General features: G+C 39.3%; 1 protein-coding gene across 3 annotated transcripts; it reads left to right on the top strand.

Annotated features, from left to right (window-relative positions):
- The first annotated feature begins 31,428 nt into the window (after positions 1-31,428).
- On the top strand, positions 31,429-68,770 carry LOC147000510 (vomeronasal type-2 receptor 116-like). Of its 3 annotated transcripts, none has more exons than XM_085832901.1 (6): positions 31,429-32,255; positions 41,137-41,236; positions 41,584-42,387; positions 55,808-56,035; positions 57,064-57,187; positions 67,738-68,770. In XM_085832901.1, exons 1-6 carry the CDS (start codon positions 32,047-32,049, stop codon positions 68,667-68,669), a joined length of 2,397 nt encoding a protein of 798 aa, XP_085689027.1. In that variant the 5' UTR covers positions 31,429-32,046; the 3' UTR covers positions 68,670-68,770. The 3 variants fall into 3 exon arrangements, with proteins under 3 accessions (XP_085689027.1, XP_085689026.1, XP_085689028.1); XM_085832900.1 differs by having other exon boundaries at positions 40,945-41,236; XM_085832902.1 differs by having other exon boundaries at positions 32,111-32,255; positions 41,175-41,236.
- The last annotated feature ends 3,319 nt before the right edge of the window (positions 68,771-72,089 follow it).

The following is a 72,089-nucleotide window of genomic DNA, read 5'->3' as shown; positions in this document are numbered from 1 at the left end:
AAAGAGTCATAGTACCAAGGAAGTCTCAAGAATTGGGGAAAGGGGAGCATGCATCTTCCTGTAAGGGGAAATAGATGGATTTTTGCAGACATACAATTATTAGGTATCGCTTCAAAACACACACACACACACACACACACACACACACACACACACACACACACACACAGCAACCAAATCAACCAAATATAAAAACCTCAAGAAACTCCCTAATTATATGCTGTTTATTCAAAATTTAGCGTCTATTCCAATTATAATTAGACAGTCAGCATCCAGCAGGTGATAAGAGTAGTTGAAGAGATCCACACTTAAACATTAGGCAGAGAGGACCCAGGTTTGCAGTCTCCATTACTTTCTTAACCTAGGAGCTTAGGAACCCAAAGAAAAGATTGGCGGCAAAATCATGGAAGACAGACCTGTTGAAGACACAGGAAGAGAACATCCAAGAGAAATAACTGAGTTGGACTCATGGGGTTTATCACATAATGAAGCACAATCTTGTGGCCTGCATGGATCTATACTAGGCACTCTGCATATATGTTATGGTAGTTTGCTGATATTTTGGGGTGTGTGTGAGGGCTTCTGACTGAGGGAGTCAGTGTGTCTTGGACTTTTGTTTGCCCATAGGACTCTTTTCCTTCTACTGGTTGACCTCTCTACACCTTGATGTGAGTGCTTGTAATGCAAATGTTCAAAGTTTCAGTATTGATCTGGCCGGATCAGCGCCGGGGTAGCGGGAGCGCAGGGTTGCCTGACACCCGCCAGCTACCCACGACCCCCGCTGCAGGATTTTGGGACTGTTGGTGAGTGGAACACAGCTTCTGCTCCAGTCCAATCACGCGGGACCTGAGACTGCTCTGGTTGGGGAGAGAGAAATCCGGCCTACATAGGGCCACAACCCTCTTCCGGTCAGAAAAGCACCAGGGCAGCTGGGGCGCAGGGTCTGCTGACACTCGCCAGCTACCCACAACACCCGCCACAGGATCTTAAGACTTCTGGTGAGTGGAGCACAGCTTCTGCTCCAATCCAATTGCGCGGGACCTGAGACTGCATTAGTTAGGGAAGCAGAAACCGGCCTGAGTAGGACCACAGGCCTCATCCGGCTGGATCAGCGCCGGGGTAGCGGGAGCGCAGGGTTGCCTGACACCCGCCAGCTAACCACGACCCCCGCCGCAGGATTGGGGACTGCTGGTGAGTGGAACACAGCTTCTGCTCCAATCCAATTGCGCGGGACCTGAGACTGCATTAGTTAGGGAAGCAGAAACCGGCCTGAGTAGGGCCACAGGCCTTATCCGGCCGGATCAGCGCCGGGGTAGCGGGAGCGCAGGGTTGCCTGACACCCGCCAGCTACCCACGACCCCCGCCGCAGGATTTTGGGACTGTTGGTGAGTGGAACACAGCTTCTGCTCCAGTCCAATCACGCGGGACCTGAGACTGCTCTGGTTGGGGAGAGAGAAATCCGGCCTACATAGGGCCACAACCCTCTTCCGGTCAGAAAAGCACAGGGGCAGCTGGGGCGCAGGGACGGCTGACACTCACCAGCTACCCACAACACCCACCACAGGATCTTAAGACTTCTGGAGAGTGGAACACAGCTTCTGCTCCAATCCAATTGCGCGCAGGACCAGAGACTGCAGTAGTTAGGGAAGCAGAAAAACGGCCTGAGTAGGACCACAGGCCTCTTCCGGCTGGATCAGCACCGGGGTACCGTCAGCTACCCACGACCCCCGCCGCAGGATTTAGAGACTGCTGGTGAGTGGAACACAGCTTCTGCTCCAATCTTTAAACAGTGACAACGATAACAAGTAACCCCAGAGATTACCAGATGGCGAAAGGTAAACGTAATAATCTTACTAACAGAAACCAAGACCACTCACCATCATCAGAACCCAGCACCCCCACTTCGCCCAGTCCAGGGCACCCCAACACACCGGAAAAGCTAGAAACGGATTTAAAAGCATATCTCCTGATGATGATAGAGAACTTCAAGAAGGACTTTAATAACACACTTAAAGAAATGCAGGAGAACACTGCTAAACAGGCAGAAGACAATAAAGAGGAAGCACAAAAATCCCTTAAAGAATTGCAGGAGAACACTGCTAAAGAGTTACAAATCCTTAAAGAAAAACACGGTAACATAATCAAACAGGTAGAAGTCCTTACAGAAAAACAGGAAAACACATCCAAACAGATGATGGAAATGAACAAAACCATAACAGACCTAAAAAGGGAAGTAGACACAATAAAGAAAACCCAAAATGAGGCAACACTGGAGATAGAAACCCTAGGAAAGAAATCTGGAACCATAGATACGAGCATCAGCAACAGAATACAAGAGATGGAAGAGAGAATCTCAGGTGCAGAAGATTCCATAGAGAACATCGGCACAACAATCAAGGAAAATGTAAAATGCAAAAAGATCCTAACTCAAAACATCCAAGAAATACAGGACACAATGAGAAGACCAAACCTACGGATAATAGGAGTGGATGAGAATGAAGATTTTCAACTCAAAGGACCAGCAAACATCTTCAACAAAATTATAGAAGAAAACTTCCCAAATCTAAAGAAAGAGATGCCCATGAACATACAAGAAGCCTACAGAACTCCAAATAGACTGGACCAGAAAAGAAATACCTCCCGACACATAATAATCAGAGCAACAAATGCTCTAAATAAAGATAGAATACTAAAAGCAGTAAGAGAAAAAGGCCAAGTAACATATAAAGGCAAGCCTATCAGAATTACACCAGATTTTTCACCAGAGACTATGAAAGCCAGAAGATCCTGGACGGATATTATACAGACACTAAAAGAACACAAATTCCAGCCCAGGCTACTATACCCAGCCAAACTCTCAATTAACATAGATGGAGAAACCAAAGTATTCCACGACAAAACCAAATTCACACATTATCTCTCCACGAATCCAGCCCTTCAAAGGATAATAACAGAAAAAAACCAATACAAGGACAGGAACCACGCCCTAGAAACAACAAGAAGGTAATCCCTCAACAAACCTAAAAGAAGACAGCCACAAGAACAAAATGCCAACTTTAACAACAAAAATACCAGGAAACAACAATTACTTTTCCTTAATATCTCTTAATATCAATGGACTCAACTCCCCGATAAAAAGACATAGACTAACAAACTGGCTACACAAACAAGACCCAACATTTTGCTGCTTACAGGAAACTCATCTCAGAGAAAAGGATAGACACTACCTCAGAATGAAAGGCTGGAAAACAATTTTCCAAGCAAATGGCATGAAGAAACAAGCTGGAGTAGCCATTCTAATATCTGATAAGATTGACTTCCAACCCAAAGTCATTAAAAAAGACAGGGAGGGACACTTCATACTCATCAAAGGTAAAATCCTCCAAGAGGAACTATCAATCCTGAATATCTATGCTCCAAATACAAAGGCAGCCACATTCATTAAAGAAACTTTAGTAAAGCTCAAAGCACACATTGCACCTCATACAATAATAGTGGGAGACTTCAACACACCACTTTCACCAATGGACAGATCATGGAAACAGAAACTAAACAGGGACACAGTGAAACTAAGAGAAATTATGAATCAAATGGATCTGGCAGATATCTACAGAACATTCTATCCTAAAACAAAAGGATATACCTTCTTCTCAGCACCTCATGGTACCTTCTCCAAAATTGACCACATAATTGGTCACAAAGCAGGCCTCAACAGATATAAAAATATTGAAATTGTCCCATGCATTCTATCAGATCACCATGGACTAAGGCTGATCTTCAATAACAAAATAAATAATAGAAAGCCAACCTTCACGTGGAAACTGAACAACACTCTTCTCAATGATACCTTGGTCAAGGAAGGAATAAAGAAAGAAATTAAGGACTTTTTAGAGTTCAATGAAAATGAAGCCACAACATACCCAAACTTATGGGACGCAATGAAAGCATTTCTAAGAGGAAAACTCATAGCTCTGAGTGCCTCCAAAAGGAAACTAGAGAGAGCACACATTAGCAGCTTGACAACACACCTAAAAGCACTAGAACAAAAGGAAGCAAATTCACCCAAGAGGAGTAGACGGCAGGAAATAATCAAACTCAGGGGTGAAATCATCCAAGTGGAAACAAGAAAAACTATTCAAAGAATCAACCAATCAAGGAGCTGGTTCTTTGAGAAAATCAACAAGATAGATAAACCCTTAGCCAGACTCACTAGAGGGCACAGGGAAAGCATCCTAATTAACAAAATCAGAAATGAAAAAGGAGACATAACAACAGATCCTGAAGACATCCAAAACACCATCAGATCCTTCTACCAAAGGCTATACTCAACAAAACTGGAGAACCTGGATGAAATGGACAAGTTCCTAGACAGATACCAGGTACCAAAGTTGAATCAAGATCAGGTTAATGATCTAAACAGCCCTATATCCCCCAAAGAAATAGAAGCAGTCATTAATAGTCTCCCAACTAAAAAAAGCCCAGGACCAGATGGGTTTAGTGCAGAGTTCTATCAGACCTTCAAAGAAGATCTAATCCCAGTTTTTCACAAACTATTCCACAAAATAGAAACAGAAGGTACTCTACCCAACTCATTCTATGAAGCCACAATTACTCTGATACCTAAACCACAAAAAGACCCAACAAAGATAGAAAACTTCAGACCAATATCCCTTATGAATATTGATGCAAAAATCCTCAATAAAGTTCTTGCTAACCGAATCCAAGAACACATCAAAACAAACATCCATCCTGACCAAGTAGGTTTCATCCCAGGGATGCAGGGATGGTTCAATATACGGAAATCCATCAACGTAATCCACTATATAAACAAACTCAAAGACAAAAACCACATGGTCATCTCGTTAGATGCGGAAAAAGCATTTGACAAAATCCAACACCCATTCATGATAAAAGTCTTGGAAAGATCAGGAATTCAAGGCCCATACCTAAACATGATAAAAGCAATCTACAGCAAACCAGTAGCCAACATCAAAGTAAATGGTGAGAAGCTTGAAGCAATCCCTCTAAAATCAGGGACTAGACAAGGCTGTCCACTTTCTCCATACCTATTCAACATTGTACTTGAAGTACTAGCCAGAGCAATTCGACAACAAAAGGAGATCAAAGGGATACAAATTGGAAAAGATGAAGTCAAAATATCACTTTTTGCAGATGATATGATAGTATATATAAGTGACCCTAAAAATTCCACCAGAGAACTCCTAAACCTGATAAACAGCTTCGGTGAAGTAGCTGGATATAAAATTAACTCAAACAAATCAATGGCCTTTCTCTACACAAAGAATAAACAGGCTGAGAAAGAAATTAGGGAAACAACACCCTTCTCAATAGTCACAAATAATATAAAATATCTTGGCGTGACTCTAACTAAGGAAGTGAAAGATCTGTATAATAAAAACTTCAAGTCTCTGAAGAAAGAAATTATAGAAGATCTCAGAAGATGGAAAGATCTCCCATGCTCATGGATTGGCAGGATCAACATTGTAAAAATGGCTATCTTGCCAAAAGCAATCTACAGATTCAATGCAATCCCCATCAAAATTCCAAATCAATTCTTCAACGAATTAGAAAGTGCAATCTGCAAATTCATCTGGAATAACAAAAAACCTAGGATAGCAAAAACTCTTCTCAAGGATAAAAGAACCTCTGGTGGAATCACCATGCCGGACCTAAAGCTCTACTACAGAGCAATTGTGATAAAAACTGCATGGTACTGGTATAGTGACAGACAAATAGACCAATGGAATAGAATTGAAGACCCAGAAATGAACCCACACACCTATGGTCACTTGATCTTCGACAAGGGAGCTAAAAACATCCAGTGGAAGAAAGACAGCATTTTCAACAAATGGTGCTGGCACAACTGGTTGTTAATATGTAGAAGAATGCGAATCGATCCATTCCTATCTCCTTGTACTAAGGTTAAGTCTAAGTGGATCAAGGAACTTCACATAAAACCAGAGACACTGAAACTTATAGAGGAGAAAGTGGGGAAAAGCCTTGAAGACATGGGCACAGGGGAAAAATTCCTGAATAGAACAGTAATGGCTTGTGCTGTAAGATCGAGAATTGACAAGTGGGACCTCATGAAACTACAAAGCTTCTGCAAGGCTAAAGACACCATCAATAAGACAAAAAAACCACCAACAGATTGGGAAAGGATCTTCACCTATCCTAAATCAGATAAGGGACTAATATCCAATATATATAAAGAACTCAAGAAGGTGGACTCCAGAAAGTCAAATAACCCCATTAAAAAATGGGGCTCAGAACTGAACAAAGAATTCTCACCTGAGGAATACCGAATGGCAGAGAAGCACCTGAAAAAATGTTCAACATCCTTAATCATCAGGGAAATGCAAATCAAAACAACACTGAGATTCCACCTCACACCAGTCAGAATGGCTAAGATCAAAAATTCAGGTGACAGCAGATGCTGGCGAGGATGTGGAGAAAGAGGAACACTCCTCCATTGTTGGTGGGATTGCAAGCTTGTACAACCACTCTGGAAATCAGTCTGGCGGTTCCTCAGAAAATTGGACATAGTACTACCGGAGGATCCAGCAATACCTCTCCTGGGCATATATCCAGAAGATGTCCCAACCGGTAAAAAGGACACATGCTCCACTATGTTCATAGCAGCCCTATTTATAATAGCCAGAAGCTGGAAAGAACCCAGATGTCCCTCAACAGAGGAATGGATACAGAAATTATGGTACATTTACACAATGGAGTACTACTCAGCTATTAAAAAGAATGAATTTATGAAATTCCTAGCCAAATGGATGGACCTGGAGGGCATCATCTTGAGTGAAGTAACACAATCACAAAAGAACTCACACAATATGTATTCATTGATAAGTGGATATTAGCCCAAAACTTAGGATACCCAAGATATAAGATACAATTTGATAAACGCATGAAACTCAAGAAGAATGAAGACCAAAATGTGGACACTGTGCACCTTCTTAGAATTGGGAACAAAACACCCAGGGAAGGAGTTACAGAGACAAAGTTCGTAGCTGTGATGAAAGGATGGACCATTTAGAGACTGCTGTATCCAGGGATCCGTCCCATAATCAGCTTTTAAACGCTGACACCATTGCATACACTAGCAAGATTTTGCTGAAAGGACCCAAATATAGCTGTCTCTTGTGAGACGATGCCGGGGCCTAGCAAACACAGGAGTGGATGTTCACAGTCAGCTATTGGATGTATCACAGGGCTCCCAATGGAGAAGCTAGAGAAAGTACCCAAGGAGCTAAAGGGATCTGCAACCCTATTGTTGGAACAACATGATGTACTAACCAGAACCCCGGAGCTCTTGTCTCTAGCTGCATATGTATCGAAAGATGGCCTAGTCGGCCATCAATGGAAAGAGAGGCCCATTGGACTTGCAAACTTTATATGCCCCAATATAGGGGAATGCCAGGGCCAAAAGAATGGGAATGGGTGGGTAGGGAAGTGGGGGGCGCTATGGGGGACTTTTGGGATAGTATTGGAAATGTAATTGAGGAAAATATGTAATAAAAATATTAAAAAAAAAAAGAAACCAAAAAAAAAAAAAGTTTCAGTATTAACAGATAATATGAAAGTACACAAAAACAGCCCAAAAAATACTGCCAAAGAATTTCTACAGCTAATATACAACTTCACCAAAGTGGCTTGATACAACCTTAATTTAAAATAATATCAGCAGCCTTCATTTATCCAAACAATAAATGAGTTGAGAAAGAAATTACAGAAAGAGCACCCTTTACAATAGCCACAAATACAATAAAATATCTCAGTGTATTTTAAAGGAAGCAAGTGGTAACCATGAATGAAAAGGACTTCAAGTCTCTGAAGATAGAAATGGAAGTAGATATCAGAAGATGGAAGAATCTCCCATGGTCAAGGATTGGTAAGATTAACAAGGTGAACATGTCTGTCTTAATAAACGAAATCTAAGCTGGGTGTGGTGGTGCACGCCTTTAATCCCAGGACACCGGAGGTAGAGGCAGGTGAATTTCTGAGCTCGAGGTCAGCCTAGACTACAAAGTGAGTTCCAGGAAACCAAGGGCTATACAGAGAAACACTGTCTCAAAAAAAAAAAAAAAAAAAAGAAAGAAAAAGAAAAAGAAAAGAAAAGAAAACCAAAAATAAATGACAAAAAACAAACACCAAAACAAAACAACAACAACAAAACTAAACAAAAAAAAAAAAACAAAATACAAAAAACAAAAAATAAATAAAACGAAATATATAGACTCAATGCATTTCCCATCAAAATCCAAACACAACTATTTACAGAGCTTGAAAGAGCAATTCTCAACTTCCCAAGGAAGAACAATAAGCCCAAGTTAGTTATAACAGTTTTGAACAATAAAATAACTTATTGGGGTTTCAGCATCCCTGATACCAAACTGTGTTACAGAGCAATGTTTATATAAAAAAATACTACATGGTATTGTTACAGAAACATACAGGTTGATCAATGGAATTAAATTGAAGATCCTGAAATAAACTCACACACCTATGAACAGTAGTTTTTTGACAAAGAATGCAAAATCATACAATGAAAAATTGCAAGCATCTTCAACAAATGGTGTTCTTCTAACTGGATGTCTATACGTAAAAGAAAGCAAATAGAGTTCTATCACCCTGAAGAAAACTCAATTTGAAATGAATCAAAGAAGTCAACATAAAACTGATACACTAAATGCAATAGAAGAGAAAGTGGTAAATACCTTTAATGCATTGGTACAGGAACCAACTTTCTGAAGAGATAGCCAATGATTCAGGAACTAAGATTAACAATTGATACACGAGACTGCAACACTTCTGTAAGGTCAATAGGACAAAATGGCAGGCTATAGATTAGAAAAAGATCTTCACTATTCTGATCTCCAACAGAGTTCTAATATCCAAAATAAAGAAATAACTTAAAATGTTAGACACAAACAATCCAAATAACCCAATTTAAAAAATGGAGTACAGACCCAAAGAAAGAATTCTCAACAGAGGAATCTGAGGGGTCTTAGAAGCACTGTTTTCCTGGAATATATAAACTTCATAATGCCATCCTCATATAAAACAGTTTCACCACAAGAAGGCAGAACGAAATGAACAAAGTCACTGAAATAAATGTATTTTGGATTGACACAAAAGCAATAATGAAATTGAAGTTGAAAACAATTTTTATTATTCACTATTACAGTGTCTAAAATACTGTCAATACAATAATGGTTACACAATTTATGTTCATATTAAACAGAAGAATATCTTGTTCCACAAAAATATCATAGATGTTTTGACTTTGGCTGGTGAGGAAGAATCATTTTTGGCATAAATATTTGTCTGTCAAATTTAAATTGCTACAGAAACTTATACCTTCAAATCTGTTCCCTTTTATTTAGGAGACATTTTCATAGTTCTGCCTAACATATTGCTACATTCATAGCTTATTTTCCAACAAAGTCTTTAGTGAATTTTTTGCAGGAAAGTATTTAATAATTCATATCATATATACCATTTCCTGGTGCTTCATTTCTGATATTCTATAAGGAAAGTATATTGGATAAGGTTTTGGACACTCTCTATACTTTGATAGATATTTTATTTTCTTAAATCCAAGAAGAGTAAATAACTTGAATATTTATAAAGGATATTTTTAAGTTGTTCAGTTGCCTGAATTTTCTTTTGTTTTTGAATAAAGGAGATTGTAGAGAAGGCTGTCCCTCACATTCTTAACATGCTTAAGGTTTATCGCCACTATGGATTTTGAGGTGATTTTATTATTTGAGGTGTTGATAAAAAGTTTCTACATTCCTTATATTTGTAATGTTTTTCTCTTATATGGATTCTGGTATATACTGAGGATAAGTTGAGATTTTCAGCCACAAGGACTAAACCAATACTGGATTTTTCAACTTCCCATTGATGTACACCTACTGTTTGACTAGTACTTCCTTTCCCTTCCCTTCCCTTCCCTTCCCTTCCCTTCCCTTCCCTTCCCTTCCCTTCCCTTCCCTTCCCTTCCCTTCCCTTCCCTTCCCTTCCCTTCCCTTCCCTTCCCTTCCCTTCCCTTCCCTTCCCTTCCCTTCCCTTCCCTTCCCTTCCCTTCCCTTCCCTTCCCTTCCCTTCCCTTCCCTTCCCTTCCCTTCCCTTCCCTTCCCTTCCCTTCCCTTCCCTTCCCTTCCCTTCCCTTCCCTTCCCTTCCCTTCCCTTCCCTTTCTCTTCTCTTCTCTTCTCTTCTCTTCTCTTCTCTTCTCTTCTCTTCTCTTCTCTTCTCTTCTCTTCTCTTCTCTTCTCTTCTCTTCTCTTCTCTTCTCCCCTCCCCTCCCCTCCCCTCCCCTCCCCTCCCCTCCCCTCCCCTCCCCTCCCCTCCCCTCTCCTCCCCTCCCCTCCCCTCCCCTCTCCTCTCCTCTCCTCTCCTCTCCTCTCCTCTCCTCTCCTCTCCTCTCCTCTCCTCTCCTCTTCTCTTCTCTTTTCTTTTCCTCTTCCTACTGAGGAAGATGTACTAGCTAACAACAGACTTCCACAGTGTTTGTCATCACCTTCTTCCCTTTCTTCAATGTTGTCACATACCTGCTATGTGAAAAGTACCTCCAATTTTATCTGTACCAAACATGAAGCCATGAAAGAAAAAGAAATCTTTTTCCCTAAATTCTCTTTAATTGGCAATATTCTGGGCACCCTTCCTCATGTGGGAAAGATTATTCACTCCATTTCAGGTTCAGTAATATGGTGAGAAAGTTGTCCACTTTCATATAAATAGGAATAAGGAGTAGTGTCTACTGAGTGCTTTCATAGGAGAACAAATAAGAAGGGAACACCTGATATGGTAAGGCCCACAAAGGGGAGGAGAAGGCTCCTAATCAGTTAATACTTATAGTGGCAGGTCCTCCAGGTTGTTGGATGGGAAAACAGATGTGTGGGCTATAGGAAGACATGTACAATGATATGAAAACACATAACTCTGCAGATCTGGAAAAGGTATGCCTCTGCACTGGCAGCCTGTACCAGGAACCACTGTGCTGAGATACTTCAGCACACTCGAAATCTGTTGGAGATGTTTAAGTTACTCGAGATTCACTGGCCAATCAGGACCTCAAGGGGGCTCTACTAGTCAGAAGAAGAGGAAGGCTATTCTGGGAGTCTTGCTGTAGAATCCCTGAAATTGAACAGGGTTAGGTGATTTGGTGTGTGGTACTCTGACTGTTGCAGGTGGCTACTGTGAGGGGAATTAAGGGAAGCTCTGAGTTTTGGCATAGTGGGGATATGGACTGCCCACAATGTTGAGAAGCCAGAGTTGTGGTGGGTCCTACCAAACAATGAGTGGGAACCAGCAGCTAGATGCAGCCATACATAAGTTTTATGCTATTTGCCAATCCTGGGTCGAGTTGTTGCTTCTGAATAACTTCATTATCAGGGCTGAATCTGGGGAATGCATTTGGTGCCAGGCCTTGTGCATAGAAACATTCTTTGCACAGTGGCAGTGGCAGTGAGTCTTAATTTCACTAGTAGATTGTTTAAGTTCCTTTAGCAATTGACATTTTTTCTTTTGATTTATTTGTAAAAGGCATCTCATGTGTTGGGGAGCTCTCCAATGTTAAACACTGATGTAAGAGTAAAACTGGTGATATAGAGGGTTTAGCAATGCTTAGGAGACTAAGTCACACCAAGTAGAATTTATGTGACGGAGAACAGTCTCTAAAAGAGTAGATGTAGTATGCCAAGTAGGCCTCTTAGAAATATTTGTAATATGGCTCCAAAGCATGACAAAGGACAAACCCTGACTTAAAACCAGCCAGTGAGCTAAACTTAGTATCAAAGAAAATGCCTCTGAAATGCTGCTGAATGGTGCATTATAAGCCCACAATCAACATTAAGGACTGTTTTTTGATAAAGGTTCAGTTTTTCACTTGAACAAAACAGAGCTTTTATAGATGGGTATCAATTTGAAAAAAAACAAAAACACAAACAAAACAAAACAAAAAACAAACATAGTGTTTTATTAAGGGCTCTCCTGAAGAAACAAGTCTTTACCTGTGGTACTCATGTATGAAGAATGATATAGTTCCTTCTCAACCCAAGGAACATGCTTAAGAGGACCAATATTTGTTTGGAGCCTAAGTGTTGGGATGTTTTCCAAGTCCACTGTCCAAACCTACAGTAATATTCTTTATATACGGTGTTCTCCCCTGGTCCATCATTGATGGATTAGAAAGCTTTTGATTTTGTTCCATTGTATGATATTTTCTGCTTAATTCCTAGATGTTTCTAAGTTCCCCCTGGAAGTACTTTATGAAATGCTCTTCTTCTTCATAGTAGTTCTTATCATAAGAGATAGCTTTTATACTTTGTATTTCTCTTATCTTTTTAATCCTCTGTGACCTTCCATTTAGGGCTCTTACACTGCAGAATGAACTTCTGTTTCAGGGCACTGATATACTTATGAAATACTTCTGGAAATATCTTTACAGTGTAACTCCCATCTGCCTAAATATCTAGACTAGATATCTCCTGTCCTTAATTAAATTCATCAAATTGTAAACTGCTGTTGAAATGTAAAAAAAAAAAAAAATTAAGGAAAACTTAATATATTGAATGTGAAACCTGTACTAGGCTGGCTCTTTTAGCCTTAACAAGTGTAGCTGCTGTCTGCTGTCTACTATTGTGTGTGTGTGTGTGTGTGTTTCTATTTCCCACCTTTTATCCCCATCTCTCACCCCTCAATCCATTGCTTAAATCTAGGCAAATCATGGTCAGACACTGAGAATATTCCAAAAGCAGCTCTGCTTCCTTACATCTGGTATAAAATAAAAACATATTCTTGTAATATTTCGGTTCGTTAAAAAGCCAAAATACCCTTCCGGACCGACCAGCACCAGGGTAGCAAGGGCGCAGAGTCAGCTGACACCCGCCAGCTACCCAGAACACCTGCCACGGGATCTTAAGACTTCTAGAGAGTGGAACACAGCATCTGCTCCAATCTCTAAATAGAGACAACTATAACAACTAACTCCAGAGATTACCAGATGGCGAAAGGTAAACGTAATAACTTTACTAACAGAAACCAAGACCACTTACCATCATCAGAACCCAGCACTCCCACTTCGCCCAGTCCAGGGCACCCCAACACACCAGAAAAGCTAGACCTGGATCTAAATGCGTATCTCATGATGATGGTAGAGGACATCAAAAAGGACTTTAATAACATACTTAAAGAAATACAGGAGAACACTGCTAAACAGGTAGAAGACATTAAAGAGGAAGCATAAAAATCCCTTAAAGAATTGCAGGAAAACCAGACCAAACAGGTGATGGAATTGAATAAAACCATCCAAGACCTAAAAAGGGAAGTAGACACAATAAAGAAAACCCAAATTGAGGCAACACTGGAGATAGAAACCCTAGGAAAGAAATCTGGAACCATAGATGCGAGCATCAGCAACAGAATACAAAAGATAGAAGAGAAAATCTCAGGTGCAGAAGACTCCATAGAGAACATCGGCACAACAATCAAAGAAAATACAAAATCCAAAAAGATCCTAACTCAAAACATCCAGGAAATCCAGGACACAATGAGAAGACCAAAGCTACGGATAATAGGAGTAGATAAGAATGAAGATTTCCAATTCAAAGAACCGGCAAATATCTTCCACAAAATCATAGAAGAAAACTTCCCAAACCTAAAGAAAGAGATGACCATGAAGATACAAGAAGCCTACAGAACTCCAAATAGACTGGACCAGAAAAGAAATTCCTCCCGACACATAGTAATCAGAACAACAAATGCACTAAATAAAGATAGAATACTAAAAGCAGTAAGGGAAAAAGGTCAAGTGAAATATAAAGGCAAGCCTATCAGAATTACACCAGATTTTTCACCAGAGACTATGAAAGCCAGAAGTGCCTGGACAGATGTTATACATAAACTAAGAGAACACAAATTCCAGCCCAGGCTACTATACCCAGCCAAACTCTCAATTACCATAGATGGAGAAACCAAAGGATTCCACGAAAAAACCAAATTCACACATTATCTTTCCACAAATCCAGCCCTTCAAAGGATAATAACAGAAAAAAAAATACAAAGACAGAAACCACGTCCTAGAAAAAGCAAGAAGGTAATCCCTCAAAAAACCTAAAAGAAGACTGCCACAAGAACAGAATGCCAACTTTAACAACAAAAATAAAAGGAAGCAACAATTACTTTTCCCTAATATCTCTTAATATCAATGGACTGAACTCCCCAATAAAAAGACATAGACTAACAGACTGGCTACACAAACAGGACCCAACATTTTGCTGCTTACAGGAAACTCATCTCAGAGAAAAAGATAGACACTACCTCAGAATGAAAGGCTAGAAAACAATTTTCCAAGCAAATGGTAGGAAGAAACAACCTGGAGTAGCCATCCTAATATCTTATAAAATCGACTTCCAAACAAAAGTCATCAAAAAAGACAAGGAAGGGCACCTCATACTCATCAAAGGTAAAATCCTCCTAGAGGAGCTATCAATTCTGAATATCTATGCTCCAAATACAAGTGCAGCCTCATTCATTAAAGATACTTTAGTAAATCTCAAAGCACACATTGCACCTCACACAATAATAGTGAGAAACTTCAACATACCACTTTCACCAATGGACAGATCATGGAAGCAGAAACTAAACAGAGACACAGTGAAATTAACAGAGGTTATGAAACAAATGGATCTGACAGATATCTACAGAACATTTTATTCTAAAACAAAAGGATATACCTTCTTCTCAGCACCTCATGGTACCTTCTCCAAAATTGATCACATAATTGGTAACAAAACAATCCTCAACATATACAAAAATATTGAAATTGTCCCATGCATCCTTTCAGATCACCATGGACTAAGGTTGATCTTCAATAACAAAATAAATAATAGAAAGCCAACACACACGTGGAAACTAAACAACACCCTTCTCAATGATACCTTGGTCAAGAAGGAATAAAGAAAGAAATTAAGGACTTTTTGGGTTTATTTAAAATGAAGCCACAACATACCCAAACTTATGGGACACAATGAAAGCATTTCTAAGAGGAAAACTCATAGCTCTGAGTGCCTCCAAAAGGAAACTAGAGAGAGCACACATTAGCAGCTTGACAACACACCTAAAATCTCTAGAACAAAAGGAAGCAAATTCACCCAAGAGGAGTAGACAGCAGGAAATAATCAAACTCAGGGGTGAAATCAACCAAGTGGAAACAAGAAAAACTATTCAAAGAATCAACCAATCAAGGAGCTGGTTCTTTGAGAAAATCAACAAGATAGATAAACCCTTAGCCAGACTCACTAGAGGGCATAGGGAAAGTATCATAATTAACAAAATCAGAAATGAAAAGGGAGATATAACAACAGATCCTGAAGAAATCCAAAACACCATCAGATACTTCTACAAAAGGCTATACTCAACAAAACTGGAGAATCTGGATGAAATGGACAACTTTCTAGACATATACCAGGTAACAAAGTTAAATCAAGATCAGGTTAATGATCTAAACAGTCCCATATCCTCTGAAGAAATAGAAGCAGTCATTACTACTCTCCCAACCAAAAAAAGCCCAGGACCAGATGGGTTTAGTGCAGAGTTCTACCAGACCTTCAAAGAAGATGTAATCCCAGTTCTTCACAAACTATTCCACAAAATAGAAACAGAAGGTACTCTACCCAACTGATTCTATGAAGCCACAATTACTCTGATACCTAAGCCACAAAAAGACCCAACAAAGACAGAGAACTTCAGACCAATTTCCCTTATGAATATCGATGCAAAAATCCTAAATAAAGTTCTCGCTAACCGAATCCAAGAACACATCAAAACAATTATCCATCCTGACCAAGTAGGTTTCATCCCAGGGATGCAAGGATGGTTCAATATACGGAAATCCATCAATGTAATCCAGTATATAAACAAACTCAAAGACAAAAACCACATGATCATCTTGTTAGATGAGGAGAAAGCATTTGACAAATCCAACACCCTTTCACGATAAAAGTCTTGGAAAGATCAGGAATTCAAGGCCCATTCCTAACCATGATAAAAGCAATCTACAGCAAACCAGTAGCCAACATCAAAGTAAATGGTGAGAAGCTGTAAAAAATCCCACTAAAATAAGGGACTAGACAAGGATGTTCACTCTCTCCCTACCTATTCAACATTGTACTTGAAGTCCTAGCCAGATCAATTAGACAACAAAAGGAGATCAAGGGGATACAAATTGGAAAAGAAGAAGTCAAAATATCACTCTTTGCAGATGATATGATAGTATATATAAGTGACCCTATAAATTCCACCAGAGAACTCCTAAGCCTGATAAACAGCTTCAATGAAGTTGCTGGATATAAAATTAACTCAAGCAAGTCAATGGCCTTTCTGTACACAAAGGATAAACAGGCAGAGAAGGAAATTGGGGAAACAACACCATTCTCAATAGTCACAAACAATATAAAATACCTTGGCATGACTCTAACTAAGGAAGTGAAAGATCTGCATGACAAGAACTTCAAGTCTCTGAAGAAAGAAATTAAAGAAGATCTCAGAAGATGGAAAGAACTCCAATGCTCATGGATTGGCAGGATCAACATTGTAAAAATGGCTATCTTACCAAAAGCAATCTACAGATACAATGCAATCCCCATCAAAATTCCAACTCAATTCTCCAAGGAATTAGAAAGGGCAATCTGCAGATTCATCTGGAAGAACAAAAAACCTCGGACAGCAAAAACTCTTCCCAAGGATAAAGGATCCTCTGGTGGAATCACCATGCCTGATCTAAAGCTGTACTACAGAGCAATTTTGATAAAAACTGTATGGTTCTGGTATATTGACAGAGAAGTAGAGCAATGGAACAGAATTGAAGACGCTGAGATGAACCCACACACCTATGGTCATTTGATCTTCGACAAGGGACCTAAAACCATCCAGTGGATAAAAGACAGCATTTTCAACAAATTTTGCCGGCACAACTGGCAGTTATCATGTAGAAGAATGGGAATTGATCCATTCCTATCCACTTGTACTAAGGTCAAATCTAAGTGGATTAAGGAACTCCACATAAAACCAGAGACACTGAAACTTATAGAGGATAAAGTAGGGAAAAGCCTCGAAGATATCGGTACAGGTGAAAAATTCCTGAATAGAACAGCAAAGGCTTGTGCTGTAAGATCGAGAATCGATAAATGGGATCTCATAAAGTTGCAAAGCTTCTGCAAGGCAAAAGACACCGTCAATAAGACAAAAAGACCACCAACAGATTGGGAAAGGATCTTTACCTATCCTAAATCATATAGGGGAATAATATCCAATATATATAAAGAACTCAAGAAGGTGGACTCCAGAAAATCTAATAACCCCATTAAAAAATGGGGCTCAGAACTGAACAAAGAATTCTCAACTGAAGAATACCAAATGGCAGAGAAGCATCTGAAAAAATGTTCAACATCCTTAATCATCAGGGACATGCAAATCAAAACAACCCTGAGATTCCTCCTCACACCAGTCAGAATGGCTAAGATCAAAAATTCAGGTGAGAGCAGATGTTGGCGAGGATGTGGATAAAGAGGGACACTCCTTCATTGTTGGTGAGATTGCAAGCTTGTACAACCACTCTGGAAATCAGTTTGGCGGTTCCTCACAAAATTGGACATAATATTACCAGAGGATCCAGCAATACCTCTCCTGGGCATATATCGAGAAGATGTTCCAACCAGTAAGAAGGACACATGCTCCACTATGTTCATAGCAGCCTTATTTATAATAGCAAGAAACTGGAAAGAACCCAGATGCCCCTCAACAGAGGAATGGATACAGAAAATGTGGTACATCTACACAATGGAGTACTACTCAGCTATTAAAAGGAATGAATTTACGAAATTCCTAGGCAAATGGATGGACCTGGAGGGCATCATCCTGAGTGAGATAACACAATCACAAAGGAACTCACACATTGTGTACTCACTGATAAGTCGATATTAGCCCAAAAACTTAGGATACCCAAGATATAAGATACAATTTGTTAAACACATGAAACTCAAGAAGAACTAAGACTAAAGTGTGGACATTGTGCCCCTTCTTAGAATTGGGAACAAAACACCCATGGAAAGAATTACAGAGATAAAGTTTGGAGCTGTGACAAAAGAATGGACCATCTAAAGACTGCCATATCCAGGGATCCATCCCATAATCAGCTTCCAAACGCTGACACCATTTCATACACTAGCAAGATTTTGCTGAAAGGACCCAAATATAGCTGTCTCTTGTGAGACTATGCCGGGGCCTAGCAAACACAGAAGAGGATGCTCACAGTCAGCAATTGAATGGATCACAGGGCCCCCAATGGAGGAGCTAGAGAACATACCCAAGGAGCTAAAGGGAACTGCAACCCCATAGGTGGAACAACATTATGAACTAACCAGTACCCCAGAGCTCTTGACTCTAGCTGCATATGTATCAAAGATGGCCTAGTAGGTCATCACTGGAAAGAGAGGCCCATAGGAATTGCAAACTTTATATGCCCCAATACAGGGGAATGCCAGTGCCAGAATGTGGGAATGGGTGGATAGGGGAGTGGGGGGGGCGAGTATTGGTGACTTTTTGGATAGCATTGGAAATGTAAATGAGGAAAATACCTAATAAATAAAATTAATTCAAAAAAAAAAGGAAGGGAAAGAGAGCCAGAAGGAGACTAATGCATCCTGTTTTCTGACAGCTATGGAAGTCTCTGTCCTACTCATACTGATCACATTGTATATGTAAAGTGGTTTGCTAAAATCATCAGTCAACTTTCTCTAATTCTTCCCCTGAACCTAATGATGATTATGTGCGATGCCTAATAAAATTACCTGAATTCTAAAAAAAAAAAAAAAAACAAAAAAGCCAGAATAAGTAATTTAAAAAGTTAAAAAAAATGTTCCCCTTTCAAAAACAATAAAATAAAATTTGTGAGGAAATTAAAAAAAGGCCAGAAAGGTCTGGCAAGATGGCTCAGTGGGTAAGAGCACTTACTGCTCTTCCAAAGGTCCTGAGTTAAAAATCCCTGCAACCACCTAGTGGCTAACAACCACCAATAATGAGATCTGATGCCCTCTTCGGATATGTCTGAAGACAGCTACAGTGTACTTATGTATAATAAACAAATCTTTGGGTGAGAGCAAACTGAGTTGCCTGGAGCTAAAAAGGACGACCTGAGAGAGGTCGTAAAGTTTCAACAACCACATGAAGGCTCATAAATATCTGTACATCTAGAGTGTACTCATATATGTAAAATAAATAAATAAATCTTTAAAAAATTAAAAACCCAGAAAAATGGTTTTAGCTTTAGAAAAAGCTGCATGTTTAGACTTTTAGAAAAATATTTTTGAGTCAAGTAATGTTGTGACATTGATCCGAGTCTCTTGTATCCTAGGGCAATAACCCTGCTTCCAATGTCCTTAAAATGCTAAATCTCTAGTTAAAGGGCTGTATTACAAGCAATTTTCAACCTTACTCATTTCAGTCACACAATGACCTGCCTTTTGTAAAAGGATCAGTATTTGAATGTGAAGCATGGCTTCTGCCTTCAGATTAGAACAGGAGGTACATTTCCTGCGTACATTGCAAGTTGAAAGCATGCAGAGAATAGGTAGTTCACAGATTAAGTTTGAGAAAGTCAACTGCAGAGGTAACCATTTTGAAGAAAGGCATGATGGTGCAAAGAGAGGGATTTTGTAATTCCCCAGCAATATATTACTCATGCATGGGGATAACAATTCTCTAGATTTATGGGTATAGACCTTGGGGAGATTATGTTTAACCAAATCTGTTGATCTAGTTGAGTCAGATCCAAATTTCGAATTAGGGGCTATTGGCTATAGCTGTGTGTCAAGTTACAGATTTCAGCAGCTAATATTTCACTCAATGATAAGATCATACATTATCCTATAATGCCATTTCCCTACCAGGGAATAAATGGGCTTCTCCTTTTGGAAGTCCCTCTAGCTATACATAGTTTCAATTATAGCTATCTTTTTAAGAAGTCAATTGTTTGTAACACTTTTTAAATTTCATTTTCTATTGCTCTGATCATGTATTTCTTTCTATTCTACAATGTCTCTGGAGAAAGAAGAATGTTATTCCTTTTTCTCAAATGCTTTGCCTATTTGTTTCTTTTCATTAGAATTTGTACTGTAGCTCAGGTTTACCTATTTGTATATAATTTCTTTGAACGACTCATCCTGCCTCTTTTTTTCCAATTCCTGGAGGGAGGCATGTAAATTGTTCCAACATCAGTTAGAACTGACTTTTCAGTGAGAAAAGGGAAACAATTGAATGAATGATTCCTACATCCTTGACTTTCATGGGGAAATATGAAAAAAGAGGAACTTCATTATGAATTGAGTTCACTGAACATCTTTGAAGTTGGTATAATCACATCAAAGCAAGGAAGGTGGAGGAAGGAAGGAAGGAGTTTTTCTGCTTGACAGTAGGTACCATTTTAAGTGGATTCTAATTTTATCAATGTCAGATGATCAATTGATGTCCAATCTGAAAAATTTAGGTGGTTTATGGAACAAGGAAATCAAGAATCTAGATAAGGCAATGAATTAATTTTTAGAAACTGTATGTCCGTTGTTAGCATGAGTTTAACCAACACAGAAGGTGTTGCCATATTGATGTGTCTGTGCCTAATAGGAATATTAATATTCCGATGGTTTTTTGTTTGTTTGTTTGTTTTGTTTCTTTATTTCAGACAGGGTTTCTCTGTGTAACCCTGGTTCTCCTGGAACTCACTCTGTAGACAAGGCTGGTCTCAAAGTCAGAAATCTGCCTGCCTATGCCTCCCAAGTGCTGGGATTAAAGGTGTGTGCCACCACTGCCTGGTGGATAATATTTCAATTTTGTTAAAGAGGCTGTTGATCACAGCCTACCTTTGGACTGAACACTGGGTCTATGATGGAGGAGTTGGAGAAGAAACTGAAGGAGTTGAGGGTGTTTGCTTCCCTGTGGAGGGAGCACCAATGTCAACTGTCCAGACCCCCTGGAGCTTCTGGGGACTGGACCATCAACCAAAGAGTACTCACGGAGGGACCCATGGCCCTGCAGACTATGTGACAGAGGATGTTCTTGTTGGACATCAGTGGAAGGAGCAGCTCTTTTTCCTGTTGGGGTTCAATGCCCCAGGGTATGGGAATGCCGGGGCATGAAGGCAGGGGGAAGCACCCTCATAGAGGCAGGGGGAGGGTGATGAGATAGGAGGTTTCCAGAGGGAAGACCTGGAAAGGGGAAAACATTTGAAACTTAAATAAAAAAAATCCAATGAAAGAAACAACAACAACCAAAATAATTCTGATTTTACAGTGAACATCCTCAGAGAGAAAATATGTGAGTTAATACCTGATCTGCTTTAGTACATATGTCTAAAACCTGAGTAATTTTCCACCACAAAGATGATTTCAACTTTTTCAAGTAAGTTTTAGGATTGTCCTAAAATGATTTAAGCTTATTCTTTCTCCCTATTGTTATGTCTCAAACCCTGACACAAATGACTAAGGTCCCTACTTAACAAATTAAGGCTGGCTAGAAAAAAACCACCCAAACCAAAAAAAATACACACAGAGAAACCAAAACTAAACAAACAAACAAACAAAACTCAAGAAAGTCCTTAAGGATATTCTATACATTCAAAATTTGGTGCCTATATAATTGTCATTAGAAAGTCGGACTCCAGCAGGTGATTCAAGTAGTTGAAGAAACCCACACCTACAAAACAAAACACACACACACACACACACACACACACACACACACACACACATCTTTGATCTTTGACAAAGACAAAATCATCCAGTGAAAAGGAAAATATTTTCAACAAATATTGCTAGTTCAACTGTGGCTATGCATGCGGAAGAATGCAAATTGATCCATTTTTATCTCCTTGTACAAATCTAAAGTCCAAGTACATCAAGGACTTACAAAAAAACCCACATATGCTGAATTGAATAAAAGATAAAGTGGGGGAGAGCCTTGAACACATTGGAAGAGGGAAGATTTCCTCAACAGAATACCAAATGCTCAGCTTCTAAATTCAACAATTTAGAAATGGGACTTCATATAATTCATATAATGAAAAGTTTCTGTAAGTCAAAGGATACTGCTAATAGGACAAAATGGCAACCCACGGATTGGGAAACACTTTTTTCAATTCCTACATTCAATAGAGGGTTAACATCCAAAATATACAAGGAACTCAAGAAGATAGACCTAGAGAAACAAGTAACTCTGTTAAAAAATGAGGTACAGAGATAAAGAAAGAATTCTCAACTGAGTAATCTTCAATGGCTAAAAAGCACCTAAAGAAATGTTCACCATCCTTACTCATCAGGATTCCCCAAGATGGTACCCGGGACAGCTGCCAAGTCTTATGACTGGCACCTGACTTCCTCATATCCCTCAAGATAGCCATGTACCTTGAGCTGCATTTTGCAGATGCACCAAGACGTAAGATCAGATGATGTAATGAAAGTAGTCCTGAACCAATGAACTGTGCCTACGTGGACTGGGGTGAGGGGGAGTGGACTGGAGAGGTTGGGGCATTTTTCTTCTGTTTCCTGCACATTGTTAAGTGCCTGAATAAACTGCCTTGAGAAGGACATTGGTTTCTTTGCTTCTTTTCTGCTGGTCGGAGACTGTAGCAACAAGTGGTGGCCTGTATGGGGACGTGATGAGTCCACAACTCTCAGCATCAGGGTAGCTGGCTGAAAAACTCCCAAGTAAGTGGGACGATTCAAGTTCTTGGTTAGAGACTATTAAGTTCCCGGATTAGGGACTATTGAGGTTCTCAGAGTGAGACAATTAAAGTTACACATGCATATAGTGTAGTGATCCAAAAATTAAAAGAAAAGCAATTGGTTGTAGCCCGGGAAAAGGTTCAGAAAGGAAAAGTGGTGAATTATTTAGGAAGAAAAATTTTTGATAGTCGAGTATCTCCCCAGAAAATTCAGATTCGGACGGATAATTTGAGAACACTGAATGATTTTCAAAAGCTATTGGGGGATATACAGTGGGTATGGCCCCTTTTGAGCCTAACCAACAAACAATTACAACCATTATATGATATTTTACCAGGAGATATAGAATTAAATTCTCCCCGGCAGCTTACTGATTCTGCCTGAGTAGCATTGAGTTTGGTTGAAAAGGGTATTCAAACAGCAGCATTAAAGAGAAGAGATTTATTCAGTCCTATTATTTTGTGCATCCTGCCCTCAGAGACCCAGCCTACTGGAATCCTCTGGCAGGGCGCCTCTTTGCTATGGATACATCACAAGATTTCACCTGCAAAAATCTTGTCTTATTACCTTGCCTCGGTAGCACTATTGGCCTTGATTGGCCTACAACAATGTATTCAATATTTTGGCAATCCCCCTCCGGAATTGATTGTTCCATATAATATGAAGCAAATAGATGTATTATCAGCTACTGTTGATGACTGGGCAATTTTGAGATGTAGCTTTGTGGGAAAGATGGATAATCATTTCCCTTAGGATCCCATTTTGCAGCTGATTAAAGCTCATCCAGTTGTTTTTCCACAAATTACTTCTCTAGTGCCATTGCCTGATGCCCCTTTAATCTTTACAGATGGGTCTAAGACAGGCTGTGGAGCATATTTGGTCCATGGCTCCACGCCAGTAACTCTACAGTTTCCCCCTGCTTCTCCCCAAGTTATTGAGTTGCACATTGTTATAAAAGTTTTTGAATTGTATTCTGAATCTTTTAATTTAATTTCAGATAGTCAGTATGTGGTTAATTCGTTAGCAGTGCTGGAAGTGGTAGGGAAGGTAAATTTTCGATCCACTATAGGGGATTTGTTAAATAAATTGCAATCCTTTATTTTAAATAGAAGTTCTCCAGTTTTTGTCCAACACATTCAAGCTCATACAGGTTTGCCTGGCCCTTTAGCAGAGGGCAATGATTTGGTTGATAAAGCTGCTAGAGCTGCTTCTGCCTTTTTGATTCAAACACCTGTAGAACTGGCTCATGAATTTCATTCACAGTTTCATGTGAATTCCAAAACACTTTCTTCTCGATTTCATATTACTAGAGCAGAGGCAAGGGATATTGTTATGGCTTGCAAAGTCTGTGCCCCCGTATTGCCTCAGGCAAGTGTGGGAGTAAACCCTCGTGACCTTCTTCCCCTCCACATTTGGCAAATGGACATGATTTATTTTTCAGAATTTGGTAAACTGCAATTTGTTCATGTTTCTGTAGATACAGCCTCTGGGGTGTTGTTTGCCTCCCTGCATACTGGAGAAAAGGCACGACATGTCACGGCCCATTTCTTTGAGGCATGGGGTGCATGGGGTCAGCCCAGAGAGTATAAGACTGATAATGGACCTGCTTATACTTCAGCTTCTTTTGTTTCCTTTTGTAAAATGATGGGTGTCTGCTTGGTGCACGGTATACCCTACAATCCTCAGGGCCAGGGCATCATTGAAAGAGCCCATTGCACTCTGAAAGAGTGTCTAATAAAACAGAAAGGGGGAGTAGCCTCTGGTGCTCCTCCTAGGGAGAGATTAGCCATTGTTCTCTTTACCTTGAATTTTTTGAATAAAGATAAAAATGATTTGATTGCTGCAGAATGGTTTGCCAAGCCCAAGGCATCCTACAAAGGCACAGTCATGTAGAAGGATGTTCTGAGTGGACAATGGCATGGGCCCGATCCTGTGTTGGTCTGGAGGAGAGGGTGTGTTTGTGTGTTTCCACAGGATCATCACCAGCTGCTGTGTGTTCCAGAGCGATTGACAAGGGTAGTTCAAGATGGACAGAGGTGCCCTGATGAAGCTGCTCCTGGGAGTGATGATGCTGCCTGCAGTGATAACTGAAGATCTATGATGGGCTCCCTTTTGTAGGGTTATTCGAGATTCGCTGCCACCATGGACCGGCTGCCAGTCAAGGAAAGCTGCGTGTGGTGTGAAAAAATATTTTGCCTTTTCCCCTTATATTAGTACCAGTCATAATCAAACGTTTTCAGGGTTTTATTGGACATATCAAAATTCAGCCCAGAGAGGGGCAAGCAATCCATTTAATGTTTGGCTGTTGTGTGGGAAAATTTGGAAGTTGTACAGATCTTTCTTCTTTGAGTATGTTGATGGGTGGGGCATGGGGAAATGGTAGCTTTTATTGGAATGGATCTTTATTATTTGAGTCTTCTGTTATTCAATTTGCTTATGGGAAGAATGTATTCTTTAAAGCCACGCCTGTATTGTTTGGCCTCATTTTATATTTTTAGTTTATAATGGTAGTTATTTTGATGATATTGTAGAATGTAAGGAGGATAGTTGTTTTTATAGTAGGTGTTGGTTGGAATGCTTCTATGTTTTCTTTAGCTATTGTGACCAGAATGCCTAGATTTGTACCATTGCCCTTGCAGACCCCTTCGGTTATGACCTTGTTTAGACCCAGAAGAAATTTTAGGATAGTCCATATCAATTCCACTCAGGTGGAGGTATCCATGGCTGAAGGACTTGCAAATTGGATTGCCACAGCTATGTCACACCTAAAGGAATAGGCCGGTATTAGTGGACTGGCACTGTGCTGCATGCTCATCAGTGTCCTGGCCTTTAGGTGCATCTGCCGCATGCAACATCGCCATCACAGGGCTCAAGCTCTGTTGATACAAGCCTTTGCAGGTGTGGAGATGGGATAATCTCCTCAAGTGTGGCTTGGAATGCTAGGGAAGTAGTCAATGACGGGTAAGATTCCCTGGATCAGTTACCAACCTAAGACAGGGATCAGACCACTGCTGTCTGTCTCCTGATGACAGGTAAGGAGCATTGTTGCAGGGGCACCCTAAGACAGGCATTCTCTTTGCCAATTTAAAGAACAAGGGGGAGATGTGAGGAGCAGGTGTGGCTGTGGCCCCAAGATGGCACCCGGGACTGCTGCCAAGTTTTAGGACTGGCACCTGACTTCCTCATATGCCTCAAGATAGCCATGTACCTTGAGATACATTGTACAGATGCACCATGACATAAGATCAGATGATGTGACGAATGTAGTCCTGAGCTAATGAACTGTGCCTACGTGGACTGGGGTGAGGGGGAGTGGACTGGAGAGGTTGGGGCAATCTTCTTCTGTTTCCTGCACATTGTTAAGTGCCTGAATAAACTGCCTTGAGAAGGACATCAGTTTCGTTCCTTCTTTTCTGCTGGTCGGAGACAGTAGTGACAATGAAGTCCTACTCAGCTATTAAAAACAATGACTTCATGAATTTTGCAGGTAAATGGATGGAACTAAAAAATATCTCCCTGAGTGAGGTAACCTAGGCCCAAAACACACACATGGCCTCCTCAAACAAGGCTCTTCTCAAGGTTATAAAAGTTGTGTCCAGGCTGGAGAGATGGCTCAGTGGTTAAAAACACTGACTGCTCTACCAGAGGTTCTGAGTACAATTCCCATAACCACATAGTGGTTCTCAACCTATACTCAGTTCTGGTATGTCTGAAGACAGTGACAGTGTACTCACTCATATTAAATAAATAAATAAATAAATAAATAAATAAATAAATCTTTAGAAAAAAAAGCCAGCATTAACCGGAACAAGAAATAAACTTCCAAGAATGCAATTCTAAAAAAATAAAGAAAAAAAAAAGAAAGAAAAAAAAAAGAAAAAGAATGAATAAAAGAAAAGCAAAGCAAAGAAAAGTAAAGAAAAAAAAAACTTGTGTCCATCTCAGGGATCCATTGTATCTTTTCTTCTTGGCCCCTGGTGGCCTCATATATAATGGTATGAATATCTCAGTGAACACTCTCACCCAGATTCTTAAAAATATCTGTTGAATCCCATTAGTTCCCATACTTGACTTTAACTTGGTGGAACTGGGATGCTAAGGATGGTTAGTTTCTGGATATCTGAAAGCATACACTGTTCCTGTTTGAGTGTGTACTCGAGTTAGGGGAACTCTAGTTGACAAAGCTTAACAGACACTCAGTATACTAGCTTACTCAATTCCTGTAGCAAGTCTTGTGTGGCCTCCTGACATGTCTCCAAGTCAAGGGCCACACTAATGACATCATTTACATACTACAGTAAGGTTGTTTGAGGTTGATAACACTGATACTAACCCAATCTTCATGTAGTGCCTCATCAAAGATGGTGAGTGTAATGGTTTGTATATGCTCGGCCCAGGGCATGACATTATTAAAAGGAATGACACTGTGAGTGTGGGCTTACGACCTTCATCCTAGCTGCCTGGTAGTCAGTGATCTGTTAGCAGTCTTCCAATAAAGATGTAGAATTCTTAGCTCCTACTGAAACATGCCTGCCTGGATGCTGCCATGATGATAATGCTGCCATAACCTTGATGATAATGGATTGAACCTCTGAACCAGTAAGACAGCCCCAATTAAATGTTGTCCTTATATGAGTTGTCTTTGGTATGGTGTCTGTTCACAGTAGGAAAACCCTAAGACAGCAGGTGAGTTCCTGAATCCTTGAGGCAGATGGGTCCAAGTTAGTTCTCCAATGCAGCTTCTGTCCAAATCTTGCCATTCAAATGTAAACAGATGCTGGTTTTTGGGTGCCAGAAGCAAGCTAAAGAAAGCATCCTTCATATTGCGCATCGTGTTCATACTGTGCTCTGGAGGGAGACTGCTTTGCAGGTGTACGGATTTGGAACTGTGGGATGGATGCCTTCCACCCACTTGTTTACTTCCCTCAAGTCCAGCACAAGTCCATAGTGTCTGATTTTTTTTTTTAACTGGGTAAAGAGGAGTATTAATTTTGGACTCCCAGAGTCAGTTGATATGCAGACTTATTACCAATTCTGGCCTCTCTGGGCATTGGTTACTGCCTGATTCAGGCTGGTGTGGCGCCGGCTTCAGTTAGACTAATAGGACCCAATGGTAGATGAATCCTATTGTATCCTTTTCTACCCACACCTCAGGGACTTCTGCCTGGAATCTTATATGTAATCAGTCAGAGATAGGGATGGTTGAGGAAAGAATTTGTATTTTTTTTTTTCTAGAAACAAAGTCATTACATGGATAGGACCATTCTTAGCCAGCACTTTCAATTCTTCTGGATCAAAATGGATTTGGGATCCCATTTTGGTGAGGAGGTCTCTTCCCAGCATGTGGTATGGGCATCCGTGAATGAACATGAATGAGTAGGTTATCTGTTCTAGTCACATGTCCTACTCCCTACCATTTCTTCAGATAACACATGGATAGGGCTTGGTGCCCATTGCCCCTGGTATCCATGTGTTTTCATTCAACAATGGCTTCCATGGTTGTTTTAAAACAGAATGTTGTGCCCCATGTTCACCAAAACGTCTATGTGTTACTACTCCACTCTTGTGACTTATTTGTCTAGATACTGAGGCCTAGTGAGGAAGCCTGAGCCTTTTCTCAAGTTTAGAGACCTGTCTCATTCACTTCCATATTGGAGTGACTCAGAACAACCTGCCTAAGCCTGCCTTGGCCTAGCTACTTCTGATGAAGATTAACTTTATTGGCCCTGTCAGTCACCCCATACCCTCCATCACCCTTCCCCATCCCGTATGTCAGCTCACCTCACCAAAATTCCCCACTTCCTTCCTCAACCCTATATAAACAAAATGAGTTCCTGATTTGATAGACTCCCAGCCCAGGTATGTTTTAGGCCGTGACACTCACCATCCTGTTCAACCGCGGAAGAAAAGACCTATGCTGGACTGGGTTCTGTCCTCTTGCCTAGACCTGCTGCCAGAGAGAGGACACTCACCTTTAGGATTACCCAGGGCCCATGAAGGGAGCTTGAGCCCTAATGCCTCCATTCATCTAATTCTTCTAATTCCAAAGTCTTTGGGCCCTCTCTACAAATTTTGTTGGACATCTATGCTTCCAACAGCCTTTTTTTTTTTTTTTTTTTTTTTTTGCAGTAGGCACATTGGATCCTCTCCAGCTGATCCTTTTTGGATAGAGGACAAGTCTCCCTGCTAATGGAAAGTGACTTACATCTGCCTTTCCTGTAAGCTAGATCTTTCAACTTTCTTTCATTGAAAGAGCTGCAGGTTGTGGAGACAATTAGCACTTTTGCTTGTCCTCTGGTCTTTCGATCCTCAAGGATCTCCTAGTTGTTGAAAAGCTTCTCAGCTATAGCTACTTACTAAGTCCGTTTCTGATCAGCAAAAACATCCCTGATATATATCAGGCTCATTTTGGTTAACATAAGCTATATTCACTGCTGACTGACTTTTTCTTGCTTCTAGGTCAAAGGCAGTGTATGCCTTTAACCTTCAATGCCTTTGTAGATATTCTCTAGGGCTCTCCTTCTTTATCTGCATCACCTGGCTAACCTTAATAAAATTTTTTGGGCAGTGTAGCAGCTTCTTGGGGTCTCTCATCAGACTCTGGCAGTAGAACCAGTGCCTCTCCCTACATTCAGTAGTGTTTGATTGGCTCAAAGAAAACTGTCAATATCTGCCTGGACTTGGGTGGACATCCCATTCATTCTCAGAATCAATTTCCTGGTATCTATCAGGATTCTTACTTTTCTCGATTGTGAAGAAGTCCTGGAGCCATAGCTGACAGTCATCAGGTGAGTTGGTGAGTCAGCATGATGGAATCTAGATCCATAAGAACTGAGGTTCTTTCTGAAAATGGGGGGGATGGAGGGGAGTTGCAGTTTCCAATGATAAAGGTCATTACTGGCAAATGGTTCATAGGGCATAATCTGTCTTCCCTATATCCTGGGAATCCTGCAGACCAGAGGGATAATGTTATACTAGAGTCAGCTCTGTGGGCAATATGAGCTCAAGTGTGAGGTGGACACTAAGTGGAATCAGGAGAGACAAGAGAGTCAGTGGCAGCTCCTTTTTCTGCCAGTGCCAGTTGGGCAGATTCAGTGGTGGCAGAAGCAGAGATAGAAGGAGGTGGTCTAAAAACCTCCTTGTGTTCAGAGAAGCTAGGCAGCAGTAGAAGCCAACCTTCCTTCAGAGGAATTAGAGCAGGGTCTATTACAAAAAGGCAGTTCACAAAAAGGGTTTCAATAGAGGACTTTTCTACCAGGTACTGCCATATGATGATATAAGGCACTTGTTCCTCTTAGACAATAACTTTCATCTTGTAAGTTGTAAGGAGATAAAAAGTTCCCTCCTCAGGCCATTGTACATTAAAAATGGGCCATTCATTCCTACAAAAGATGTTTGCTGGGATGAATAACCAGACCTGAGTCTTTTTAGACTTGGTGGAAGTCCTTGAAAGGATTTAGGACCAAACCTAGTAGGGTACTCTGAGCCTATCCCGTTTTAGAGATCTAAGAATCTTATACACAGGGCCAAACAAAACAAAACAAAACAAAACAAAACAAAACAAAAACATGAAAAATATTCACAGAGACAGAAAAAAAGAACTTGTACACTAAACCAAAAGTCACAGAATAAGTACTCATGGACAGACACAGAATGTTGATCCCAGGAAAGCATAACCAAAAAGAAAAAGTTATCTCAGATATTCTTTCTTCTTGTGCATGGAAGACCCACAGACCCACAGCCAATCCAGTAATCACATGAGAACTAGCAAGTTCTCCCAGATGGGGTTCAGGAGAATCCTCCATAGTCCCAGGTTGGTTGGCAGAATATGCATCTACTCTGTCCTTCTGAGTCTCCAGATTGTACCAAAACAAGAAAACAAAGAAGTGACTATTGATAAAACAAGAAATAGACACCGGGCACCTAGACTTACAGATTTAAAAAGAAAAGGTACTCAAATATTTTGGTCAGATGTCTTCAGCAAATCCCAAATGAACCCCCAAATGTAAGGGTCTATGATTTGCCAAAGAATGATTCTCCTGACTCCGAGTATATAACAGCAAAGAGCCTTTATTCTGCAAAGGACCAGGGCACAGGTGTCTACCATATGTCAGGATGGAAGAGAGAGGTGTGTGCATGCAATGTCAATTTAAAGTCTATTAGTGAAGGAGTGAATGAATTTGATCTCTCTTTACCTTGATTGGTTGTTTCTATCTCCAGGGTTATGGATGCCCTTGTGATTGATAGGTTAAGGCTCTGGGGGATTTGGGAGACTTCTGTGGATTGAATATACTTGGCTAAGGCTAGGTAATGGGTCAGCTCCTGACATCTCTGGATAGCCTGCCCATGATGGGTGACTCAGACTAGGTGATGAGGCAACTCCTGATAGCTATTGATTGGCTGCCCACGAGAGGTGATTTTTCCTGGAACTGACTTGTTTAGTTCTGGGGAAAAGATACTTAGTTGTAGTCTCCCAAATTGCCAGTTTGCAGTCTGTCATGGAGTTTGCCTGGTCTGGCTAACAGTCCTCTCAACAGGAAACATAAATTTTGAAGTGAAATTAAGTAGATAACTTGGAAATGAGGAATGCTTCAGGACTATTGACTTTTCCAATGTGCAAAATTAGATGATTATTTTGGGTGGACACATATTGTTCTACAGATATGAATGTATCATTGAAGAAATATTTGAAACACTTAAAGTCAATAGGAAGAACATAGTCCATTGACTGTTTTTAGTTTGAAAGAGCGTGGTTCAATTATTTTGCTTGTGTATGAGTGCTATAGGAATTTTCAGGCTTTCTCTTATCATGGAAACCTCTGATGAAGACTGTTTTCATCAGCTGAAATTGTTTTCATGGGAAAAGTATCTGGAATCAAACTTGGCCAAAACACCCCATTTGGGATGTTGATCCCTGAGGTCTTGCTGTCTATTTTTTCAGCTAAAATCATAGTGCCTATGGCTAGAAAAGACAATCTAAAACATATTTTTCAACTTTTTAAAAGAAGAACACAGGGCATCAGGTGCAGAGCCTAAGGGCAGAGTTTCAGAATACTCAATGACAGTGAAGGTGGGACCAGTTAGAGATTGAGATAAATAGTGAGGCAATTACACTCATTAAAAAAGTTAGGAGCACAGGTTTTCATAAATACTTGAGCTGAACATAGACCTGATGAATATCATTAGATATGTATACACTAGTCTTATGACAGGATATACACATATATTAAGAAGATGTTCTGGATTTTGATTTTTGGGCTCTTGTATATTCCTAATGTCGTGTGTGCCATTACTAACAATTACTGCTATACAGCAATCAAGGACAATTTTCATGTTAAAGGAGATGTGAAGATTGGTGCATTTTTTTCTCTTCATATTTACTACACTGGCAATATAATTCCTGATACAATAGATCCATACTATTTCAAGGATGTGCACTTACAGTAAGTATAATTATTACTTTTTAACTTCAGATAATTTTTAAATTAAAGTCTGTATGGATTAAAACTTCACCACATTCCCTCTTCCCCCTGCCTCAGAGAGGGTACTCCCCCACCCTATCTCTCAATTCCAGCTGCATCTCTCTTTGCTGGGGCATCAAGTTTCCATAGCATTAAACACACTCTCTCCTGCTGAGGCTAAACAAGGCAAGTCCTCTGCTACAATTGTGCCCTGGTTCCCAGAGGCACTCCATGTATGTTCCTTGGTTTTGGGCTTAGTCTCTGGGAGCTCTGAGGGTTCCAGGCAAGTTGATAGTGTTGTTTTTCCTATGGGGTTGCAATCCCCTTTAGCTCCTTTAGCTCTTCTCCTAACTCTAACATATGAGTCCCCAACCTCAATCCAATGGATGGTTTATGTATCTGCATTTGTCTCAGTCTGTTTCTCATAGAACTTCTAAGAGGACAGACATTCCAGGAACTTATCTGCAAGGACAATATGGCATCAGTAATAGTTTCCGGGTTTGGTATGCAGGTATGACATGGATCCTATGTCGTTCCAGTCACTGGGTGGCCTTTCGTTTAGTTTTTGCTCCATTTTTCTGTCCCTGCATTTCCTTGAGACAGAAACAATTCTGGGTTAAATTGTTTGAAGATGGATGGGTAGCTCCCTGCTTCAACAGGGACAATGTCTATATAAGGGAGGTGTTCTCTTTAGGTTCCATCTCCCCACTGGTAGGTACATCAGCTAATATTCTCTCAACAGAATTCTGGTAGCTTCTCACATCCCAGGTCTCTGGGACTTTCTAGAGGTTCCTCTTGCCCTCTACTCCTCATTGCTGCATATTTTTATTCATTCTCCTGGCCCTCGGTATTTCCTGTCTGCCCCATACCTGATCCTGCCCCCTTCCTTGTCCCCCCAGGTTGCTTTCTCCTTCTGCCTTCCCATGATTATTTTGTTCCCCCTTTTAACTGGGATTGAGGTATCAAAACTTTGGTGTTCTTTCTTATTAAGCTTCCTACTATCTGTGAATTGTATCATTGATATTCTGAACTTTTTGTCTAATATTGACTGATCAGTGAGTACATACCATGGATGTTCTTTTGGATCTGGCTGAGTTACTTCACCCAGTATCATATTTTCTATTTCCATCCATTTGTCTGCAAAATTCATGATATCTTCGTTTTTGATAAGTGAATAGTACTCCATTTTGTAAATGAATCACATTTTCGGTATCCATTCTTCCACTGGGGGATATCTGTGTTATTTACAACTTCATACCATTACCAACATGGCTGCTATGAACATAGTGGAGTACTTGTCATTTTGGTAGGGTGGAAAATCTTTCAGTTATAGTCACAGGGTATAGCATGATCTTCATATAAAAGTATTTCCAACTTTTATATGAATAACTGCCAGATTAATTTTTAGAATGCTTGGACTAGTTTGTACCAGCAACGGAGAAGTGTTCCTCTTTCTTTACATCCTTGTCAGTGTACTGTCACTTCAGTTTTTGATTTTAGCCATTCTGATTGGTGTGAGGTATAATCTCAGGGTCTCTTTGACTTACATTTCCCTGATGACTAAGGATGTTGAACATTTCTTTAAGTACTTCTTAGACACTTGAAATTCCTTTCTTGATAATTTTTAGTTTAGCTCTATACCCATTTTTAATTGGATTATTGGTTTTTTTGGAGTATAACTTCTTGGATTCATTATGTATTTTGGATATTAGCCCTCTATCAGATGTAGAGTTAGTGAAGATATTTCCTACTCGGTAAGTTGCCATTTTGTCCTATTGACAGTTTTCTGGGGTAGTCATTCTAATAATCAATAAAATAGAGTTTCAAACAAAGTTATCAAAATAGGTGGCGAAGGACCCTTCATAATCACCAAAGGAACAATACACCAATACGAAATCTTTTTTTCTTTTTTTAATGTGACGCTTTCTTTATTTACATTTAAAATTCCTATGTTGAGAGACATCTGGGTTCTTTCCAGATTCTGGCTATTATAAATAAAGGTGCTCCAGATGTCAACAGAGGAATGGATACAGAAAATGTGGTACATTTACACAATGGAGTACTACTCAGCTATTAAAAACAATGAATTTATGAAATTCTTAGGGAAAAGGATGGATCTGGAGGATATCATTCTGAGTGAGGTAACCCAATCACAAAAGAACTCACATGATATGCACTCAATGATAAGTGGATATTAGCCCAGAAACTTAGAATGCCCAAGATACAATTTGCAAAACACATGAAACTCAAGAAGAAGGAAGACCAAAGTATGGATACTTCTTCCCTCTTTAGAATAGGGAACAAAATACCCATGGAACGAGTTACAGAGACAAAGCTTGGAGCTGAGATGGTAGGAACAACCATGCAGAGACTGCCCCACCCAGTGATCCATCCCATAATTAGCCACCAAACGCAGACAATATTGCATATGCCAGCAACATTTTGCTGACATGACCCTGATATAGCTGTGAGGCAATGCCAGTGCCTGGCTAATACAGAGGTGGATGCTCACAGTAACCTATTTGATGGAACACAAGGCCCCCACTGGAGGAACTGGAGAAAGTACCCAAGGAGCTGAAGGGGTCTGTAACCCTATAGGAGGAACAATACTATGAACTAAACTGTACCCCTAGATTTCTTGTCTCTAACTGCATATGTAGCAGACAATGGCCTATTCAGCCATCACTGGGAGGAGAGTCCCTTGGTCTTGCAATGATTATATGCCCCAGTACAGGGGAATGCAAAGGCCAGGAAGTGGGAGTGGGTGGGTTAGGGAGCAGGGCAGGGGTAAGGTATAGGAGACTTTTAGGTTAGTATTTAAAATGTAAAAGAAGAAAATATCTAATAAATCTTTTTAAGAAGATACAACATCTGCAAAATAAAAAATTAATTAATTAATTAATTAGGCTGCTATGAACATAGTGAAGCATGTGCTCTTATTTCATGTTGGAGCATCTTCTGGGTATATGCCCGGGAGTGGTATAGCAGGGTCCTCAGATAGTAATAAGTCCAATTTTTGGAGGAATCGTGAAACTGATTTCCAGAGTGGTTGTAACAGCTTGCAATCTCACCAGCAATGGAAGTGTGTTACTCTTTTTCCACATCCTATCCACCGTTAAAGGCATGTTCTCCCATTTCCAGCTAAATGTTTTACTCTCTTTAATTCTCTCTTCTCTTTCATTCCTTTGTCCTTCCTTTCTTTTCTTGAGTTAGGGTTTTCTTGTGTAGCCCTGGATATCATGAAACTCTCAATTATGTTAGGCTTTGTTAGGTCCCTGAGTGCTGGCATTAATGCTGAGCCCCATGATACATGTCTTCCCTGTTTTTTTTTTGTTTGTTTGTTTTCTTAATAATAATGATTTGCTTAATTTAAATTTTTAACTGATTGTATTCTAAAGACAAAGAGAGGAGTGAGGCATGAATTTTGATGGATAGAAATGTAGAAGTAAAAATTTTGATTATAATAGAAATATATTAAACATGCTCATACACAGGCTATGGAAAGTAGAATACAAGCTTACTATATGAACACAATATGGAAGAATCAAATAAAACTGTATTCAATTTGAACTACAGTTATTTACTATCGTATAGGAATTGTACATTTTATGACATACTATGTGTTGTCAAAACATGAATCTAAAAAATGGATGAAATCTCCATTATAAAGTTTCCATCTCCAACATTGCTTTGTGTTTGGATGGTTGGAGTCCTTATTCGGCTTTATTATGAAATATGTAGTAATAATAGCACCCCAAAATTTGTATGTAAACCTTTGTTTATATGCTTAAAGTTGTCAAAATGATACTCACCATTATAAATATATAGATAGATAGATGGATAGATAGATAGATAGATAGATAGATATGCATTTGAGTGTATACAATGGCCAAAACTGTATTTATTTTTCTTATTTTTCACAATTCTGATAAATGACCTATTTATTAGAAATAAATTTTGTTGTATTTTGGCATTTTAAATTATTTTATTAATTCTCTAAAAATTTCGTCCAAAGTATTTTGAGCATATGCATGTACACTGACACCTCCTCCTATAACCACTTTCTCTGCCTTTACCTCTCTACCCAACTATTTGCACTTCTTTTATTTTTTCCAATTTATTGCAGTTTATGTTCGCTAAGTATATTGTAATTGGTGACATCCCTTGAGTGTTGTTTTCCTCCTTGTGGTCACAAGAGTGAAGAGAGTGACTCTCTTTCCCCCAATAACTATCAAATCTTGATAGCATCTCAGATAGGGGTGAGATTTTGTGCCTTCCTCCTTCTCCATACTGCTATTTTATCTTCTGTGGCCACACATGGTCTTGTGCATCCTTTTATAATCATTGTATTCAAATGTGCAACTACCCTGTTGTGGACAGGAAATATGGTTTCCTCAAGGTTATCTTCAGCCAACCTTTGGACCTTACATTCTTTTAAGTTCTCTTTAGCTGTGGTCTCTCAGCCTTGTTGGGAAGGGTGTTATGCACAAGCTCTGTTTATGACCAGGGATTTCATAGTATACTACTCTCTATGTTATGATCACTCATTGCTTTCTTTGTTATTTGCCATCTATTGGGGAAACAAACTTACAAGGGCTGAGGAATGCAGTCAATCCACAGCCATAGCAATAAGTCACTAGGGGTAATTTTATACTGAATCCGTTTAGAAGAATAAGATTACTAAGTTCACTGCTTGGATCTATGTCTCATCTAGTCACAGAGACTTGGCCATTTTTATAGTGATGAGCATGTGTTCCATAGCATGGAGAGATCCTTATATCAAATTAGACAAAGGTTGGTTCCACATATAGCAAGTGTCTATTTTTGTTACAAAGGGCATATTGTACAAGACAATTCATTACTTTATCTCTCATGTATCAAAGATTAGTGAGAGTATGGGTTACTTTAATTTTATTTTCCTTGATATCATGTATAGCACCTTTTCAGAACCATGAGTTTAGCCAAGAAAAAATAGAAAGCCCATTTGAATAGCAGCTCTTTTTCTCCATGTTCCATAATTAAAGTTTGTAGTATATCAGCATTGGAGTTTAAAATCAAGTTCTGCAGAATCTAATCTTGTACATTCTTGATATATACTAGATAATGACTATGAATGATGTATGGTATTTTACTTTCTTTTTGATTAATTAATTTAATTACATCTCAAATGCTGCCCACCTCAAGCCCCCCTCACAGAGTCTATCTCCCACCCCCATTTTCTCTGAAAGAGTGACACTCCCTTCGACCAGCTCTCCTCCTTCCTGGTGCATCAAGTCTCTGTAGAGTTAGGTGTATCCTCTTCCCATGAGGCCATACAAAGCATCCCTGTTAGGGAACATTTTCCAACAGTCAGGAAACAGCTTTAGGGACATTCACCACTTCAGTGGTTGGGGGACCCACATAGAGATTGAGCTGTACATCTGCTACATATGTTATGAGGACATTGGTCCAGCCTACGTATGTTCTTTGGTGGGTGGTTCTGTAAGACCCTCGAAGCTGGGCCTCTGCTCAAGTCCCGGGATGAGCTGGCCAGCACCCCAATGTCTGGAGAGAAAAACCACAACTGATGCAAACTGCAAGAGGTTTTATTATCAGCTAGCTGAGTATGAACCCCTTGCGCCTTGCAGGGGCAGGGGAGTTTGACCCCAAGCAGTGACAGTAGGGGGCTTTTAACAGCTAGCTGAGGAATTGGGAGGAGTTGGGTAGTTGGGAGGAGTTGGGAAGAGTTCTTCTCTTCTGGGTGTCTTTGGTGAAATTTACAAGGCAGAAGTGGGGAGTGAGTTCTTTCTGAATTTTTATCTCCAGGTCCTCAGCACAGGAAGGCAGGCATCTCTGGTTATACAGTGTAGAAACAAAAAGGCTTTTTGCTGGCTATAGAGAAAAAAGAGCTTCTTTCTAGCTGTATTTTTAAAGATCAGGGAAAACAAGTTTGGGGAAATGTTTTAGGGGCTCTACCTTTCAGGGAGAAATGCTTTAAGCCAGAGTCTCACAGTTCAGTCTCTTGGAATTCTCAGTGGTCCAGGTTAGGTAACATTGTTGGTCTACCTATGGTGTTAATGAGACAGCTCTTGATCTGTCTAATAATAACATGGTGTGAATAATTTATTCTCTTGATGATGCAGAATAGCATTTCGTTTAGTGTCAGTGTGTTATTCATAGAGTTACTATAAGATTATATTTAGTGAATTGTGTTGCAGTTGGCCATGGAAATACTTCTTTAAAGATTTTTCAGGGTTGTTAGTTTTCATGAGTATGGAAGTTTCTGATGTTTCTGTTGTTATTGAAGTCCAGCAATAATTCATGAAGATCTGATAAGATGCAAAGTGTTATTTCAATCTTCTATCTGTTGATGTTTGATTTGTGATTAATTAAATGGTAAATTTTGAAGAAGGTTCTATGTGCTGAGAAGAAGGTATATTCTTTTGTGGTTGAGTGAAGTGTTCTATAGATATCTGCTATTTGAATCATAACCTCTATTAATTTTGGTATTTCTCTGTTAAGTTTCTGTCTCAATGATATGTTCATTGGTGAGAGGTGACAGGCAAATGAATGGAATTAGAAAATATTATCCTGAATGAGATAACTTGACACAAAAGGACATGTATGTTATGTACTCCATGAGAAAAGGATATTAGCCAAAAAGTTCAGAAAGTCCATGATACACACCATAGACCCGTAGATGTAAAACAGAAAGTAAGGCTGCCATGGGTAACAGCTACATTCCTGGAAGTGACTAATCCTTCAAAGAACTGAAGCACCTGGCTGGGACTTAAGGTGTAGCAGTGTTTGGGGTGTAAATAATTATATGAATAATTTGAAAAATTAAATAATATAATTTCTCTGAAAGCAAAAATAAAAATAAAATAGTAAAGTTAACTGAAAAAATGAGTTGCATTATAAAGTGAAATGCTTTTAATGTGAGTACAAGTGTAAGGGCATGAGTTAAAATCTTCCAAAACACATGAATGTACTCTTATCATCTCATGATCATATGGAAGGTACAAACAAGAATATGTGATGCCCTAAAAGTGTTGTGGACAGAGTGCTAGGTTTATGTGCTGCAAACAGTGAAGAAAATGGAGGGTCAGATGGTATGGTTCTCTCTTCTTCAAACCACTGGAAACAGAGAGACAGAAAGGATCTTAGTGATTTCCAGGACAGATTGGATTTACATAATGTGTACCATGCCAGTCAGTGCTACATGGTCAGACTCTTGTCACAACCAGTCAATTAAATCAGTCAGCCAGTCAATAACTAAACAAATGAGTAAGAGATACTGTGTGAAATAATGTGTATAGTTTTGACCATCTATATCTTCTCTATCTTTTACTCATAGTTATTGAGACTCCTGAACCTGTACCTTCACAAAGACTCACATTGACATAAATAAAGCACACAGCTCATAAATACACAAAAAGTTAAAATAAATTTGGTGTAGAGTCACATGAATTAATCTCATCAATTGAGATGCAGTGGCAGGAAAATCCCTATGAGTTCCAGGCCCACCTGGTCTACATAGTATATTCCAGGCTACCATATTCAAATTATCATAGAATTAACACCTGTATTAATTCATTATTTGAATGAACTTTGTGCTGTTCTTTAAATAAGATATTGTCAGAGAAAACTGTGTGATTGCATGAAGATAAGATGATACTTTATAATTATAGATTTAGTGGGATTTTAATCTAGCAATATGACTGGTCTGGCTAGAATACAGACATGCCCTTAGTATAAGCCTTTAATCTCAGGAAACAGAAATGAGCAGATATCTGAATTCAAGGTCAGGCTGGTGGACAGCACATTTCAAGAAAATAAAAAAAAAAAAAAAAAAAAAAAAAAAAAAAGGTTACGTCCATCCAGGAGAGGTGAAACTAACTCCTGTACTCAGGAGACAGATACATGGAAGTCTCTGAGTTCTAGCCATTTATATTTGGTTGTGTTAGTGAGTTGAGAGGCAATTCAATGGGGTGGAGTTCATGGCAGTTCAGTTTGTGGAGCACAGAGGCAGGTTTTACAGGGACAGTTTAACAGAGATATGTTGCAGAGTGAATACTCTACAACAGATGAAGAAAGAACAAGGTGAAAAAAATGAGATGAAGCATGAGGATTAGAAAAGACTGAGAGAATTAGTTTGAGCACATGTAGAGCAACTTAGTGAGAAGCTGAGAGAAGTCAGATTGAATCACTCAGCTAGAAGAAGATTTTGAGCCCAAACAGCTAAGTTGAACTAGGCAACCACTGTTCAGAAAGAACCAGAAAAGCTGAGCTTACTCAGCAGAAAGCCTCAAAGATGATAATTACATCAAAGAAATAAAAGTTACATTTACAGATAGAGGCATACAGAAACCAAGATACCAAGATATATGATGTTTTCTCAGAACCTAATTCCTTACTCATCAACATTCCTTTTTAAATTTTACCACACATAAATGATAAATAAAGCAACATAATAAATTAGATTCCCCCAAATCATAATGATTGTTAACACTGTAGATATTACTTAATCCTATCTACTTAAATTGCCAATTCTAATTTCAGTCAATAATAAGAAGAGATTAAAATAATGATTTTATAGGAACTTTGACATGTAAATTATGAAAAAGTGATAAAATATGAAGGTTGTATGGTCTATGTCTTCTCCCAGCATAATTTTATGTAATCTGTGCAGGTATAAATTCAAAAACTACCAGTTTCTTCTGGCCCTGTTATTTGCCATTGAGGAGATCAACAAAAACCCTCATCTTCTACCCAATATAACTTTGGGCTTTGATTTCTATAATGTTCGATTTACTGAAAAATATATTCTCGAAGGTCCTCTGATTTGGCTCACAAAGTTTCCATATGCTATACCTAATTATAGCTGTGAAAATAAGAGTAACCCCCCTGCTGCCCTCACAGGAACATCATGGTCAACATCTGCTCACATTGGGACACTGTTACAACTCTACAAAATACCTCAGGTAAGGAATGGTGTGTAAGAACTAAGTCTGAACTATACTTTGTTGATGTCAGAGGTGTCAGATACTATAAAATAGGGCACTTTGAGTTAATCTTCTATCAAAGCAAACTATGAAGGTGCATTGTGATTTTAGAACTTGAAGTATGAATGAAGGATAGGAGGATGAGACCATCTAGGTTATTTAAACTGGAGATCTGTCCATATTTTGGGAGGAAAACTCTGTAATGGGGTTTTCTTTAAAACATGCTAAACCCATTTTCATCTTTTCCCTTTCCATCCTTTGATTCAAAACTGAGATTTGTTGGATGACAATATTCTTGCCCTTGTATCCAATTTTGTTTTCTGCAGCTCACTTTTGGGCCTTTTGATTCTATTTTAAACCAAGAACAGCTTAATTATGTCTATCAGATGGCCCCCAAGGACACATTTCTTTCTCTTGCCATAGTCTCTTTGATGCTTCATTTCAGTTGGTCCTGGGTTGGTCTAATTATCCCAGATGACCACAAAGGGACACAGATTCTGTCTGACTTGAGACAAGTTATGGAGAGAAATAACATTTGCATAGCCTCTGTGCAAATGATCCCTGGCGTCTGGAATTCATTTTCAAATGCATTATGGAAAAGTCTGGTCCAGAGTAAGGAATCATCAGAAAATGTGACAGTTGTTTGTGGTGACATTGTTTCTCTACAAGGTTTAATGCGACATATTGCACAGTTGTTAGTGACTTGGAAAGTCTGGGTCTTAAACTCTCAATGGGATGTTGACACCGATACTGATTATTTCATGTTAGAGTCATTACATGGAAGTTTCATTTTTTCACACCACCATGAAGAGATGGCTGAATTTACAAATTTTATTAGAACAGTTAACCCCTACAAATACCCAGAAGACAATTATCTTCCCAGGTTTTGGTATTTATTTTTCAAGTGCTCATTTTCTGAGTTTGATTGCCAACTTTTGGAAAACTGCCAACCCAATGCTTCTTTGGAGTTACTGCCAAGATCCCTTTTTGACCCAGTCATGAGTGAAGAGAGCTACAATATATATAATGCTGTGTATGCTGTTGCCTACAGTCTCCATGAAATGAATCTTCAGCAAATACAGATACAAAGACATGCTAATGGAGAAAAAATGGTAGCCTTCCCTTGGGAGGTAATGTCCTTTCATGAGCGTAGTTATGTCTACAAGGAGATATTTTTATTATTTCCCAAGCCACCCGAATTGTGCATCCTAAATTTGAGAATGTTATCAATATTTACTGGTCTAAATACTCATTTCCCTGTCTTGAGGTCAATGCAAAATCCTAAGTAGGTGTCTTATAAATGGAGTTCCAGCCAGGAATTGGTGATTCATACCTTTATTCCAAGCACTTGGGAGGCAGAGGCAGGCAGATGTCATCCGCACTAGATCCTAGTAGCTTTTTGAATCCCTGACACCTGAAACTTTCTGGTGGTTCCCCCAGTTCCACAGCCCCCACTCCTACTGATTTCTATTCATTCTCTTGGCCCTCTGAACTTCTCTCTTGTCTCTTTCCATACCTGCTCCTGCCCCCCGACATTTTTTCTCCCTCTCATGCTCCCCTTTTCCACCCAGGTTCTCTAGAGAGTAGAGAGCTTTGTCTTGTCCTTCATTTTAATGGGATTGCTTCAAGTTTCTCTCCATTTAATTGGATGTTGGTTGTTGGTTTGCTGTATGTCCCTTAGTCATATTCCTTGAATTTCTGATCTTTCCATGAAGGCATGTTGTATTTTGTCAAAGGCTTTTGCAGCATTTTATGAGATGATCATGTGATTTTTTTCCTTAGAGTTTGTTTATATAGTTCAGGGCTGTGGGTGTTAGGGAATGAGGGAAGAGGAAGAGAGCCCACCTTCTGCCAGAGTTCCAGTGCTCTAGGAAGGCAGACGCTGGAGGACTGCTGGACACTTTCCATGCAGCCCCATGCAGGTGGGCATCTGGCTGTGTGAAGCCATTGACCCCACATGGCAGGGAATGGACAAGGGGCAGTTCCTGGTACCAGGTTCTCAGTCTCTGGCATTCTACGCTGGATAAGGCAGAGGAGCTGAAAACATAGGGGCCCCGGGGAGGCACTAGACCCCGGAGATATGGGAAGAGAGGGCAGGAGGAAAGAGGAAGGGGGCGCTGGGTAGGTTCCCATGCAGGCAAGAGTCTTTAGTCCTTTATGTGGCTGGAGAACAGGAAGGCCTTCTGATGGAATGTTAGAAGCAGCTCATTAGAAGAAAGCCTATCACATCGTCCAACCATGGCACGCCTTGATGAACAGAGACAGTCTATGGCTTTAGAGCTTTGTTATAGAAAAGCAGGGGGAAAGAGAGAAGGTAAAAAGAGAGAGACCAGCCCTGGCCAAGAGGAGAGAAAGGGGAGGAGAGAAAGAGAGTTAGAGAGTAGGAAAGGTGAAGGCTTAGAGAAAGAGAGGTTAAAGCTTAGAGGGAGAGAGCTTAGAGAGAAAGAAAAGAGAATGAGGAAGGGCCAAACAGCCCCTTTTAAAGCGGGCTTGTTATTGTGCGGTTGCTAGGTAACTGTGTGGAGGAGTCTAGCCAGAAGGCCAGAAGCTTGGGCCATTGTGTACATGACTGACAGCCATGAGACTCTCCTGTGAGGGCTGTGGGGGTGGTAATGTTGACACAAGCCGGGGTGAAGAACCACCTTCAATCCCATGTAGCTGAAAATTACCACCACTGGGTGGGTCAAGACCTCAACTTGACTGGAGACTAAGCTGTCTGTGCGTAACCCATCGCCCCACAATATAGTGGATTACATTGATGAATTTCTATGTATTGAACCATCCCTCCATTGCTGAGATGAAACCTACTTGATCATGGTGAATGAGCATTTTACTGTGTCCTTGCATTCAGTTTGGGGGAATTTAATTAAGAATTTTTACATTGATATTCATAAGGTAAATTGTTCTCAAGTTCCCTTTGTTGGGTCTTTGTACAGTTTTAAGTATTCATAAAATAAAATTGGTAATTTTCCTTCTGTTTCTAATTTGTGGAATACTTTGAGAAGTATTAGTATTAGGTCTTCATTGAAGGTCTGATAGAATTCTGTACTAAAACCATCTGGACATAGATATTTTGGTTTGGAGACTTTAAATTTGTGCTTATGTTTCCTTTGGGTTTATGTGGATGTTTAGATGTTTTATCTGATCCTGATTCAAATTTAACTCTTGGTATATATCTAGAAATTCATCCATTCCATCTGTACTTTCCAGTTTTGTTGAGTACAGGCTTTTGAAGTAGGATCAGGTGATTTTTAAAGATTCCTCAGTTTCCTTTATTATGTCTACCATTTTCTTTCTGATTTTGTTGATTTGGATACTGTCTCTGTGCCTTCTAGTTAGCTTGGCTAAGAGTTTATTATCTTGTTGGTTTTCTCAAAGAACCAGCTCCCAGTTTTGTTGATTAATTTTTGTACACTTCTCCTTCTTTCTAATTGGTTGATATCCCCACTGAGTTTGATTATTTCCTTCCTTATACTCTTCTTGGATGTATTTACTTCTTTTTGTTGTACAGGTTTCTGATGTGCCATTAAACTTCTAGCTAGTATAGGATCTCTCCAATTTCTTTATGAAAGCACTCATAGCTATGAGTTTGCCTTTTAGCACTGATTTCATTGTGTCCCATAAGGTTAGGTAGGCTGTGCCTTCACTTTGGTTAAATTAAACAAAGTCTTTATTTTCTTTCTTTGTTTCTTCCCTGATCAAGTTATCATTGAGTAGAGAGTTATTCAGTGTTCATAAGTATGTGGATTTTCTGTTGTTTTTGTTGTTATTAAAGCCCAGCCTTAGGTCATGGTGATGATAAAAGGCATGTAATTATTTCAATCTTCTTGTATCTGTTGAGGCTTATTTGTGTCTGACTATATGATCAATTTTTGAAAAGATTCCATGAGGTGCTGAAAAGGTATATATATTTTTTTGGTTTTAGGGTGGAATGTTCTGAAGATATATCTTAAATCCATTTGGTACATAATTTCTATTAGTTTCACTGTGTCTCTGCTTAGTTCCTGTTTCCATGATTTGTCCATTGGTGAGAGTGGGGTGTTGAAGTCTCCAACTATTACTGTATGAGGTTCAATGTGTGTTTTGAGCTATAGTAACATTTCTTTTACAAATGTGGGTGCACTTGCATTTGGGGCATTTAGGTTCAGAATTGAGGTTTCAACTTGGGGGATTTTTTTCTTTGATGAATATGGAGTGTCCTTCACGAACTTTTTTTGATGACATTTGATTAAAAATCTATTTTATTTTAGTTGAATGCCCACTTCAGCATGTTTCTTCGGGTCATTTGCTTGGAAAAAAATTTCTAGGCTTTTAAAGTGTGATAATGTTTGACTCTGTCACTGAGGTTTGTTTCCTGTATGAAGCAAAATTCTGGGTCCTGCTTATGTATCCATTCTGGTATCCATTCTGTGTTTTATTGAGGAATTGAGTTAGTTGATGATGAGAGATGTTAAAGACCAATGATTGTGGGTTCCTGTCATTTTGGTTGTTAGAGATGGAATTATGTTTTTGTGGTTCCCTTCTTTTGGGTTTGTTTTGAAATAATTAATTTCTTGACTTTCCTTGGGTGTAGTTTCCTTCATTGTGTTGGACTTTTCCTTCTATTAAACTCTGTAGTTCTTGATTAGTTGAAAATATTGTTTAAATTTGGTCATGGAATATCTGGCTTTCTCCATCTATGGTAACAGTTTTGCTGGGTATAGTAGTCATGGCTACCATTTGTGTTCTATTAAGGGTCTGCATGACATCTGTCCAATATCTTCTGGCTTTTAGAGTCTCTGTTGAGAAGTCTGGTGTAATTCTGATAGGTCCAACTTTATATGTTGTTTGGCCTACTTCTCGTACTGCTGTTTTTTCTTGATATTTAGGCATTTTTAATTTTTTATTGGCTATTTTATTTATTTACATTTCCTGGTTTTTCCCTACACAAACTCTTGATCCCACCCCCCCTTCCCACAGTTTATATGAGGGTGCTTCCCCCCTCTCAACATATCCACTCCTGCCTCACTGACTTTTCATTCCCATACACTGGGGCATTGAGCCTTCAATGGGATCTTCTCCCCTTCCATTGATGCCAGATAAAGGCCATACTCTGCTTCATATGCAACTAGAGCCGTGGGTCCCTCCATGTGTATTCTTTGGTTTGTGGTTTTGTCTGTGGGAGCTCTGTAGTGCCTGACATCTGGGAATTTCTGGTGGCTACCTCCAGTTCCACATCCCCCATTGCTACACACTTCAGGTCAATTTCCAGAAGCTCTGTACATCTCCCCCTTCTCCTCATATACCTGATCCTGCCCCCATTTTTCCCTTCCCCTCATCTCTTCCTCCCAGATTCCTCTGTCCTTCTACTTCTCAGAGATGATTTTGTTCCCCCTTTTAAGTACTACTGAAGCATCCATACTTTGATCTTCCTACATTTTTAGCTTCATCTGATCTGTGATTTATGGGAATTCTGTGCTCTTTTGAAACTCTATTTTGAAATATCAGGATGATATTTTCTAATTCCATCCATTTGCCTAAGAAGGTCATAAAATCATTAAAAAAAGCTTTGTGGTATTTCATTGTGTAAATGTACTATATTCTCTGTATCCATTTCTCTGTTGAGGGACATCTGTGTTCTTTACAGCTTCTGGCTATTATAAATAAGGCTGCTATGAAACATAGTGGAGCATGTGTCCTTGTTATATGTTAGAACATCTTTTGTATATGCCCATGAATGTTTTAGCTGGGTTCCCAGTTAGTTCTAAGTCCTATATTCTGAGTAATTACTAGACTAATTTCCAGAGTGGTTGCAGTACCATCATCCATGGAGAAATGTTCCTCTTTCTCTACATCCTCACCAGCATGTGCTGTAACCTGAATTTTGGATCTTAGCCAGTCTGACTGTTGTGAGTGGAATTTAAGGTTTATTTTGATTTCCATTTCTCTGGTAACTAAGGATGTTGAACTTTTTAATTATTATTTTTTTTTTAGATTTTTTTAACTTAGGTTTCAAATGTTATTCCATTTTTTAATTTCCCCTCTGAAAATCCCCTATCCCTTCTCCTATCTCCCTGACCCACAAACTCCCATTCCTTGTCCTGGCAGCATTCCTCTATACTGGGGCATACAGCCTTCACAGGACCAAAGCCCTCTCCTCCCATTGATGACCTACTAGGCCATGCTCTGCTACATATATAGCAAGACAACACAAGTTCCACCACGTGTTTTCTTTGATTGGTGGTACAGTTCCAAGGAGCTCTGGGGGTACTGGTTAGTTCATATTGATGTTCCTCCTATGGGGCTTCAGACCCCTTCAGCTCCCTGGGTACTTTCTATGGCTCTTTCATTGGGGACCTTATGCTCCATCCAGTGGGTGATTATGAGCATGCACTTCTGTATTTGCCAGGCACTGGCAGATCTTCAAAGGAGACAGCTATATCAGGGTCCTGGCAGCAGGCTCTTGTTGGCATCTGCCTAGGGTCTGGGTTGGTGGTTGTTTATGGGATGGATCCCTAATGGGACAGTCTCTGGATGGTTGTTCCTTCAAGATCTTCTCTGAACTATGTCTCTGTAACTCCTTCCATAGATATTTCATTCCCCATTCTAAGAAGGAATGAAGTATCCATATGTTGGCCTTCCTTCTTTTTTAGTTTCCTATGTTTTTCAAATTGTATCTTGGGAATTCTAAGTTTCTGATCTAATATCCACTTATCAGTGAGTGCCTACCATGTGTGGTCTTTTGTGATTGGACTACCTGACTCAGGATGATATCCTCCAGATACATCCATTTGCCTAAGAATCTCATAAATTCATTGTTTTTTCATATCTGTGCAGTAGTATATTGTGTAAATGTACCATATTTTCTGTATCCATTCACTGTTGAGGGACATCTGGGTTCTTTCCAACTTCTGGTTACAATAAATAAGGCTGCTATGAACATAATGGAGCATGTGTCCTTATGAAAAGTTAAAACATCTTTTGGGTACATTCCTAGGAGAGGTATTGCTGGATCTTCTGCTAGTACTATGTCCAATTTTCTGAGAAAAAAGTTAAACTGATTCCCAGAGTTGTTGTACCAGCCTATGATCCCAAGAAAAATGGAGGTGTGTTCCTTTTTGTCCACATCCTCGCCAGCATCTGCTGTCACCTGAATTTTTGATCTTAGCCATTCTGACTGGTGTGAGTTGGAATCTCAGGTTTGTTTTGATTTGCATTTCCCTGATCATTAAGGATGTTGAAAAATTTTTCAGGTGCTTCACAGCTAATCGATATTCCTCAGTTGAGAATTCTTTGTTTAGCTCTGTGCCCCATTCTATTTTTTTCTTTTCTTTTTTCTTTCTTTCTTTTTATTAGATATTTTCTTTATTTACATAAACGGAAAGTGAGGCCCCTTGGTCTGTGCCCCATTCTTTAATGAGGTTATTTAATTTTCTGGAGTCCAGTTTCTCGAGTTCTTTGTATATATTGGATATTAGTCCCCTATCTGATTTGGGATTGGTAAAAATCCTTTCCCAATTTGTTAGTGGCCATTTTGCCTTACTAAATGTGTCTTTTGCCTTACAGAAGCTTTGTAATTTTATGAGGTCTCATTTGTCGATTCTCGATCTTACAACACAAGCCATTGGTGTTCTGTTCAGGAATTATTCCCCTGTGCCCATATCATGGAGGCTTTTCTCCACTTTCTCTTCTATAAGTTTTAGTGTCTCTGGTTTTATGTGCAGTTCCTTGATCCACTTAGAATTGGGCTTTGTACAAAGAGGTAAGACGTATCAATTCACATTCTTCTACATGATAACCACCAGTTGTGCCAGCACCATTTGTTAAAAATGCTGTCCTTTTTCCACTGGATGGTTTTAGCTCCCTTGTCCAAGATCAAGTGACCTTAGGTGTGTGGATTAATTTCTGGGTCTTCAATTCTATTCCATTGATCTACCTTTCTGTCACTGTAGCAGTACCATGCAGTTTTTATCCCAATTGCTCTGTAGTACAGCTTAATGTCAGGCATGGTGATTCCACCAGAGATTCTTTTAGTGTTGAGAATAGTTTTTGCTATCCTAGGTTTTTTTTATTTTTTCCAGATGAATTTGCAAATTGCCCTTTCTATCTCAGAGAAGAATTGAGTTGGAATTTTGATGGGGATTACATTGAATCTGTAGATTGCTTTCGTCAGGATAGCCATTTTTACAATGTTAATCCTGCCATTCCACGAGCATGGGAGATCTTTCCATCTTCTGAGATCTTCTTCAATTTCTTTCTTCAGAGACTTGAAGTTCTTATCATACAGATCTTTCACTTCCTTAGTTAGAGTCACACCAAGGTATTTTATTAGATATTTATTTTTTATTTACATTTCAAATGTTATCCTCTTGCTTATCATACAGATCTTTCACTTCCTTAGTTAGAGTCACGCCAAGGTATTTTATATTATTTGTGACTATTGTGAAGGGTGTTGTTTCCCTAATTTCTTTCTCAGCTTGTTTATCCTTTGTGTAGAGAAAGGCCATTGACTTGTTTGAGTCAATTTTATATCCACTCTGTGACCTTTTAATACAGTTCCATATGTTGTGGTCACTCCCAAGCATAAATTATTTCATTGCTACTATAGCAGCGTTGCTACTGTTAAGAATCATAATATAAATATATGCTATGCAGGTATCTGATATGTGAGAAACATAGGACCCACTGGTTCAGAAATGCTGCTCCATAGATTCTTCACTGAGGTGAAATCATAAAGTATTTCACTGTATATTGCATCCTCAATTTTTACCCACATGGCATATATTAAAACTTCCTACCTTTTTTTAAAATTAGATATTTTCTTTATATACATTTCAAATGCTATCCTGAAAGTTCCCTATACACTGACCCCGCCCTGCTCCCCTACCCACCCACTCCCACTTCTTGGCCCTGGCATTCCCCTGTACTGGGGCATATAAAGTTTGCAATACCAAGGGGCCTCTCTTCCCAGTGATGGCTGACTAAGCCATCTTCTGCTACATATGCAGCTAGAGACACAAGCTCTGGGGGTACTGGTTAGTTCATATTGTTATTCCACCTATAGGCTTGCAGACTCCTTCAGCTCCTTAGATACTTTCTCTAGCTTCTCCATTTGGGGCCAGTGTTCCATCCTATATATGACTGTGAGCATCCACTTCTCTATTTTCCAGGCTCTGGATAGCCTCACAGGAGACAGCTATATCAGGGTCCCTTCAGCAAAATCTTTCTGGCATATGCAATATTGTCTCGGTTTGGTGGCTGATTATGGGATGGATCTCCAGGTGGGGTATTCTCTGGATAGTCCTTCATTTCGTCTTAGATCCAAACTTTGTTTCTGTAACTCCTTATATGGGTATTTTGTTCCCTATTCTAAGGAGGGATGAAGTATCCACCTGTTGGTGTTCCCTCTTCTTGATTTTGCAAGATTTCTTGTGTTTTGCAAATTGTATCTTGGGTATTCTAAGTTTCTGGGCTAATATACCCTTATCAGTGAGTGCATATCTAATGACTTCTTTTGTGATTGTGTTACCTCACTAAGGATGATATCCTCCAGATACATCATTTTGTCCAAGTATTTCATAAATTCATTGTTTTTAGTAGCTGAGTAGTACTCCATCTTGTAACTGTATCATATTTTCTGTATCCATTCCTCTGTTGAGGGACATCTGGGTTCTTTTCAGCTTCTGGCTATTATAAACAAAGGTTGCTATGAACATAGTGGAGCATGTGTTCTTATTACCAGTTGGAACAGCTTCTGGGTATATGCCTAGGAGAGGTATTGCTGGATCTTCCATAGTATTATGTCCAATTTTCTGAGGAACTGCCAGACTGATTTCCCGAGTGGTTGCACCTGCTTGCAATCCCACCAGCAATGGAGGAGTTTTCCTCTTTCTCCACATCCTTGCCAGCATCTGCTGTCACATGAATTTTTGATCTTAGCCATTCTGACTGGTGTGAGGTGGAATCTCAAGTTTATTTTGATTAGCATTTCTTTGATGATTAAGGATGTTGAACATTTTTTCAGGTGCTTCAAAGACATTTCGCATTCCTTAGTTGAAAATTCCTTGTTTAGCTCTGTACCCCATTTTTAATGGGGTTATTTGAATGACTGGAGTTCAGCTTCTTGAGCTCTTTGTATCTATTGGATATTAGCCCCCTCTCAGATTTAGGATTGGTAAAAATCCTTTCCCAGACTGTTGGTGGCCTTTTTGTCCATCCCAGAAGCTGTGTTGCTTCTGTAGTCTGCTCACTCACATTTTGCAGTACTGGAGCTGACCTATGTAGACTGGTCTCTGAGGGACCTGGGACACAATGTGGCTCCCTCACCTGCTCCGGTATTTTGAGCTCTCCATCCATTTTTCGATCCTGGATGGTTTTGTTCAATTCCATCACCTGTTTGGTAGTGTTTTCCTGTAACTCTCTAAGGGATTTTTGTGTTTCCTCTTTAAGGGCTTCTAGCTGTTTACCTGTGTTTTCCTGCTTTCCTTCTTAATGTCCTCTATCATCATCATGAGAAGTGACATTAGATCCATCTCTTGCTTTTCTGATATAATGGTGTATCCAGGACTTGCTATGGTGGGAAAGTTTGTTTCTGATGATGCCAAGTAACCTTGGTTTTTTTTGCATCTGTTCATATGCTTGCCTCCTGCCATCTGATTATCTCAAGTGCTTGCTGTCCTCAATATATCTGACTGGAGCCTGTCCTTCCTATAATCCCAGTTGATTCAGTAATTCTCAGAGTCCAGCTTTCTCTGTGATCCTTTGATTGTGGGCTCCTGTGAACCTGAGATTCTGGGTGTGTCAAAGTTCTTGGCAGTCAAACTCCTCTGAGACCCTGAAATACTGGTGTGACCGAACTCCTGTTATCCTGAGATTCTGTTTTCCTAAGATTCTAGGCAAGTTTCATTGCCTGGATGTGATGTCTCCTTTGAGGACCATGGAGCTGTCCAGTCTGTTCGAAATCAAGGTAAACCAGAACTGATCAAAAGGAACCTGGGCCTCTGGTCAGGAAGGGCTCTGGTGTTTTTGTTCCTGCTGTCAAAGGCCTGTCACACTTGGATTGGTACTGATGTTGTGTTCCACTCACCAGTGATCCTAAGATCGTGTGGAGAGTCCTCTGGGGACTGTGGGGGGTCTCCACTGATTCTGCGCCCAAGGTTACACGGTGCTGGTGCTGACCTGAAGGGGTTTGTAGTGGTAATACATTTTATTGGGTATTTTACTTACATTTCAAATGTATATGTAAATACTAATTCACCCGCAGGCACCCCTTATACCATTCCCCCTCTGCCTGCTTATATGAAGGTCTGCCCCCACCCACCTACCCATTCCCTCCTCCACACCCCCACATTCCCCTACACTGGGTCATCAAACCTTCACGAGACCCAGGGCCTCTTCTCCCATTGATGTTGACAAGGTCATTCTCTACTACATATATGGCACATGGGTCCCTCCATGTGTACTCCTTGGTTGTTGTTTTAGACCCTGAGATCTCTGGTTGGTTGATGTCACAGAGACACAGTGAAACTAACAGAAATTATGAACCAAAAGGATTTAATGGACATCTATAGAACATTTCATCTTAAAACTAAAGAATATACCTTCTCAGGACCTCATGGTACCTTCTTTGTTTCTCTGTTTGGCGTTTGTTTGTATGATTTGTCCATTGGTGAGAGGGGCATGTTGAAGACTTCCACTATTATTGTGTGCAGTTCAAAGTTTCTTTTATGAAGGGTGCTCTAGCATTTGTGCCATAGATGTTCAGACTTGGAGAGGTCATCTTGGTAGACCTTTTGTTTGATGAGCATGAAATGTCCTTCCTCATCTTTTCTGATAACTTTTGGATGAGTTTTCCTCTTATTCGATATTAGAGTGGCTATTCCAGATTGTTTCTTGGGACCGTTTGCTTGGAAAATTGTTTTCCAGCCCTTTATTCTGAGGTAGCATCTGTCTGTGTCACTGAGGTGTGTTTCCTGTATGCAACAAAATGCTGGGTGCTGTTTATATAACCAGTCTTTTAGTCTAAGTCTTTTTTTTGGGGGGGGGGGTTGAGTCCATTGATGTTAAGATATATTAAGAAACAGTAATTGTTGCTTCCTGGGTTTTTTTTTTTAATGTTATTTTTATGTTTGTGAGGCTAACGTCTTTTGGGTTTGTTGAAAGAAGATTAATTTCTTGCTTTCTCTAGGGTATAGTTTCCCTCCTTGTGTTAGAGTTTTCCTCTAATTATCCTCTGTAGGGTTGGATTAGTAGAACGTTTTTGTTTAAATTTGGGTTTTTCTTGGAATACTTTACTTTCTCTATCTATATCAACTGAGAGTTTTGTTGGGCATTGAGAGCCAGCTTGGGCTGGCATTTGAGACCTCTAGGGTTCTGTATGGCATCTTTCTAAGATCTTCTGGCTTTTATAGTCTCTGGTGAGAAGTCTGGTGTAATTCTGATAGTTCTGCCTTTTTTATGTTACTTGGCCTTTTCCCATTACTGCTGTCAATATTTTTTCTTTGATTTAGTGCATTTGGTGTTTTGATTATTATGGGACGGGAAGAATTTCTTATTTGGTCCAATATATTTGGGTATTTTAGGTTTCTTGTATGTTTATGGGCGTCTCTTTCTTTAGGTTAGTAAAGTTTTCTCCTGTAATTTTGTTGAAGATGTTCCCTGGCCTTTATGTTGGGAATCTTTGCTCTCTTTTATTCCTACTATCCTTAGGTGTAGTCTTCTTTTTTTTTTTTTTTTTGGTTTTTCGAGACAGGGTTTCTCTGTGTAGCCCTGGCTGTCCCGGAACTCACTTTGTAGACCAGGCTGGCCTCAAACTCGGAAATCCGCATGCCTCTGCCTCCCAAGTGCTGGGATTAAAGGCGTGCGCCACCATGCCCGGCTAGGTGTAGTCTTCTTACTGTGTCCTGGAATTCCTAGATGTTTGGGTTAGGAACTTTTTGCATTTTGTGTTTTCTTTGACTGCTGTGTTAGTAGTTTCTATGGTATCTTCTATGCCCTCATTTTTCCCTATCTCTTATATTCTGTTGGTGATGCTTGTGTCAGTAGCTCCTGATCTATTTTCGAGGTTTTACATCTCCAGGATATCTCCCTCCCCATTTGCATTTTCTTTATTGTTTCTATTTACAATTTTAGATTCTTGATTTTTTTAAAAAATCTTTCACCTGTTTAATTATGTTTTCTTGTATTTCTTTAAGGGTTTCATTTGATTTTCATGTATGCTAGGTTATCTGGGGTTTGCTTTGGTGCGAGAACCAGATTTTAACGGTGTTTAAGTGGAATTGTATTCTTTTGCTTATATTCTCATACTTGCTGTCCAGCCTCTGGTTATCTCTATTATTAACAGGCCTTGCTGTCTCTGACTGCAGGTTGTCCCTACTGGGAGCCTGGTTATGATGGGCCTGTTAGGATTCAAGCTGTCTATGGGTTTGTGATGGGTTCTAGGATTTCAGGCCAGAAGTATGAGGTTTCTCCTTTATAGGTGGAGAAACGTATAAAGGGTGGCTAGGCCCTATGTCTGCTGTCTTGAGGGGTTCCAAATTAAGCCATGTATTGGGGTGAGCCTCACCTGTGATCCTGGTTATTAAGGACCTCCTAGGAATCAAACAGTCTCTGCATGTGGGCATGGGCAGGGGATTCTAGGGCACCTGATCTGCTCCTGAACCCAGTTGTGGACTGGAAGGTTGATGTGTCTCTTGTAGGGTGGATGGGTCCTATATCCACTGGGCTCTGTTGGGGGTCCTAGTTATACCGAGTATTGAGATTGAGGGGGGTTCAGCCCTCAACCTGGTTGTAATGGACCTCATGGAAATCAAGCTGTCTCTGGGTATGGGAGGAGTTCTGGAAAGCTGGCTCTGCCCCAGGCAAAGTTCTGGGCAAGAAGAATGTTATCTCATGATTTCTCTTGACCAGAATAAAATTCTAAAATTCTAATGGATTTGAATCCTTGTATCATTTATTTATTTAGCTGTATTGATACTTCCTTTTATTGTGAGAGTTAAAAAGCACTGCTATTGTTTGTCTTACTTTTTAAAGAAAATACTTATCAGTGAGTGCATATTTAATGTCTTCTTTTGTGATTGGGTTACCTTACTAAGGATGATATCCTCCAGATCCATCCATTTGTCCAAGAATTTCATAAATCCATTGTTTTTAATACCTGAGTAGTACTCCATTTTGTAAATGTACCACATTTTCTGTATCCATTCTTCTGTTGAGGGACATCTGGGTTGTTTCCAGCTTCTGGCTATTATAAATAAGGCTGCTATGAACATACTGGAGCATGTGTTCTTATTACCATTTGGAACATCTTATGGGTATATGCCCAAGTGAGGTATTGAGAGGGCCCTTGGTATTAAAAACCTTATATGCCCCAGTACAGGAGAATGCCGGGGCCAAGAAGCTGGAGTGGGTGTATAGTGGAGCAGGGCGGGGAGGGGGGTATAGGGAACTTTCAGGGTAGCATTTAAATTGTATATAAAGAAAATATCTAATAAAAATGTGTAAAAAAAAGGAAAAAGAAAATGCTTTTGTTTCTCAGATATACTTCAGAATATCTTCCTGCATCTCTTTTAGGTACTCCCTTTCCTAAAGAACACCCTACTGAAGCATCATATGAGAGGTCACACAGATATGGATGGGAAGAGAAACTTAGATTCAGAATATGACATTCTCAATTTTTGGAATTTTCCAAAGGGTCTTGCATTAAAGGTGAAAGTAGGGAACTTTTCTCCAAATGCTCCCGATGGTCAACAGTTGTTTTTAGCAGAAAAGAAGATACAATGGCCTATAATGTTTACAAATGTGAGTTGCCTTTTATCTTGTGGCTTTGACTTTCATTAAAAATATAATAATTCTCAGACTTAATCATACATGGATACTTATTTGGTACCAATCATCATTCAACTATCCACTAGGACCATCACATATAAACAGCAAAAGTAGAATACTTAATCATCCCCTGACTCTGTGAATGGAAAATATTATTTTAAAATTTTAATAATGTCCACATGTTTCTCATGAATGAAATGTCTGCTAAATTACATCAATACCTCAAAACACTGATAGGAGGTTTATTTTTCCACCCAAGCCTAAGATATTTCAGTGAGATTTAAAATGACCTTTGTTTCATTAGTTTTTAAAAAGGTAGACTAGTGTGTGTGTGTTGTACTTTCTTTGCTACTTCAGATAACATGTTGCCAAAGCATCAGAATGAGATGTTGTTTTGGCTGACAATGTGAGCATGCAGCATAACATACTGAGAATAGAATGTTTTAGGAGACAGAGGAAGTGATGACATCACATTCAGGACCAAAATCAGAGATGAAAAATGTGATTGCTCCACTTGTATCTCTTTTTCTTTCTCTTTATGACAGTAGCCAGTGAAATACTGACACCCATTTGGTGGTGACTCTTTCTAATTCAGGTAAATGTGTCTATAAATCTCACAGAAAATCCCCAAAGATTGTTTCTGTGATGAATCCAAGCCCTTTAAAGTTCTCAATTTACATGCATTACCACATCAGATAAAAGGTCTTCCTATAATATCCGGTAATAGAGAATCTGTAAGTTGAATCTGAAGTATCAGCATGACCTTGTAGAACACTACTTCAATTACCTACTCTTAACAACAACTCCATGTATTGCATGAAGAGTTAAACATTTGAGCTGAGTAGCACAAAATCTGACAAAACTAGTAATACCCAAACCCATATCCTTATTGTAAGTGTAAACATTTGCAAATTAACTGTTTGATGATACTCAGAAATACTCTATTATTTGGATTTCTCCTAAATGTTCAAGCATTTGCTAATAGCTGTCATTTCTCTCAGATTCCTCAGTCTGTGTGCAGTGAGAGCTGTAGACCTGGATTCAGGAAATCTGTCCAGGAAGGAGAGGCTACCTGCTGCTTTTATTGCACTCCTTGTGCAGACAATGAGATTTCCAATGAGACAGGTAAATACAGGTTTGCAGAGAATATTCTCACTTGTCCACTGTGATCTGCAATACATAATCCAACAGAAATTTACTAGAGAGATGTAGAAGAAACAGTTTTTTCCATGATTAAAAAATGGGAACATTGCATTTTCTTTTATTTCCTTTTGAAAGAATGCACACTACACATTGAAACTATCCTTGATTTACATTGTTGTGAAATTGCAGATGTTGTTCCCAAAAGTGCCTGACCTTGCCAAAAGTTAGCAGTCCATTTCAATTTCACTATGAACATAGTGTATTTATTACCATTTCTATATGTTTTTAAACTATGCTCAGTCATATGTAGGATTCACTTAAAGCTTGGATATTTCACATTCTCTTTATGAGTACTCCAAGTGCAAGTATTTTTGTTATTATTGCTATTGTTACATAGCAGGTGACTTGAGAGTTCAGTTTAATTTCCATTGTATATATGTTTTATCTCTATCCTGACAAATTTCTTTTGTTTTACTGAAAAAATTTTAATCTTTGTCTCCCTATTATTACATATAGATTCTTTACACAAAATAAAATATGAATACATTTCCTCTCTATCCACTTCTAGTTCCTCCCCTACATCATCTCTCATCCAAAACCACTCCTTAATAGTCTCTCATTAGAAGAACAGGATTCTAAGAAATAGAAATGCGATGTATCCAAATAAAATATAATAAGGTGAAACAAAACCCATTATGTTGAAGTTTGAGAAAGATAGACATCAGAAAAGTAAAATTCTTAAATGTTTGCAAAAGAATAAGAGACTCACTTCTTTTTTCATCCTTTTAACAATTTTTATTGGATATTTTCTTCATTTAAATTTAAATTGCTAGCCTGAAAGTCCCCTATACCCTCCCACCGCTCTGCTCCCCAGCGCCCCCTCCCTCTTCTTGGCCCTGGCAGTCCCCTATACTGGGGCATATAAAGTGTGCAAGATCAAGGGGAATCTCTTCCCAATGATGACTGACAGGGCCATCTTCTGCTGCAGGGGCTACTGGATAGTTCATTATGTTGTTCTTCCTATAGGGTTGCAGACCCCTTCAGCTTCTTGGGTACTTTCTCTAGCTCCTCCATTGGGGGCCCTGTGTTCTATCCAATAGATGACCTTGGGCATCCACTTCTGTATTTTCCAGGCACTGGCATAGCCTCACAAGAAAAAGCTATATCAGGGACCTGTCAGCAAAGGCATATGCAATAGTGTCTGCGTTTGGTGGCTGATTATGGGATGGATCCCCAGGTGGGGGAGTCTCTAGATGGTCTATCCTTCCATCTCACCTCCAAACTTTGTAACTCCTCCCATGGGTATTTTGTTCCCTATTCTAAGGAGGAATGAAGTATCCACAGGTGGGTCTTCCTTCTTCTTGAGTTACATGTGTTTTGCAAATAGTATCTTTTTTTTTATATACACTTTTTGCTTTATAGAAAGAAGTTGGCATATAATGTTTAAAATGGATACAAGATAACTTAGATTTCATTTGAGTTTAGCTTTATCCTGGCATTCCATATACTTTTAGAAAACCATACATTCTACAGAGGGGGACAGAATGCTTATTTCTTCCAAGTCTAATTTTCTCTGACTCTTCTCTCCCTCTGGGTACTTGCTTCTAACTTTTTAAAAAAAAATTTAATTAGGTATTTTCTTCATTTACATTTCCAATGCTACCCCAAAAGTCCCCCATACCCTCCTCCCCACCCCCATATCATCCCACTCCCACTTCTTGGCACTGGTGTTCCCCTGTACTGAGGCATATAAAGTTTACAAGACCAATGTGCCTCTCTTTCCAATGATGGCTAATAAGGCCATCTTCCTATACATATGCAGCTAGAGACATGAGCTCAGGGGGCGGGGGGAGGGGAGGGTTACTGTTTAGTTTATATTGTTGTTTCACCTATAGAGTTGTAGACCCCTTTAGCTCCTTGGGTACTTTGTCTAGCTCCTCCACTGGGGGCCCTGTGATCTATCCAGTAGCTAACTGTGAGCATCCACTTCTGTATTTGCTAGGCCCCTGCATAGCCTCACAAGAGTCAGCTATATCTGGGTCCTTTCAGCAAAATCTTGCTAGTGTATGCAATGGTGTCAGTGTTTGGAGGCTGTTTATGGGATAGATCCCCGGGTATGGCAGTCTTTAGATGGTCCATCTATCCTATATTCTGCCCTAATATCCACTTATCAGTGAGGGTATATCATTTGAGTTCTTTTGTGATTGGGTTACCTCAACCAGAATGATATCCTCCATATCCATCCATTTGCCTAAGAATTTCATAAATTTATTGTTTTTAATAGCTGAGTAGTACTCTATTGTGTAAATGTACCATATTTTCTGTATCCATTCCTCTGTTGAAGGACATCTGGGTTCTTTCCAGCTTCTGGCTATTATAAATAAGGCTGCTATGAACATAGTGGAGCATGTGTCCTTATTGCCAGTTGGAACATCTTTTGTGTATATACCCCAGAGAGATATTGCTGGATCTTCCAGTAGTACGATGTCCAACTTTCTGGGGAATCACCAGACTGATTTCCAGAGGGGTTGTACAAGTTTGCAATTACACCAGCAATGAAGGAGTGTTCCTCTTTCTCCACATCATTGCCAGCGTCTTCTGTCACCTAAATTTTTGCTCTTAGTCATTCTGACTGATGTGAGATGGAATCTTAGGGTTGTTTTAATTTGCATTTTCGTGATGATTAAGGAAGTTGAACATTTCTTTAGGTGCTTCTCAGCCATTTGGTATTCCTCAGTTGATAATTCTTTGTTTAGCTCTGTACTACCCCCCCCCTTTTTTTTTTTTTTTTTTTTTTTTGGTTTTTCGAGATAGGGTTTCTCTGTATAGCTCTGGCTGTCCTGGAGAGTAGACCAGGCTGGCCTTGAACTCAGAAATCCACATGTCTCTACCTCCCAAGTGCTGGGATTAAAGGTGTGTGCCACCACGCCTAGCTGGAATTTTTTCTGGTCCAGTCTACTTGGAGTTCTGTAGGCTTCCTGTACTTTCATGGGCATCTCTTTCTTCAAGTATGGGAAGTTTTCTTCTACAAGTTTGTTGAAGATATTTTCTGGCCCTTTAAGTTGAAAATCTTCATTCTCATCTACTCCTATTATCTGTAGGTTTTGTCTTCTCATTGTGGCCTGTATTTCCTGGATGTTCTGAATTAGGATCTTTTTGCATTTTGCATTTTCTTTTATTGTTGTGCCGATGTTCTCTATGGAATCTTCTGCACTTGAGATTCTCTCTTCCATCTCTTGTATTCTGTTGCTGATGCTCACATCTATGGTTCCTGATTTCTTTCTTAGGGTTTCTATCTCCAGAGTTGTCTCCCTTTGTGTTTTCTTCATTATTTCTACTTCCATTTTTAGATCTTGGATGGTTTTGTTCAATTCCATCACCTGTTTGGTTGTGTTTTCCTGTAATTCTTTAAGGGATTTTTTGATTCTTCTACCTGTTTAGCAGTGTTCTCCTGTAATTCCTTGAGGGATTTTTGTGTTTCTTCTTTAAGGACTTCTACTTGTTTAGCAGTATTCTCCTGTAATTCCTTGAGGAATTTTTGTGCTTCCTCTTTAAGGGCTTCTACCTGTTTAGCAGTGTTCTATATTTCTTTAAGTAAGTTATTAATGCTCTTCGTAAACTCTTCTACCACCATCATGAGATATGATTTCAAATCCGTGTCTTGCTGTTAGGGTGTGTTGGGGTATCCAGGATTTGCTGTGGTGGGCGTACTGGTTTCTGATTATGCCCACTGTTCTTGGTTCCTGTTAGTAAGATTCTTACATTTGCCTTTCGCCATCTGGAAATCTCTGCTGTTAATGTTCAAGTTGTCTCTGGTTGGAGCTTAATCCTCCTGTGATTCTGTTAGTCTCTGTCAGCACTCCTGGGAGTCCAACTCTCACCTGAGTTACAGTGGTCAGAGCAATCTCTGCAGACAAGCTCTCCTCTTGCAGGACAGGTATCCAGCAGTGTGGAGCTCTGATCCACCTCCTGTGTTCTGGGATCAGAATCCTCCCTGTAGGCAGACTCTCCTTTGGCAAGGAATGTGCCCAGGGGTCTGGGTCTCAGCTCTGCCTCCTGGCTGAGGATGAAGGCCCAATGTGACCCTGATCAAGAAGCTCTGTTGCTTCCATCGCCCACGTGCTCTCAGATGATCAGGAGGTTTTGGGTGTGCTAGGAGGTCCTGGGGTGTGGAGAGTCCTCTGGTGTCCTAGATGCCCTCAGCTGGGTTCATGCAGAAGATGGCAGGCGGGGTTGGCTCCGACATGAATGGATCACAGCCTCTTGTTTGGCAGGATTTCTTTGTCCATGGAGAGGACTCTGGAGCCCTTAGAGGCCTCCGCTGTGTTCAGAAGGAAGATGGTGGGGGTGGCCCCGACCAGAACGGATCCCAGCCTCTGGTTATGCGGGGTTCTTTTGTCCCTGTTCTTGTGGGCAAAAGACCCTCCGCGATTTTTGAAGATGGTGTTGCATTCCACACACCTGTGATCCCGAGGTGTTCGCAAGGTCCTGTGGTGAGGAGAGCACTCTGGAGCCCTTAGTGGCCTCTGCTGGGCTCAGAAGGAAGATGGTGGGGCTGGCCCCGACCGAAATGGATCCCAGATTTATTATTATTATTATTATTATTATTATTGTTATTATTGTTGTTTCATTCTTAAACTTTTTTGCTTAAGAATTTTCCATTTATTTTTTAAAACTTCATTTATTTATTTATTTATTTATTTTAAACTCCATATTTTATTCCCCACTCTTGTCTACCCTCCTACTGCTCCACATCCCATACCTCCTTCCCACCTCCTGTCTCCATTTAGATGTCCCTACCCCCCACCCTATCTGACCTCTAAACTCCCTGGGGCCTGCAGTCCCTTGAGGTTTAGGTGCATCATCTATGAATCAACACAGACCCAGCAGTCCGCTGCTGTATGTGTGTTGGTGACCTCATAATAGCTGGTGTACGCAGCCTATTTGGTGGTCCAGTGTTTGCGAAATGTTGGAGATCCAGATTAATTGAGACTGCTGGTCCTTCTAAAGGGTCACACTCCTCCTCAGCTTCTTTCAGTCTTTCCCTAATTCAACCACAGAAGTCAGCTGCTTTTGTCCATTGGTTGGGTGCAACTATCTGACTCTGACTCTTTCAGCTGCTTGTTGGGTATTCTGGAGTTCTGGGCCTTGGAGCTGGGACTCTTAACCTTCTTCTATTCCTATTATTCTTAAGTTAGGTCTTTTCATACTATCCCGGATTTCCTTGGTGTTTTGTGTCAAGAATCTTATATTTTCTTTGACTGAGGTATCGATTTCTTCTATTGTGTCTTCTATGCCTTAGAGTATATCTTCCATTTCCTGTATTCTCTTAGTGATACTTGCATCTGTTGTTTCTGTTTCCTTCTCTAGGTTTTCCTTCTCCACAATTCCATCAGTCTATGTTTTCTTTATTGGCTTTACTTCTACTTTCAATCTCGCACAGTTTTTTTTTCTTATTTTATTTATTTGTTATTAGATATTTTCTTTATAAACATATCAAATGCTATCTCAAAAGTTTCCTATACACTCCCTCTGCCCTGCTCCTCTACCCACACACTCCCACTTCTTGGCCCTGGCATTCCCCTGTACTGGGGCATATAAAGTTTGCAATACCAAGGGGTCTCTCTTCCCAGTGATGGCTGACTAAGCCATCTTCTGCTACATATGCAGCTAGAGATATGATCTCTGGGGGTACTGATTAGTTCATACTGTTGTTCCACCTATAGGGTTGCAGACCCCTTTAGCTCCTAGCTTCTCCATTGGGGGCCCTGTGTTCCATCCTATAGATGACTGTGAGCATTCAGTTTCGTATTTGCCAGGCACTGGTATAGCCTCATAGGAGACAGTTATAACAGAGTCCCTTCAGCAAAATCTTTCTGGCATATGCAATAGTGTCTGGGTTTGGTGGCTGATTATGGGATGGATCCCCAGGTGGAGTAGTCTCTGGATAGTCCATCCTTTCATCTTAGCTCCAAACTTTGACTCTGTAACTCCTTTCATTGGTATTTTGTTCCTAATCTAAGGAGGAATGAAGTATCCACCCATTGGTCTTTCCTCTTCTTGATTTTCTTGTGTTTTGCAAATTGTATCTTGGGTGTTCTATATTTCTGGGCTAATATCCATTTATAAGTGCATGCATATCTAATGAATTCTTTTGTGATTGGGTTACCTCACTAAGGATGATATCCTCCAGATACATCCATTAGTCCAAGAATTTCATAAATCCATTGTTTTTAATAGCTGATTAGTACTCCATTGTGTAAATGTACCACATTTTCTGTATCCATTCCTCTGTTTCAGGACGTCTGGGTTGTTTCCAGCTTCTGGCTATTATAAATAAGGCTGCTATGAACATAGTGGAGCATGTGTTCTTATTACCAGTTGGAATAGCTTCTGGGTATATGCCCATGAGAGGTATTGCTGGATCTTCTGGTAGTATTTTGTCCAATTTTCTGAAAAACTTCCAGACTGACTTGCAGAATGGTTGTACAAGCTTGCATTCCCACCAGCAGTGGCGGAGTGTTCTTCTTTCTCCACATACTCGCCAGCAACTGTTGTCACCTGAATTTTTGATCTTAGCCATTCTGACTGGAGTGAAGTGGAATCTCAGAGTTGTTTTGTTTTGCATTTTCCTGATGATTAAGGACGTTGAACATTTTTTTCAGGTGCTTCTCAGCCATTTGGTATTTCTCAGTTGAGAATTCTTGGTTTAGCTTTGAAATAATATAAAAAAAAATGGCGTTATTTGAATTTCTGGAGTCCAGCTTCTTGAGTTCTATGTATATATTGGATATTAGTCCCCTATCAGATTTAGGATTGGTAAAAATCCTTTCCCAATCTGTTGGTGACCTTTTGTTTTATTTACAGTGTCTTTTGACTTGCAGAAGCTTTGCAATTTTATGAGGTCCCATTTGTCAATTCTTGATCTTACAGTACAAGTCATTGCTGTTTTGTTTAGGAATGTTTCCCCTATGTCCATATCTTCGAGGCTTTTCCCTACTTTCTCCTCTATTTATTTCACTGTCCCTGGTCTTATGTGGAGGTCTTTGATCCACTTAGACTTGAGCTTTGTACAAGGAGATAAGAATGAATCCATTCACATTCTTCTACATGATAACCACCAGTTGTGCCAGCACCATTTGTTGAAAATGCTGTCTTTTTTCCACTGCGTGGTTTTAGCTCCCTTGTCAAAGCTCAAGTGACCATAGCTGTGTGTTTTAAATTCTGTTCCATTGATGTACCTGTCTGTCACTGTACCAGTACCATGCAGTTGTTATCATATCGGAGAACAGCTTAATGTTAGGCATGGTGATTCCACCAAAGGTTCTTTCATTATTGAGAATAGGTTTTGCTATCCTAGGATTTTTATTTTTCTAGATGAATTTGCAAATTGTCCTTTCTAACTCAGTGAAGATTTGAGTTGGAATTTTGATGGGGATTACATTGAATCTGTAGATTGCTTTTGGCAGAATAGCCATTTTTATTATATTAATCCTGCCGATCCATGAGCATGGGATATCTTTCCGTTTTCTGAGATCTTCTTCAATTTCTTTCTTCAGAGACTTGAAGTTTTTATCATACAGATTTTTTCACTTCCTTAGTTTTTTTTCACCTGTTTAATTGTATTTTCTGGTGCATCATTAAAGGGTTTATTTTTCTCTTCTTTAAAGACATCTACCTGTTTGATTGTATTTTCCAGTGTTTCTTTAAGTGAATTATTCATTTGTTCTTTAAAGGTCTGAGGCTATCATCTTCATAAGATTGAACTTAAGGTCATTTTCTTGTATTTGGATTGTGTTAGGATATCCGAGGCTTGCTGTAGAAAAAGAAAGATAGCTGTGCTCTGAAGGCACCATATTTCCCTAGATATATACATAGTGGAGCATGTGTTCTTATTACCAGTTGGAACTTCTTCTAGGTATATGCCCATGAGAGGTATTGCTGGATCTTCTGGTAGTATTTTGTCCAATTTTCTGAGGAACTTCCAGACTGACTTGCAGAATGGTTGTACAAGCTTGCATTCCCACCAGCAGTGGCGGAGTGTTCTTCTTTCTCCACATACTCGCCAGCAACTGTTGTCACCTGAATTTTTGATCTTAGCCATTCTGACTGGTGTGAGGTGGAATCTCAGGGTTGCTTTGTTTTGCATTTTCCTGATGATTAAGGATGTTGAACATTTTTTCAGGTGCTTCTCAGCCATTCGGTATTTCTCAGTTGAGAATTCTTTGTTTAGCTTTGAAATAATATAAAAAAAAATGGCATTATTTGAATTTCTGGAGTCCAGCTTCTTGAGTTCTTTGTATATATTGGATATTAGTCCTCTATCAGATTTACGATTAGTAAAAATCCTCTCCCAATCTGTTGGTGACCTTTTGTTTTATTTACAGTGTCTTTTGACTTGCAGAAGCTTTGCAATTTTATGAGGTCCCATTTGTCAATTCTTGATCTTACAGTACAAGCCATTACTGTTTTGTTTAGGAAATTTTCCCCTGTGCCCATATCTTCGAGGCTTTTCCCTACTTTCTCCTCTATTAATTTCAGTGTCCCTGGTCTTATGTGGAGGCCTTTGATCCACTTAGACTTGAGCTTTGTACAAGGAGATAAGAATGGATCAATTCGCATTCTTCTACATGATAACCACCATTTGTGCCAACACTATTTGTTGAAAATGCTGTCTCTTTTCCATGGGATGGTTTTAGCTCTCTTGTCAAAGATCAAGTGACCATAGCTGTGTGGATTCCTTTCTGGGTCTTAAATTCTGTTCCATTGATCTACCTGTCTGTCATTTTACCAGTACCATGCAGTTTTTATCATAATTGCTCTGGAGTACAGCTTAGTGTCAGGCATGGTGATTCCACCAGAGGTTCTTTTATTATTGAGAATAGTTTTTGCTATCCTAGGATTTTTATTTTTCCAGATGAATTTGCAAATTGCCCTTTCTAACTCAGTGAAGAATTGAGTTGGAATTTTGATGGGGATTGCATTGAATCTATAGATTGCTTTTAGCAGAAGAGCCATTTTTATTATATTAATCCTGCCGATCCATGAGCATGGGATGACATTCCATCTTCTGAGATCTTCAATTTCTTACTTTAGAGAGTTGAAGTTATCATAGAGATTTTTCACTTCCTTAGTGTTTCTTCACCTGTTTAATTGTATTTTCTGGTGCATCATTAAAGGGTTTACTTTTCTCTTCTTTAAAGACATCTACCTGTTTGATTGTATTTTCCTGTGTTTCTTTAAGTGAATTATTCATTTGTTCTTTAAAGGCCTGAGGCTATCATCTTCATAAGATTGAATTTAAGGTCATTTTTCTTGTATTTGGATTGTGTTAGGATATCTGAGGCTTGCTGTAGAAAAAGAAAGATAGCTGTGCTCTGAAGGCATCATATTTCCCTGGATTTTCTTGGTTGTGTTCTTTCAAGGAACTTTAGCCATCTGGATGGCTTAGGTCTCTAGATATTCCTATTGTAGTAAATATTGGGAGAGGTATTAACCTTGGTTGTCCTGGTGTGGCAGGCCTCCTTGTGTTGTATGGTTCTGGCTCTTCACATCTGTAATGTTCAGGATCTGCAGGTCTGTATGGCTCAGGAGCCTCAGATTCAATGAAGATGAGCAGTGAGGTGATGGGAAAAAGGATTATCCACTGGAATAGCAGGCTGCTCAGGGCAGTTTGGCTTGCTCCAGAGGACCCAGGAAGCAGGGAAGATGGATCAAGAAGGAAAGATCACCTGCATGGCTCATGATCAGCTTCCTGACTAAAACGGAATGTAGGTGGTAGAAAAAAGGTCTCAGTGGGATAGGAGGTGGCTCAGGGCAGGTAGGCTTTCTCCAGAGAACTCAGCAAGCAGGTGACTATATGTTTTTTAGTTAAAGATAAGAATCACAAATGTTTAAAAGCAGAGTATTAAAAACTTGGTCTTTTTTTTGAGAACCTTGAAATCTTTTAATAGTTCTTTCTCTACATGTTAACAAAATCATGATATAGCCAAATGTAACAACATAGTAATATGGAAGAATTTAAGATTCAAGATTTTAATGGTATTTTCTATTTCAAACTCATTCAGAGTATGAGCTAAATTAGAGGACACAATGGATTCAATGAAAATAAGTAAATATGGGTCCTAAATCTAACAACAAAATATAGGAAATGAATCTCAAAAATGTATATTCTATAAAACATGTAATCTAGAATTAAAAAGCTTTGTAAGATAATGTCAGAGTCAAATTAGGAGCATACAGTATAATTCTGCAATATTATGACTTATCAAATAGATGCAACAAAGTGAAAATTATGAAAAGCATACAAAAACATAAGAAAGGCACTGGCCATTTTTTAATTTATTTGTGACTGTATATGCAGTGAGGGTAGTAAAGATTTGAAATGATTCAAAGAATATGTAAATACTTCTTTCTATGATAATGAAAAAGGGTGATTCAGGAAGGATTTCAAAGAGCTGCAGCTGAGCATCACCTTAGGAAAAAGGAGACATCCTGGGGATTGACTCACACTTATCTGCATTTCTGCACAGATATGGATGAGTGTATGACATGTCCAGAAACTCACTATGCAAACTCAGAGAAGAACCACTGCCTCCAGAAATCTGTGAGCTTTTTGGCCTATGAAGACTCCTTGGGCATAGCTCTCACCACCACAGCACTGTGCTTATCTGTGCTTACAGCCGTGGTTCTTGTAGTCTTTGTGAAGCACAGACACACACCCATTGTCAAGGCCAATAATCGGACACTCAGCTACACACTCTTATTGACACTCATCATGTGCTTTCTCAGTTCCTTGCTGTTCATTGGCCAGCCAAACACTGCAACTTGTATATTGCAGCAGACAGCATTTGGAATTTTTTTCACTGTGGCTCTCTCCACAGTGTTGGCCAAAGCTATTACAGTGGTTATTGCATTCAAGGTCACTGTTCCAGATAGAAGGGTGAGGCGGTTAATGATATCAAGGGTGCCTAATTTCATCATTCCCATCTGCACACTCATCCAACTGCTCTTGTGTGGAATCTGGATTATTACTTCTCCACCTTTCATTGATCAAAATGCTCATGCTGAACATGGTCACATCATCATTTTGTGCAACAAGGGTTCATCAGTTGCCTTCCATTGTGTTCTGGGATACCTTTGCTCCCTGGCACTTGTGAGCTACACCCTGGCCTTCTTTTCCAGGAATTTGCCTGACACATTCAATGAAGCCAAATTCATATCATTCAGCATGCAAGTATTCTTCTGTGTCTGGATTACCTTCCTCCCTGTCTACCATAGCACAAAAGGAAAAGCAATGGTGGCTATGGAAGCCTTCTCTATGTTGGCTTCCAGTACAGCTCTCCTTAGCTTGATTTTTGCCCCCAAGTGCTACATTATTTTATTAAGGCCAGATAAGAATGTCTGTGTTGACATCAAACATAAATCCCATTCAAAAAGGAATAATGGTTTAAATTTTATTTAAAAATCAAACTATGATAATAAATTAAATACAATGGTTGAAAGCAGTGCCACTCCATTCTAAATCTCTTAATTATGTATAATATGATGTGATTCTGTTGGTTCATAATACTTTACATGATTGTATTCAAATCTCTGTGCTGGAACTATAATTTTTATTTCATGTTTGAGATTCATGTTATACTTTTTTTCTGTATGGAACTATTACAAAGTATTTTTTGTTGGCCTGCAGTGCAGTATGGCATAAGCAAATGTGTGTCTGCCTTCCTTTGCCTAAAAGTTCCTAGGGCTTAACATGTGTCACCATTTGAAGCAATGCTGTATTTATTTTATCCTTCTTTGATTAAAAAAAGGAAAAATTAAATATTCTGTCATTGATTTCATTTGTTTTTGAACTCCTAAAGAATCTCTTATATTTTTCTGTGTAAATTGAATATTATACGAGCAGATTGTCTCTCAAGCATCCATTTAACAGGCTCCTTTTTTATGTTTTTGAGAAAAATTTCATTGTTTAGAAAGAAAGTAGAAATATTTTAGTATTTTGATATCTCATGATTTTGTTATGAGGAAAAATGAAAACTTTTGATGTGGGGTATTGCTTAGAAATACTCAGCTCAGGAAAAGGATGTGTGTCCTAGGCTGTTATGATTATATTGCATTTGGGGTATAAGCAAGTAGGATGAGCTCAGTTTAACAACAGGCATTATGGAAGACGGTGTTCCTAAAATTATACAGCAGAATAATATTGAGAACATATATTTCATTGAAAAAATTATGTCTTTTTCTTGGAGAAGTAGATGTCATGAGTAATTGACAGTGGAAGTTAAAATATTATTTATAATAACTTCAGGGAGAGACTTTGAACATGATCATACTAACAATGTTTGGATACTCAGTACCCTTGAGAAATACTATGGCTCTGTGAAAAAAGATATTAAGCTCTCTTATTCAAGTAACATCCTAAATGTCATCAATGCAAATCAGTTTTAGCTAATGTAGTTTGGACAAGTCAAGCCCCTTATAGTTTATCTGATAGAGGGTTTGCTACCTTTGTGGTATAATTGAAAAGTAAGGATTTTGAGAGGCACAATAGATTGTCTTAACTTCATGGACTGTTGTGTTTCTGAGGCAATGTAGAAAGAGAGAAGGCAGGAAAAGATCGGTCTGCTCTCAGCAGAAGAGATTGTTTATTTCCAATAACAGTCATAAACATTTTCCAGTGGGAAATGAGGCACCTGTGAAAAGCAAAGGGGATTTCATAGAGATGAAATTTTATTTTATTTTATTTTATTTTATTTTATTTTATTTTATTTTATTTTGAGACAGGGTTTCTCTGTATAGCCCAGGCTGTCCTGGAACTCACTCTGTAGACCAGGCTGGCGCCAAACTCAGAAATTCACCTGCCTATGCCTCCCAAGTGCTGGGATTAAAGGCGTATGCCACCACTGCCTGGTTTTTGTTTGTTTGTTTCTTTGTTTTTTGTTTGTTTGTTTGTTTTTTTGTTTTAGATGAAATTTTAAATGCAAATTCAGATGCCTACATAATCATCTCACTTTGTCATTTCTTCACATATGTCTATTATAATTTATAAATTACCTTGCCCTGACTCCCATGATGTATGTTATGTTGGTTACTGATTTTGAAAATGACAGCAGGTCAAAATGGGCTACAGTTTCAACATAGAATCAATAAATATGAGCAAACCTTAGGAGACTCAAAAGTTCCTTGGCTTGGTGTAAGCATAAACACTTACCAAGCCAGGTTACCTTATTATCGTCTGAGGGAATTTTATCTATCTGGCACAGGATAGAAGGACAACACAAAGCATGAGGTTGTCACAAGTTTATTGTATGTAATCAGATTTTTTACACCTTCATTAGAAACAAAATATGATGGTTGTTTCCAGGAACAATACAAATGTAGTTGGAGGGTACAACAAGAGTACACAAGATTAATGTATAAGACTAATTGTTCTGGAAAGATTCTATATGCTTTCCCCATGTCTAGGCAATGAAAAGAGACACAGGTGGTATGATTACTCCACTACTGAGGAAGTGTTTTTGATGTCAGGATCTAAAATCCTACAGTTTCACAGGAGCTATGAACTCTAAACTGAAAGCCATACGGCAAAAGCAATTCCATCCAGCTAGACAAGACCAATATCACTGCCACATATAATTTAAAAGTATGCAAGTCAAATTTAAAGTAGACATGGAATTGTAAATCAAAATTCCCAAAGGCATTCTTATGGACCATGTTGTAGAAGACCAATTAGACATTTTTTAAAAATGACTAAAAATCTTTGCTAGGTTTTGTGCATCAATAAAGGAGGAAATCTAAATTTCACTGCTGAATAGTTAATATGTCAATGTGTAAGGCCTGAAATTAATACTTGACATATTAACATCACTGCGTAGGGTGTATTATTATTAGCTGTACCAGATGCATTAAATAGAGACCACATAGCAAGGAACACAATTCAGCACTTCATATAAGGCATAAGTGCTTCATGTTCAACACTATGAGTGAAAAAAAATGAAACACAAAACATAAGCCCAGCTCTAGTAAATTAGCCAGTGCTCAGCTCTGGGCACTTTCAATGACCTGACATAAGATCTCAACAAAGGACCTTGACCTTAAATTTGTTTTGAAGAGGTCAAAAATATTATTCAGCAATATACCATCTTTATACAATTTTTAAAAAGGCATAAAAATATGAAATATATTATAATGGAGTAGCCATCCTACTCTCCTCCCCTCATTCATTTTTAAATAATGCTTAGATTGTCCATTATCTGTTTTCAGAAAATAATGTTTCTGGGCATTATATTGAATGCTTGTGACATAAATTACAGCATATTTTTGGGAAAATCCCTGAAAATGCTTGGTAATATATGGAGAATTGTCAGTTTTCACAGGGAAGTGATATAGCAAAGGCTCTAAGTAAAAGGTTGATCACCTATATTCATAAGATTTTACCTACATATTTTGACTTGCCCAAACTGCAAAAATGAGTAACATCCACATGCCAAATATGATTTGACAGTATTCCTGCTGGAGTTATACCATCTGACGGTTGAGGCTTGATAATAAACCTTACATAGGAAATACATTCATTAACTATCATATGATGAAGAAATCCACACTGATTCTAGATGCTGCACTTCAAGCACTGCATATTGTCTGTCAGAATATAAGTTTAGATATTTTTTTCATTTAACAAAGTACCTGGACAAATACATATCAATGAAGCATCCCAAGAAAGCAAGGAGCCCTTACTTTCTTTGGTAACATACAAATACTGCTTGTACAGAAGGCATTACCTGAAGCCTGGTAGGTTCAGGAAATAAGTCCATGATATTTCTCTTATTTTGATTTTCCTATTGGATGAATGCGAATAATTGAGGTATGGTTCAGATTAGAA

The sequence above is a fragment of the Mus caroli genome, unplaced genomic scaffold (assembly GCF_978045245.1).
Source record: "Mus caroli unplaced genomic scaffold, Mus_caroli_1 scaffold_18, whole genome shotgun sequence".
Lineage (NCBI taxonomy): Eukaryota > Metazoa > Chordata > Mammalia > Rodentia > Muridae > Mus > Mus caroli.
This window is presented reverse-complemented; position numbering and strand designations above follow the sequence as displayed.

Bases quoted from the DNA above. Each gene is read 5' to 3' on its own strand.
- LOC147000510 (XM_085832900.1), top strand. From the start codon at position 32,047: ATGTTCTGGATTTTGATTTTTGGGCTCTTGTATATTCCTAATGTCGTG. The intron at 32,256-40,944 runs GTAAGTATAATT...TAATCTGTGCAG, and splicing joins TTCAAGGATGTGCACTTACA to GTATAAATTCAAAAACTACC. The intron at 57,188-67,737 runs GTAAATACAGGT...ATTTCTGCACAG, and splicing joins TGAGATTTCCAATGAGACAG to ATATGGATGAGTGTATGACA.